Raw genomic sequence first — 72,089 nt, forward strand, 5'->3', positions numbered from 1 at the left:
CCTTTGTTCTCAGTATTCATAGTTGCATATGGAGATATTATTCCTACTGTTTACTAAGGTTCCTGCTGTGACTGAAAGCTAGTTCTTGACAGCTCACCGTCACTTCTGCGAGAAGAATCTAGGGCTCTCAAACTCTGAAATGCTCGCCCAAAAAGAAAAATGCTTGTGTGTTTCATTTCTACCATCTTCCAACATTTCCACTGCTGATGAAATACAGAAAGAGGGCAAAGCAGGGATGAGTTTCATGGTAACCTTTTGGTGCTGGTGCAGACCTCCCACTGGGATACATTTCCCATCTGACAGGTGGTCTATTCTCCTCAGAGACTACTGAGCTGGTGAACTTAAGCAAGAGCATATGACCCACTTCTCAGACCTGGAGCTCAGAGCAGCAGGGCTCATGTACAACCATCTGAGAATTTTATGCTGAAACTCTCTTCTGTAATGTCTTTATTAACCTGTGCATATGATCCACTCACTTAGAAATTTCTGTGGATGATGAAGGTTGAGACAATAGAATGAGCTCCCGTTCTTCATGTTTTCTCGGGAAATCTCTCACCTGTGTCTGGAGAACTTCTAATGGGTTCTGATTATAAATTTAAGAAAACGATATTCACATCAAGAAACAGCATTTGCAATCTTTCCTTAGACTAGAACCATGTTTAGTTTTAGTTTCCTTTGAGATTTGATAACAAATACACGCTAAGGCTCTTCATTACAGGAGAAACATATAGTTACTGGCAAATATCCAAAGTATTAGGAAAAGTGAGAATGTCTTCTTTGTAATAATTACATATAACAGTAATTAATGGAATTAATGGTCTGGGACTTGAGTGATTAAGTAGATTTCATACCTAGATTCTTCTGTAAGCAATACACCTGAGTATTTGCAGTTTCTAAACATACTTACTTTCTTAATTCATATCGACCCCAATTCTTTTAAATTGTGTCTCCAAGTATCTGAAGTTCTCCAAAGCTTATCTATTTTATCCTCTTTCTATTCACAAACAGAAGCCATGTCAAGGTAATTAACTTTGATAACCTAGTTAGCATAAAGTTATTATAAGGGAACAAAGAGCACAAAAACTTTCCAGAAAATCCCCTGAATTCTTAAGTTTCTAAATTAGAGCATATGTTGCCATCTACAAACCTTGAAGAATATCTATTGTGAGTACACAAATCAGGGTTTAAGTAAATTCTTGAAGAAGTTTTTTTGTTGTTTGAATGATGAAATATTTTCATTAAATTATAATAAAGAAAAATTCCAGAGATAGGCTTAATTATCAGGTTTTAGCTGCATAGATTATAAGTAAAAACTTTTCAGCCAAAGATCATCTCTAAATTCACTTGTACTGACACTTTCTGAGGTCGTATAGGATTTGATGATGTTGGTTGTATCAGAAGAGATCCACCAGTTTTTGATAAAGCCCTCAGCGTTTGGTCACATGACAATTTGCTGTAGGCTTCCACTCGGTAAGCTTGCTTCTTGATATTTGATGTTCTATTCGTGAGGCCCTCCAGGGATATATGAGCTTGGTTTGGGATATCTCAGATAATAGAAGGAAAAAAATAAGTTTTCATCTTCAAGTATATTTTAAACAGAGATCAGTACGTAGAAATTCTCACAAAATAATGGTAAAGAAGGTAACTGGGAAAACTACCAGATAAAGACTAGCCATGTGTTTGTACTGTGATTTATGTCATCTGGACAGGGGGTCCACAATAACTCTGTATAGCAGCACATCCTTCTTGCTCAGACTGGGAAGAGCTAAACTTTCTGTGTAACTACTAGGAAACTGATCAATTCTCTATGACAACATAAGCCAAATCAAAAGAAAACTTTTTTTTTTTTGTCTTCTGTATTTAAAACATTGTTAAGGTTTTTAGGCGAGAGGAGGGGAAGTTTCCAAGTGGGAGAAGAGAGACTGACTAGAAAAGTTTGTCTAAATTCTCTTACACCAGATCTTAAAAGAGGCAGGGAAATTGATATTTTATAATGAAACCCTCTAGGGTTTTTTCTTCACCCTGTTTCAAATACTAGATCCATTTTTCAGAGGCGAAAATAAGTATCTGATGATATCTCTAGAAGTTTACCAAATTTAAAAATAGTCACAACTTTTGAAACTGTGGGTGAATATTATTGTTGGCTTTTCTGTTAGGTCTATTATCTGTACCTTTGATATATTAAAACTTACTGTGACAGTAGAAGGTTTCTTTCTTAAAAAGTTTTAATTTATAAAAAAAGCTTTAAAATAATCCAAATATGAGAGCCAAATTAAAATAATGAGATTACTAAATGTCTGCTTTAAAATCTAAAGATTCGTATTCACATACATGTAGCTGATTCTACCAATCTGAATGTATTTAATGTTACAGCAAGTCAGTTCTTTGAAAGATAGTTATTAGATGATTTAACTTGAGATGAGAAATCTGATGTCTCATGATAGCATTAAACGCTGCTGTTCAACAGAGGAAGGAAGGAAATACACAAAACTTATTGCTAGCATGTACCAAAATTGGGGCCTAATTTCCTCGCTTTTTTATTTAATGCTGTTCCAACTGGAGGCATGAAATGAGCTGGATGCATCATCTGAGGATGGCAGCTCCACGGGCATCTGTGAACCTGCTAAAAAGCTTTGCATGTGTTTGTTTATTTTCGTGATTGTGCTTCTCAGTTTACAGACGCTTATCCAGACCCAGCTTTCTATACTGGCAAGCAAAAGTGAACGTCCTTCAGATGTGTGTGTGTTCCAGTCATATTGACATACTTTATTGGGAAATTAGAAACCGTTTGTTGATGAAAGTGGAGGCAGGGAAGGTGGTGATTCTAAAAGAATAAAGACTAATCAGATACAGTTGAATAAAATCTGACTACTGCTGAATAGATAACTGAATGAAATAACTGAGTGACAGAAACTTACCGTGTAATATGCAAGCGATTTGTTATGGGAAAAGATATGTCTACATGTTAAACCTGTGAATATGCAAATGTGGGAAGACATACTTCCCCTCTTCTGATCTCTGGCAGGCAGAACAAGCTTTCTTGCATAATGTCCTCATTCCTTTTGGCTCATTTATGTTATTGTACAGGCATGATTGTGAGACTAAGGGCTATAAGCAGACACAGGCAGGTGTACATCAGCAAATCTGTGGGTGGAAAAGGGGTTGGTTGTCTGGGGTGGAGATTTCCACCATTGGAAGGAGACTGCAGAGACAATAGGGCAAACTGGACGGACCAACTGTACAGGCAGAAACATCTTGATAACAACTTTAACAATACTTTATTTTATAGAAATATACTGTCTCATATTTCTCATTCGTGATTTATTCTGAGATGTGGATCTTTTTTCTGACATCTGTTAGGCTCTTATTTTAGCCCTTCCGTTTTCTGGTCTCAGTTTTTCCTCCCAACTTTGTCCTTTAACATCAGCTCTGCCACCCCTTTCTTCATAAAAATGGATCTGACTTGTAGTCTCTTGAATAAACCTCTAAATTTCTCAGGCCATTTTCCTTACCCATAAAGTTTCTTCCTTTCTCTACCTTTCTACACTTATTTAAGTCTTAGACAGGCCATATCCTATCTCCCTTGTGGAATTTTCTTTGAGAACTCTGGGCGGAATTGACTTATCTGCTCTCTGAATCCTCCCCCCTTAACTTTTTTGGGGTGTGTGTGTGTGTGTGTGAAGTGTAGTGTGTTAATGATGAGTTAGCATGTTAGTCTTCAACGGCTGTCATAACAAATTACCATGTATTTGGCAGCTTAAAACAACAGTAATGTATTATTTCACAATTCGGCAGGTCAGAATTTCAGGTGCGTGGTGGTGATAATGGTTTCATGGCTGTATCCTCATCCCCAGGATCACTGAGTTGTACACGTGAAATATGTACATGTCCTTATGTGTCAATCATACCTCAAAAAGGTGGCTTAAAAATAGAAGTTCAGGCAGAGAGTCACTCAGCTAGTTTTCTACTTAGAGTCTCCCAAAGCCAGTATCAAGATACAGCAGGGCTGCATTCCTTTCTGACGGTTCTGGGAATGAAATTGCTTCTAAGTTCATACAAGTTGTTCACAGAATTCAGATCCTCGCCCTCGTCATGGGACTGAGTTACCACTTCCCAGCTGGTTGTTGGCCCAAAGTCCTTCTCAGCTTCTAGAGGCCCCTGTGCTCCTTGGCGGTTGGCCTCATTCCTCCATCTTTGAAAGCTGAGTCCTCCTTAAGTGCTGTATCTCTCTGACTTCCCCTTTTACACCATCTCTTTTGCCTCCAGCCAGAGAATTTTCTCTGCTTTTAAGGGTTCATAGGATTAGATTGGTTTACAAGGATAATTCATGGTAATGTCTCACTCTGAGGGGCATAATCTTGTTTCCGTATCCTGGCTATTGTGAATAATGACGTAATAAATGTGGAATGCACATATCTCTTCTAAATCTTTTTTTGTTTCCTTTGGGTATATATCCAGAAGTGGAATTGCTGGACCATATAGATTTATTTTTAATTTTTTGAGGAGCCTCCATATTGTTTTCTATAGTGGTTGGATCCATCAACAGGTGAATGGATAAAGAAGATGTAATGTATACATTTATCATATATTATTGTATATTATGTATTATTTAGCCATGAGAAAGAGGACATCCTGTCCTTTATCACAACATAGATAGACCTTAAGCACATTATACTGAGTGAGATAAGTCATACAGAGGAAGAAAAGTACTGTATGATACCGCTTGTATGTGGATTCTAAAAAAGCCAAACTTATAAAAACAGAGTAAAATGGTGGTTACCAGGAGATGGGGTTGGGAGGTTAAGACGGATGCTGTTTAAGGCACAAGCTTGCAATGAGTAGTAAACATCCCTAGAGATCTAATGAACAGTATAGTGAATAGAGACAACCATGGTGTACCATAATCATCAAACTTGCTGAGAAACTAGAATTTAATTTTTCCAACTGCTATAGAGAAATGATGATTACATAATATGATAGAGGTGCTAATTATCACTACAATGGCCATCATATTACAATATATAAATGTATCAAATTAACATGTTGTACACCTTACATTTATACCATGTTATATGTCAAATATACTCAAAAATAAAAATTTTAAAAGGACAATGATCGTAATTATATCTGCAAAATTCCTTCTCACCAGTAACTAGATCAGCATTTGATGGAATAACCAGGGGACAGCCGATTCTTCCTATCATGGCCATTACCACACAGTTGGCTTCTCTCCTTTATTACCTTGCTTTGGCCATGGTGGTATCTTTTTGAGTTGCCTTTACACACTCCCTTGGAGTTAGTATTCTTGGTGTGAATTAAATTGTGCAAAGGAAATCCTTCATGTAGACTAGAAAAGTATAAGTCAGAGGAAGACACTATATATACAGATGCAACAGCCCCTTGCATATCAGCTGGTAAAGTAGTCCTTGTGCTGGAGCAGATTCCGGTATTCAATTCTAGCTTCCCAAGTGTCAAGGAACAGTGGGATTTGCATTGGCATCTTGATTTGACTCCATATTCCCTGAATTATGGCTTCACTTGCCTAGTCTTTAGCTTCATCTTGTTCAGGAAGCTATGGCAGTGGTGGCAGCTGTAGACCTTAATGAAACAGTCTGTAGTGGTGGTTTCAAAGGAAGGAGCTCCCCTGGTGAGCCAGTTCTTTATACTTGGAGTCTTTTTAAGAGGCTCAGGCTTGAACATGCTTCTTTATTTCTTGTAAGATTTTATAGGAGCCTATTTCTCTCTCTATCTGTCTTTATGTTTAAAATATAGCAGTAGTTTATGGTTCCTGCACTGAACCCTGCCTGACACAGTATTTGATTCCAGGAATAAGTGCAACATAACAGATCCTTAAAATATGTGGCTTTGTTTTAGTGGCCAGGTAACAAGTATAGAGAATCTGATGCTGCAGGTTAGGACCTTGTGAGGCTTTGACCAAACATTTGTAAAATTGTCAACTACAGTGACCTGGAAGGAAAATGCTCCCCAGCACCTATAGCTTTGAGGGAAGTGGTTATATAGAGCCATAATGTTCGTATATCATACCTGTTTCTAGCTGTTTTAAATGAAGTGTTGTATAGAACTGATCATCTGTCAGAGGCACGAATTTTCAGGTGTGTGGGTAGAGAGAGAAAGATATGGAAGGTCCACAAATTTGAGCCTTCGCAGGATTGAAAAATCTTTGCCTGCCTCTGTGCCCCAAGAATCAGGCATTAAAGCCAATCAAGTAAGCCAGTAAAATAAGATGAAGTTAACATACTGGTGAAGTCCAGAAAAGAAGTTTGCGTATGGTTATTGGCATATGAAACCAACTGAAAGCAAATAGGTCAAATGCTTAATATATTTTGAGATAATCATGTTACCAAAGAAATCATTAAAAAAAAAAACTGTGTTTTTTTCAATACCAAAAGCAAGCTTCAGGTTTCCAATGATGAGCAAACAGAAAAGTAGACAGCCCTTAGGGAGAATCTATTCTCTAACATCCACTTCATATATGTCCTCAAGGGATGAAGGAGAAGAAATAACCTCCAAGAGGGCAAGCCATGGGCAACAGAAGAAACATGAAACGTGTAATGTCGAGAATGCTAAAGCAGAGTATATGTAGGGAACCCATTTCATTGCCAGGAATGGAGTTTTGTGATTCCAGCCCACCAGGATTTTTCTTCACTAGTGACCACCTATCACTGAGAATCCTTAATGCCCTTCCTTTTTTTGAATGGTCATCTTAATCAGTTTAGCTTGCTCCAATTCCTTCATGTATCTCTCAGTTAAAGACTGTTCTGAAATCACATAGGTAAAATGAATTATTTAAAACCTTAGTTTAAGCATATTTTAAAAAATTCATTGGGAACAATGAAAGTGATTAGTTTTATTTCTTAGTTATATTTCTACATTAGAAACATTGCACTTTTAGACTTAATTGCATAATTTATACAAGAGTTGAATTATCCATTTCCTAATGTAACCAACTTAAAGTGATGAATACATTTTAATAAATGCCTTGAATTATTCTATGATTTTCATGTTCTGCCAAATTTCTGTAGTTTGTGTAAATGATGCCAAATGTTCCCCCTTATTCCCTAAATAATTAAGAAATAGTGATAAAGAGGTCTAGCCATTACATGTATCCAAACATCATTAGAATAAAACAAAATTTTTAGCTATTTGCACATTAGATGATACTAACTTGATTACTTGGTGGCTTCCACAGTTGAGTTTTGTCACAAATTATGGGGATCAAGATGTAGTCTTTGATGCTGTAGGAGTAAGTTGATATGAGATTTTATAACATGACACCCCTTATTTTTGGGAACTTGAAAAAACTTCTTTTACAATGATGTAATACTCATATCTTTTCAAAAAAATCCTTTAAGTCTATTATAAAGTTATTAATAAAAATAATACCTATCATGTATTTATCAACTTCAATATTCTAAGCATTTTGTTAGGCATATATAATATCTTAGTAGTAATCTACCAGTACACTGATATTATTTCAAAGAAAGTAGTTACAATAATTTAGTTATTTCTAGAGATAAATTTATGAATCTTTAAAGTAAAACAAACATAGAGAATGAGAGTAAATAGGAATGAAAAATCATTATAAAAGATAAGAATGATATTTATCTGTAGAGAAAATACACTTAGAGTTTGTTTTTTTCTAAGGCACCACCATACACATAGAAAATTATATAATAGACCCCCATGAGTTACAAAAATTATCAACATTTTATCAGTTGTAATTTATTTATTGCCTCCAACTTGCTCCACACTCCGTTAAGGCAAACAAACAAACAAAAAAAACCCTCGATGTCTTGATCTAAGCACTAGGCCAAATTTAGCGGAGCACTATTTTATAGGAGGAATTGGTCATGTCTGTTTTCATATATATATTTGCAAAAATTTTGAGATGGATTTTTAAAAATAGTTATTTGCCCTTGAAATTCAGTTTTCTTCTTTCCCAGTGATTTTACAGTTATAGTCAATATCCTTCCTTCTTCGGTGTTTACATTTGAACATTTTTCATTGCTATGGGATGTGTCATCTGAACAGGAAAAGTCTCATTCCAACTCTAACCCTATGCCTCTCATCTCCTAGGAGGAAGGAGGTGCCACTTAAATTACAGGCATTCTATTAATTTCCTAGAAAGGGGAGGTTCTTTCACTTAGGTAGCATTAAGTAAAAGTATATACATGTATTTACTTTCAGTTTGCATTCCAATAATTATGGCATGAAAGAAAGATGTTACTTCAGCTTATAAACTGTGTGTTTAGTTATATCAGGGATTCACTCATTCATTCCAAAAACATTTACTGGACTCCTGCCATGTTCCATGTATTATGTAATATAATGGATATGGATATACAATCGTAAAGTCTCATTGTTTCCCTTGGCGAACACTGGGGCACGAGGGTGAACAAGGCTCTGGTACAGTCCTTGTAGAATAGATGGAGCTGAGGATATCAGAGTAGGTGAGATGCTGTGTGAAAGGCAGGAGCACAGGCAGTACGGGAACGTAAAGACGGCCAAGAGAGCCAGCAAGTTTGAAATGGAGAGGAGGAAGCTGTGATGTGTGAGGTAAGTTTTAAAAAGGAAATAGAAACAGATTTATGTGGTTTGAGAGGCAGAGAGGACAGTGTGGGAGAAGGGCATTCAATGCAGAGAAACTGGGGGAAAAATGTTAGTGTGAAGAAAATATTTGGGGCCAAAAGAGATCTAGAATTACATGCTGAGGAAGCTAGACTTCAGGGTATAAGAACATACTTTAGGAAGTTGAATTACAGGATCAAATATAGTTCATTTAACCATAGTTCATGGGCCAACTAACTACGCTGAAAGGTATGTATCCTTTACTGAGCCCACGGACTAAATTAACCTGGGGTGAAAAACTGCATAGGTTCTATGATCATTCAGCTTAATTTTCGCATGTTTTTGCTCTCGAAGCCTATGACCATAGCTGAAACCCCAAAGGAGTGAGTCCGTTTTCTTTTTTCCGTCTTTGAGTCTCTGCTCAATTCAGGTTTATCCTTCAGTGAGAGGGAAGAATTGCTGATCAGCATCCTGCAGCCTTGAGCACAGCTGGCATGTGCAATACTTTGGTGCATGTCCAAGAGCCATGCAGAGAAGTGATATACCAGGGGCTTAAACAGGATTTCTCCACTCCACTCAACACAGTGGCTGGGGGCTCAAAAAGGAGCTGAAGGAAGTCACTTCTGCGCTCACTCGTAAACCTGCCCCAAGGTTTCCATCCTAAGATTTAGTCTGGTCTAGTGTCTGATTTTTTGGGTCAAAGTGTCAGGTGGACTGTTTTTTGTTTGTTTGTTTGTTTTCCTATAATCACTATCCTGACCATAGCATTTGCTGCAAGGATTGCATTCACATCACTCTCCGTAGGCAAGTCTAAGAATTTGTTTATTGCTGGTTGTTCAGAGAGGGGAAAAAAACAAAACCCTATGCATTCAGGATTGTGGTTTGTAAATGCTGTACCAGTGTCATTCATTGCTCTCAAGTTTCCCTGGCGAGGAAGAAATTCCATTTGGGTGTAATTTTGTCAGAGCTCTGGGAAGTGCTTGCCACTTTTGACATATGAGACATCGCAGCTCTGGGAAAGAGCTGATTACCAAGTCATATTTGTTATGGTTTTCCAGGTGGCTGGGTATTTCTAAAGCATCCTGCCTCTGATACAGCTGTACTCACACTGTTTCTGTGGAAGACTGAGTCTACACTACACAGCAGCAGGCAAAGAAATGCTGCCAGTTATGCAGATAATTTATGCTTCATAATAAGGAGAATCAGAAAGGCAGTAGAGTGAGGTAGTTCCACTCAGCGGTTATATTGGATTAACCTTGACCCCGTCTTTCTTCAACAGTATTATTGTGGGCAATTTACTAAACATTCAAAATCTAATTTCCATAGTCTGTAAAAATGGGGTTAGCAGGACCTCCCTCACAGGCATCATTTTACACTGTTTAAAGTTTTTTCAATGCATGGAAAGCATTTATCTCAGTATCTGTCACATAATTACCTCTCAATAATTAGTAGATCTTATTGATGCATTCATAAATCTAAATGTTTCACATGTGGCATAAATCTGGTTATGTAAGCTAAAGAAATAAGGAATTTATAAGGTCTTGGAATACCTATTCACTTCCTTTGAAAAGCCGGTTTCCATTCATTTGCATTCTTCATTTTTCAAAAAAGGGATGTATCATATCTGTAGACTATATGGAGAATTGATGCATTCCATTCACTGGTCTTTTTCAACTAAAAACCTTTCAGACAAGTGGAAAATTTTTGTTTACTTCTTTTGCTCAAATTGCATCTACAATTAGTTTTAAATTACTTCCTTTGACGAATAGAAGAGTAGATAACTAAAATTTCAGCAAAGAAAAGCACCAATTCTAATCCATTAAAAGAAGTAGGAGCTTTGTTGAAAGAATCCCTGAAAGACCAGAGCACACCATTTGTTAAATTGCTATCGTTACTATTAATTTTGATATCATTTTGACATATAGTGTAGGGTGTCTGGAACTTGACTTTATTGATGGGGTTACTGGTAATTCACTTTTGCAGTGCCTTTCTTGATCAATGAATTTAGAATTAGAAAGCTTACATTTGCTTCTGCAAACCTGTAAATCTGAGTGAGTTTAAGCATTGAGCATTTAAATACAATTAACTGGTTGGCAAGAATTTGGCCAGCTTGGATTTCAGCAACCGTTTATTTATTGCAGGTTTCCAGTAGGAATCGTACTGTATCATACTGAATGGTATCGATCAAGTCAGTTGGGTGACTGGCATGAACTCTGGAAATAACTCATCTCGTACCCAGCACTGCCTGGTGCTAGATCGTTTATCATTGTGTAGCATGGATGTCTGGGATTATTTTGCTTCCTTTTTAAGTGAAGATAGTACTCTATTTAAATAAATAGGACAGTTAGAGGAAATTAAGGTTAAAATGATATAACAAATCATTATTTCAGATTTGAAATTTAATGTAAATGTAATAGTAAAAGGGTGAAAGGAAGAATCAGAATTACGCAAAAACTAACCAAATGAGCTACCTCTAAACAAATAATGATTTTATTAGTATTAATTAATATCTGAATATTACATTTCACCAAACCATAGTGTAGCCTACCAATATTTTGGGAAAATTTGGAGGGCATAATTGCTGATCATCGTTTTTGAAAAAATAAAATCTTGAACTTAAATCCTCATCCTCAATGTGGAGATTATAAGGCCCAACACAGATTGCTAAATATTAGGTGAAAAAACCCTTATCAGATGCCTGAGAGATGGGCACAGAGAGGATTATATTTCTTTTTCTATTTCTACTGTTGCACTTTATCCTTGAAACATTTACCTCATCACCCAAGATGAGCACTACACCAAGAAACAAAAATGAAAAATAAAAACCAAAAACAAACAAAAAATGTGGTGGATAAGCCCAAGAAGGTAACTTAAGCAAAGGAGTTATAACTGAACTTCCTCCTGAGTCTATGATCTTGACAGCTTGAAACACTTTCATGAATGTAGTTCAGTTTTACGTAAAAAAAAAAAAAAAGTGGAAGGAGAAGTTGAATTCAATTTAAGGCATTAGTGGAAGAGCATCAAGCAGACTGAACTTGATTTTAATGCTAGACTGTATCTGTACTCTGGATGAGTTTTCAGATTTTAAAAATCTCCCCTCTCCTCAACTGAAGATTTTGATATTAGGATTTAGGGCCATTTTAAGGCAGCCCTGATAATTTTTTCACAGAGGTCAGCTGGGTAAGAAACAGACTAAGAATCATTTTAAAGCCTGGAGGACATCAATACTAATTTGCTTTAGTAATTAAATGATTTTTATACTTTATTTAGAGAAGCACCATAGAGGCTAGAGTCCATAGACTATGAGGGTCTATGGAAAATTCTGGGCAACCTACAACCACTGGAAGATGTTCAAGATGGACTGGGCCAGAGCTGGGTTTAGAGTACAGTGGATCTCCAAGCAGTAAGGGAGGGCTGTGGCTGACAGGCAGGATGAAATCAGGTGAACTTAGAGAGACGAGGGAGGTCACTGTCATTATTGGTTTACTTCACTTAGGGACTTCTCAGAGCTTTAAAGTGCCGATGGGCGCTGCGAATTTCCAAGACGGGAATCTAGGGTGCTGTTCTACCTTAATTTGACCACAAAATGATTTTATTTTCTGAATGCCTATTAGTCTTATAGAATTAATTATTCTTTTATGGGACACAACTGTTAAAATATGGACCTACGTAGTTCATAGCTCCTTAAGAAAAATCCCTTCTACATCTTCTATGCCTCCTGATACTCCTAAAACTAGGGGAGAGTTTGCACATCCTGTGTATCTTATTGAGATATGAACCATATTTAAATGATAGCAACATGAAAATGGATATCAGTGTATTAATAAAATATCTAGTGTGAATATCAAAGGAATTTTCCGTCTATCTTTCACTGTTTGTGTGAATGAATTCAAGTGGAATCACACTATAAATCAATCAAATCAGTTTTACAAAATTAACTAGATACTAAGACTAGATTAGACTGTTGGCTGAATTATGTTTTAATGAAAATGAGGACTAAGTTAAATATGCCTTAATTGTCCAGTTGTCTCTTTTTTAAAACATATATTTCTCATGGATAAATAAATAAAAGAGTAATAAAAATGTTTTGAAGTAAGTATCCTATAGTTTCCCTGAGAAAACTATGTATTTCTGTATGTCTCTGTCTAAATGTCTATCTACACAATTTTCAGGAAAAATGAAGGACGTGACATCAGATTTATTAAAAGGCATTTAAAGCAAGATACGTGGAACTGTTTGAGTAATCAGAACAAAAAATGATTTTGAATTTCACTTCAAAATGTGGGCAATTGTTTTGGTTGTAAGAGGATGCTCTGGAGGGCTGAGCGGGCCTGCCAGAACCGAACACATTTGAGAAATCTCAGGGGAAGCTTCATCCTCCAGAGATTTTCTGTTGGCTTTTCACTTCAAAGCAGTCAGGCTCAGCATCTTGATAATAAGCCAATGTGAACATCCAAACATCTGTGATTTCTCTCTTCATACACTCAGTCCTTTTGTTGTTGTGTCAGAAAATGGCATGTAAATCATAAAGCAAATACTGCCTTTTTTATTTATGTTTTAACTTCAGCACCTCCCTCACGGAGTCAAATAATCACATTTATGTGACTTGCTCACGGAATTTAAGAAATAACTACTTCAAGGTAGTTGGGAATATTGAATCTAATTCTGATGCTTTACAGAGATACGTGGGGCACAGAAATGTCCAGTGACATCCCTAACGGCACACAGCGGGTGAGCAGATGAGCTCCAGTCTTCCCTCACGTGTCCCTCTGCCCCTTGAACCCTGCTCTCCCATCAGATCAAGAGCTGCTTATTGGCCACCTGCCTTCGCAGCAGCACTGTGCCAGGCTCTGGTCCAGGGAACACTAAATTCAAATAAGATGTGATCCTGTTTGGTACAAGAGTAGCTAAGGGTGTATTTTTTTTCACCAAAAGACTTTGAGGGGCACAGTAAGACCATTTATTTACAATGATTGAAATCCAGAGAGTTTCACTACATGTTCGCTTATGCAAAAACACAAAGGACATAGGGTTAAAATAATCTGGTTAGTGTATAATGTCTAAAGAATTAAAGTAACTTAAGAGTGATATTTTTCCAATTGATTTTTTATTGTGGTATACTTTACAGACAGTAAAAATGTTTAATTGGAGTGCTCTGTATCTATACCTATATTATCTATCCCATTACCATTAGTTTTTCAATCATTAGAAAGCAAGTTGTAGATATAATGCTTTTTTGTTCCTAAATACTCAGATGTGAATTTGCCCTAAATGCATATACTTTTTTCATTACTCCATAAAACCCTCTGAATAGGATAACCAACTTTTTAGGTCAACCTTACAAGACCAAAATTGTGTATATAATATATAATCAATAGGTGTACACATGCATGTTGTTATTTTAACATAAATATACAAAAATAGGGGATTATTTGAAATTATACATTATTCTGTATCTGCTTTTCTGTTATATAAATGCTATTATTTGAATAGGACTATTTGGGGGTGGGTACAGCTCAGGGGTAGAGCATTTGCTTACCATGCCCCAGGTCCTGGGTTCAATCCCCAGGACCTCCATTAAAGTAAATAATACATAAAAATAAATAGGACTATTTAACAGTGGCAATTAGTAGGAATTGGCATTACTAATTAAACAAATAACGTGTATGAGTAAAATTAATAAAATTTTATGTTTCTTTTTGTCTTCCAATAGAGCAATGTGTTTAACCTACTTTTAAAATATATTTATTTGATATCTATATTTTGTAAGCTCTATTATTGCATTTTCTTAAGATACATAAATGAAAGTCTTTTTAAAAGGAGAATGTAAAAACAATAAGGCTACTTAAATAGGCATCATCTATACTTCATAAAAATAACAATGACTTTTTTCTTCCTTCGCATGACACAGTTGGATATTCTTACTCTTTTATATGGTGTTAGAAGTGAATATAACATGAAATTCGTTTTGTCTTCTAGCTCTGCTTTGGTTGAGCCTCTATTACACTCATTCCTGACTGATGTCAGTCCAGTGGGACGACATCAAGCTAAGTATACTCTGAACAGAAGTATTTGATCATGGAATACTTAGAATTTTTGAAAAACTTAATTTAAAAAAAAATAACTTTTACTGAAGTAAAATTCACATAACACAAAATTTCCATTTTAAAGTGTATGGTCATGATGTTGTATAACCATGATCTCTTTCTGGTTCCAAAATATTTTCAACAGCCCGAAAGGTAACCCTCTACTCTTTAAGCAATCTCTCACCATTCCTTCTTCCCCTAGGCCCCTGCCAAACACTAATCTGCCTTTTGTTCCTATGGATTTACCTATTCTCCTTCTCAGGTAAATTAATGATCTCCATTTCATTAGGTTTTCCCCTGAATTTCATCCTGCTCTTTTGTTTGGGGCATATTCCTCTATCTCAATTTGTTTGATTTCCTTACATTGTCTTTATGAAATTAGGCAAAACAACTACCCATCCCCGTCTTGAGAGTGTGTCCTTGTGTAGGAGTCACTCTGTGAAGAGTGTGTGCCCAGTGGCTTTGGTGGGACTGTTGTAGCAGATGTGAGCATGGGCCAGGGCTTCTCACGGGCTGCACTGAGGACGGCCATCTTGGCAGAGGTCGCCTGAAGCCAGAGGGGCTAGAGCTGGATTCCAGTGTGGCCCGGGGTTTCTACCATGGCAGGCTGGAGGCCACTACCTTGGTGGTGGTGTGGAGCCAGAGTGCAGCATGGGCCGGGGCTTCTCTTGGGGCAAGCTGGCGGCTGCTGCCTTGGTAAGAGTTTGGAGCTGAAGCCAAGTGCTGGCTGGGTATGTGGTGGGCAGTTTTGGCAGGCCAGCTAGAGCTCCAGGTGCTTTCCAATGTGCTGCCTCTGTGCTGGGACTCAGAGACAGTAAGTTTGTGAACATATCCTTTAATAGTGGAGTCAATTTCCTATAGCCTCCTACAGATTCTCCTGGTTGAAAGCACATTGGCTTTCAAGGCCATTTAAGGGTACCTGTCTTCCTGGTCCCAGATCCTAGGGCTGGGGACTCAATGTGGGGCTAGAACACCTCCTCCCAAGGGAAGGTCTCCAAGTTTGTGACATCCCCTTCTTTTGGGTTGCCTGCCAGGTATGTGGGTCCTGACTAGATCACTTCATTTTCCTTTCTATCAATCTCAGTGTTTTGTTTTTCTTTTTGATATATCTTTCATTGTAAAAGAGCTGTTCTACTAGGCTTCAGATTTTTCTCAGAGAGAGTAGAACTATATATAGTTGTAGTTTTGGTGTATTCATGGGAGGAACTGGGCTCAAGGTCTTCCATCTCTGCCATCTTGATTTTGCCAACAATGTACCATTAACATAATGATTATAACCATGTACTTAAGTCACATCATTCAGAATGATGCAACAATGAATAATTCATAATTGAGACTCACAAATCATGATTTTCAGTATCTGTGGCTAGGGGTAAAAGCAGCAACTGTGACTGTGGACAGGAGATAATCTATGCTCTAACCACTTGAAACAAAAGTAGTATTGCTTTCATTCTCCATTTTTGCTCTATAGTATGAATTTTATAATTTCCCCCAAACTTCTGCACCTCTCCTCAAACACAAATGCACTTCTGTGACTTTTTGTGATTATGGAAAGTTTTCCCATGATACTGAACTTTCTGTGATGAAATCTGCATAGTTTAGGCATACTAGGACAGATAGTCATAGTCACACTACCTCTCCATCAGGAGATCAACCTTGATACAACACTACCATTAAATTACAGATCTTGTTCATATTTCTCCAACTGTTTTTCATTTTTATCCATGTAGACAATGTTCCTTTTTTCTTTCTGGTCCTGGGTCTAATCCTGGATCATATGTGACACTTGTTAGACATGTCATTGTGTCATTTCAGTCTTCTTTATTGTGGAACTGTTTCCAGTTTCCTTCTCCTCTTATGATCATGACAGTTTATTGCTCATGAATAAATTGAATTTAATGTTTTCCTCCAATAAAACTTAATCCATTTGTTATTTTCAAGAATTCCATAGAACTGATGCTCTGCTAGTCTAAGCTGCATCACATCAGGAGGTGCTTGCTGAGGACTCATCCTGCTAACGGTGATGGTAACCTTGGTAATTTTGTCAATTTTGTGTCTTCCAGTTTTTAACTCCAGAAAGACATTTTCCAATTTATAATTGATAAGTATTTCATTGGAAGCCCCTCTGAATCTAGGCCAATATTCTGCTTCTCCTCAAACTTTTTCTCACCAGCCTACGTATCCATTGGTGATTCCTATGTAAATCAACCACTTCTATGTTTGTTGCCAAATAATGAATTTTCATTTCCATCATTTCCTCCACAGCTATTAGTTATCTTTCACCAAAAGTGGATGCTTTCCTTTCTCACGAAGCTATTTTTTAAAATTTTTATCAATATGGATGCGTGGACTCTTGTTTTGATCAATGAATTGTATTCTGTTACTATCATTATTTATTTTGTTATTTAAATTGTTCTAGATTTAGCGTGTGAGTCCCTTCTGGATGTTGACATATCTCCATCATTTTCTGGCACTTACTACTTGCAAAAGATTTCCCAGGCTCTTCTTATTTTCCTCACCCAGCCATGGAGTTAACCATTTCTTTCACAAGATGTAGATTCTTTCAATGAAAAATGGGCATTTAGAAGCCAGGGTGTGAGCATTTGTGCTTCTTGCTAGTGAGGTATCATTGCTTCTAGATCCTCTTGGCAGAAAGATTTGTGAAATATGTGTATACAAATATGCATGCATATATAAATATTAGCTCATCTATATATTTATTTATAATTAAAACCTTAATCAAGTTTTTACACCAGTATTTTCAATTCAAATGCCATACCTCAGAATTTTTTTTTTCCAGTATGCCAACATGCCATATTTGTGAATCCTTCTCCAACATGGAAGCACCTGACTGCTATTAACCTCAATTTTTTTTTTTTTTACTTGCTCAATCCCTTTCCCACCACCTCAGCTACTGGATACTCCATCACCTCTGCTCAGCTGCACCTCACTGCTGCCTTCTTAGATGTTAGGTCTGCCTCACCTCTGCACGGCACCTCTGCCACCTCCACTTATTTTCAGCTGCTGGGAAGATGGCTGTCTCCACACAGCCTCTTCTTCATCATCAGCCCCTTGGTCTTTGCACCTGCTCATGTCTCAGCTTCCTGTCCTCCTGACTCCATTTTCTCAGATTTGGGGGTAGCCACTTCCTGTGCAAAGTTGCTCTGTTTTTCTGTGGAGACACTTTTAAAAATTGCACACACATTTTGCATATCCTCACTTACTCAATTTACCTATGCTGTTCCCTTTGTTTTGGGAAGTGGAATAATGCCCTGCAGACAGTCAGGCAGCATTTATTCAGAATTACTCATATTGTGTCTGAAATGTAGTGAATAATCATCAGGAGGATTTTGGTTACTATGTGTTTTTACTGTCTGTGATGTATTGAATCATTTATTGGTTGGTTGGTTGGTTTATTCATTCATTCGCTCACTCACCCACCCATTCATTTTGACTTAAGAAAATATTTTTTTCTTTTAAATTGGGAGATGACAGGAAAGTGATAGTACAAATTTCTTGAAGAACTTAATTTTAGTTTCTTCTGGGCCTATAATCAGAGGAAAAAATATTTTTCTGTCAGACACACACCATAGAAAATCAAATAATCAACTATTTTCTGAGAATATAGAATATATTCTATTCTTCTCAAAACACTTGGCCCATTCATAAGCAACACATGAAAACCACACTTGTAATGGATCCTCACATTGGAATTACTAGATTCAGAGAACATAAATGTCTGATATAAAAGAGGAGATTAAAAGTTTGATAATACAGAATTTCAATTGTTTCTTATAACAGTTGTGGTGAATTATTTTTGATAGTATTTTTCACAGTTATTGGCTTAAATTATGCATATTACTCAATTACTTTAACTTAATTTGTGAAAGATATATTCTTTCTTGATCAGGTTTGTGAAGTGCCTATTAATTTTATTAGTTTCTTCAAAGTAAATACTTTATCCTTGTTGATTTTTTTCTATGTACTTTATAATATCTCTGAATCAATGTAACGTGGACTGTTTATGATCTATAGTTTAGTGTGATTAGTTTTTCTTCTACATTAGCTGTAATATGTTTGTCAGTCATTTAATATGATTATACCATGTCATATTGAATTAAATTTATATTATAAGTCATTTAATTTGTTTATCAAATTGTTTAATGCCAGGCATTCTAAACTTATATATGCATTCATAATATGAAGTCACATATATACAAATGTACCTATCATATTTGAAGATTTGAGAAATTAAAAATATGATAATGGTCATATTAGTGGTGAGAATGCATTCTCTAAACAAAAAAAGGAAAAGGATGATATGTAACCTCCTGAAAACTTTAAAAATTTTAATGCCTCGAAAGTGTATTTTGTTATATAAGTAACAAAGAATATGAATTAATCTATGTACCTTAATACATATATGGAAATAAGTGAGTGTGAACATACTGTTTGTAAATTCTGTGCATTAGTGTGTTTGTAATTGATTTATAAATGGATCATTAATTGTAAATGTAATGTCAAACTTATAGACTATTTTAAAAGAAATCCACATTAATAAAATTAAGTACTAACAGTGACAAAAGAAAACTGCCATCCTGGATTGTTGTTGCAACAAAAAGACCCAAGAATAAATTATCAGACAATATGTTGAAAAGAAAATTTAAGCAGTTTTAACTGAATAACCAAGGTATAAAAAGGGTTACCTTGTAGGCTTTCTAGCAGATACTTTCAAAGTACTTAAAAATAATTCATTTCTTAAATTCAGTAAATATATTTCTAGTATTCACTACTGATTTAGTAAGAGTTTAATCAACATATCTTTACAGTTAAGGATTAATATCAAATTCTTCAGCCAAGTTATGATGTATTATTAAATTTATTTTTATTATTTATTATTAAATTTCAGAAGATTTAGATATTATAAATTTATTGTATTAAGTCTCCTCATCAATTTTGTCTCAATCCAAAGCAAATGTTAAATAATGTGGCATGTCATTGTGTGTTCAGTCACGTCAGGAAGTTTAGAGGCCCTGTTTTCCCTGTCTTTATTACAGCAATTACCTGTTTTGCTTCATTAAGTTTTTCCTATGTACTTTCTGTGGCAATTGTCTTCTTGGCCTGGAGCTTTTGAGTCAGTTCATAACCTGAGAGCTCATTAAATCATCTGCCCTAAACTTTACCAACATTGAGAATGTATGCATAACCTAAATTTCTTCAGCATTTTCAGGGTCAGATTGGTATATACACTGTAATCAACTTACTGTACATATTTTTTGTATTATTAAAACCAAATATGAGAAGAGGTAAAGACGAACATGAATAGAAAATTCATTAAAGCAGACAGTTTAACTGTCATTCTGAATTCATTGATAACTTATTTTTTATTTGTAGAGTAATCGGCTTAATTTCTATGTAAAGATAAGGAAAACTCTGACATATACAATATATTATATATGTATGTATATGTGCATATATATACTTGTATGTGTATAGCACTATATTCATTATATATTATATATCCTGAAACTTTTTACAATTTTCTAGTGGATACTGTTGTTACCTAGCTCAGATCCTTTGGGCTTTTTCTTTCTCAGTAAACTTTGGCTTGATTTCCAACTGCCAGGGCCTACTTTTCTTGGCCTGAGGATTTCTCTGATAGTCAAATCTTCTTTGCTTCCATGTGGCAGATGGGAATGCAGGAGAAATAATAACCCCTGGAAGCAGCAGTCAACCAACTGGTGGGGGGCAGTCATCACCTCCTGTAACTGAGGTATCAATATCTCAGCTTTCTTACTTACTGGGTGTCCTGATTCTGAAGTATATGTTCTGTATTTTCCTTCAGGATGAAACTTTGTTATACACAGTTGTAGGTAACTGGCTGGATAACACACCACCCTTGGACGTCTCTCCTTTCTCTTAACTCCCTTAACTGCGGCGCTACCCATGTCTCCTGGGATCATCTCTCAAATAAACTACTTGTATTTAAATCTGGTCTCTGGTTCTGTGTTGGGAGTAAACAAAACTAAGACAAATCCATTTATTCAGTTAACAAATATTTATGAATAGCCTACTATGTTAATAAAATAAACAAAAATCCCCTCCTCGTGGGGTTTACATTCAAGTGGGGAGAGGGCAAAAATTAAAAAATGAACATATATAAATATATATATCTATTTTTTTTTTGTATGGATTACATCAGACATGGAAGAGTACTACAGAAATATCTAGTCAGTGAAAGAAGAGACGGAGGGCAATTGGGGTGTGCATTGCAACCTACAACAAACCGTGTGGCAAAGAAGCCTTCATCAAGATGATTATTTGAACAGAGCCTGGAGGGATGGGAGTTCCTGTCATGGTGGGGAACATGATCTCAGTTCTAAAAGACTTAAAATTATATCTTTATGTGTTTATTTTCTTAAGTGTTTGATTTCATTTAAAAATATTATGGGAATGTAATATTTTATTAAATGGAATGTAAAAATCCTATATAAGAAGGGAAGAAGAGTCATGAAAATCAAATATATTGCACTTTGACAGAGACATTTCAATGCTGGACTGCATCAAATGGCTCTCTCCACATGACTCCCACATTAAATACAACTGTATCAAAATGTCCTGCTCTGAATCAGATAATGGCCCTTCCTTTGGGAAACTATTTTAGACATATAGACAAACTAATACAAAAATGTATTATGCTTTAAAAAAGAACTTAGGGTAATAAGGAATTAATCTATGAGAGTGCAGATCAAAGAAACTTTTAGAGAAATGCTGGCACATGAATAGCACACTGAAGATCAATCAGACAAACAAGCTAGGACATTCTGGACTCAGAGAACAATAGGTGCAGTGCTGTGAAATCATGTGGTGAATGCCTTATCTCTGTTAAGAATTGCAAGAGCGCACATTTCAATGATTATGAGATAGAAGATGAGGCCAAAGAGACAGGCAAGGGTCAGATCATGAAAGGACCTGGGTGTGTGGTGGAGGGGCTCCTGAATAATTTTGAACAAGACAAATGACATCATTAGGCTTGCCTTATGAAAGGATTCCTCGGGCGGGCTGCAGTGTAGAATGTCAACTGGACGGAGCAGAGACGAGACTGAAAGCACCCTTAGGAATCGGGACATTTCAGGCATGTTAGATGCAATGAGGAACAGAAACCAGATTCCGAGGGATGTGTATGAGAAAACCAGCAGGATATGATCATTGGCTGGAGTTGGAGAGTTGAGTGAGAGAGGGTCACCTGAGTGACAGGGCAGTTGTCTAGCTGGTGCTCCTGGTTGGATGGGGCATTAATCTCAAAAAAGTAATTGACCTCAGAAATACTTTACATTACTTCACAGTAAATTATTAATACAATCTGCCTCTACTTATCTCTCATGTTACTACAGTATTTTATTCCTTGATTAATGGAAATGAAAGACTGAAGTAAGCTGGACAGTAATATAATTGTTGGTACCTATTAATGAGTCTTCAAAATGAAACATTTCCACTTTCTTTCATTTTATTCTCTGAATGATAAAGTACATTCGGGCAGCCAACTGTTACTAACTGCCACAAATAAAATTTTCCTCTGTAAGAGGAACAGAACTAATTTTGATTGTCTGATAAGTGCACTTCGCTAACATCCACCCCCTGATGAGAACGCTACACAGTGAGATATTATTTTATTTTATTTATTTATTTTTAAAAATATTTTAATTGACGTATAGTCAGTTCACAATGTTGTCTCAATTTCTGGTGTACAGCACAATGCTTCAGTCATATAGGAGCATACATATATTCGATTTCATATTCTTTTTCACTATAAGTTACTATAAGATATTGAATATAGTTCCCTGTGCTGTACAGCATAAATTTATTGTTTATCTATTTTATGTATATTGGCTAGTATCTGCACTAGTATTAGTATTAGTTAGTATTTTAAAAGTGAGAAACCAAGAATCACTTGTTTGTTGTTCCATAAGTCATAGTGGTGAGACTGGGGAATTTAAACTCTCTGGTCGTTGATGCCAAAGTCCTAGATTTCTCCACAACAGGAAGGCAAAAGTTCAAAAGTAAATGAACTCTGCTTTTTGTGTATATGATTCTAATTAGATAAAGCATCTGTATTTTGGTTGGATAATAAATTATAATGAGCCTTTGAAATTTTTAATTTTAGGCAAATCATGATTATTTTAATCAGGAATAGTTGTGATTGAGACTAAGCTCAGGAACTCTGATACTGCCATTGTGCAAAGATGAATTATGATTAGATTTAAAGTTGAGTGATCTCTACCAGGGATTTATGTAGTAGCATTTATTTTTTAACTGGCTGCATTTGGTTTTATATTTTGAATCAGAAAAATTTAGGAATTTTTGCTCAAACAGAAGATGTAGGCATACTACCTTGTCTGCAAAAAAAAAAAAAAGATTTAATGAAGTTTGTTTTATAAAGAAATACAATACAGAAATATATAATACATATATTTCATATGAGGTATGTGAAATTTACCATATGTATATATACATGCACATATATGTGTATGTGAATACATATATCATTATGTACAAACTGAATGTAAGTTTATTATTTAATTAACTTCATAGTTGCAAGGAGAAAATGACAAGGGCATTCACTAATGTGGCTGAGTGTTTACTTATTTGCTCTCAAATTTGTATTGATGAAAACATAATAAGATGCCAATTATATATAAATAAAATTCCACAGACTCAAAGTTCCCTTTAATATGTGCATAATAATACTTTAAGAAAAGAAAGACATTTTTAATCAATGATGTCAGATGTTCTTTTAATACTGACTGATGAATTTCAACACTATTAAGAGGTCAATGTTGAGTTTAAAACTTTTTACAAAGTGTTTAACTATTATATAGGAAAAAAAGCCAAACATTTAAGAATCAGAGCAAATATTTTAGTTGAGGACACAAAGGCTTCTTAAAACAGACCATTTTCAAAACCACTTACTTAATCAATAAGTGCTGCATATGGGAATTTTTGTTCCAGTGTATTGATCACTCAAGCAAATACAGGGTTACAGCAGGAGTGGGATTTAGAAGAGAGCTGGAAACTGGATCCTTTGTATTTTCCATCCACAGTTCTTAGACATCCTCCAGGGCTTCACAAAATACAGCCCTCTGAGTCCTTGTGTGAAGCAGAAAATGTGATAGTGCTTCTTCTCTTTTTAAAAACCTTTAATAATTTTTCATTGTTTTCTAATCTCAAGTCCCAAAATGTCCTTAAAATTTCCAGCGTGATCGCCAGTTCATTTTACCTTCCTCTTCACCTCTTTCTCTTGGTCTCACTTTTTTTTTTTTTTTTTAGCTACTTTGGTTTTTATGGGGTCCTCAAGACCCACACACTCTTGTCCATTTTGGAACTGTCTGTACTTTAACTACGTCAAACTTTAACTACTCTTTTAAGTCTTAACTTGAGCATTATTTGCTCTCAAGAAATCCCCTCTAAACCCACAGTTTAGGCTAGTCTTTTATTACATAGCCTCACCGTCCAAGATAACTCTCCTAAAGAGCACTTTGCACAATGGAATTATTGTGCAATGGAATTATTGTGCAATGGAATTATTTTAAAGTAATTGTTTAATGACCATTTTTCTCTTTTGACATTGTTGACTGAAATAAATGCACAACCTAAATGTTCAGAGTTATGTTTTACTCAGTGGACAAATTTGAGGACTCGAGCTGGAATGACGGCCTGTCAGATCGCTCTGAGAAACTGCTCCGAAGAGGTAGGGGAGGAGCTAAGATGTGTAGGAGCTTTACAACAAAGACCAGGTAGTGGGAACATTAAAAAATAACTTGTTAACTGAAGAAAACTAGGTATCTCAAGTTAAAGAATTTAACGCGCTTCTACGTATGGGAGGGAGTAAACATTTGGGCTCATCAAATTCATTTCTTTGACAAGCACCTAGCTATCTAGGGTCAGTATCCTATCCTCTCTTATTCTGAGTCCGCTCAGGGTGCACCACTGTGAGTGGCTGCAGAGGCTGGGCTGCAGGCGCTGGGCTGCAGGCCGATCTTCACTAGGGAATGGGGGCAGCAGCTGATGACTTGATGGCTTTAGCATTCTTTGTTTACTGATAAGGTTTGCAGTATTTTTTGTTCACAACATCTGAATCCCTTGAGGCACAAAGGCTGTGGTAAATAGCTTTGTATGCCCAGAGCCTGACATTTGGTAGAAACAGAGAAGATGGTTGTAGATTAACTGCCCTGTGACAGTGCTTTCCTATAAAAAGTCTTTTAATATTTTAAGCTATCGTTAAGTGTCCTGGGAGGCTTATTTTATGTAGATAAGCTCGTTAAAGAAACAACAGAGAAACATTGCTCTTTTGACATGTGTATGAGGCCCTCTGCCATTTTGGTTCTTTCTTCACCTATTTGTTAATGATTATTTTAAAAAATGGTATGGAAGTAGGCTAATGTGCTTACATTTACAAAGACAAGTAGTTCTTCACCAGGGTGATTTAGCTCCTTAGGGGACATCTGGCAATATCTGGAGAGATTTTTTGTTGTCACAGGGTGGAGGGGTCGGGTAGGTACTGGGATCTAGGGGAGAGAGAGATGCAGCTAAAATCCTACAATGCATTGTGAAGGCAATCAAAGCAAGGAATTAGCCAGCCCAAATATCAATAGTGCCAAAGTTGAGAAACCCTGATAGAGAATGGACTCTAAATTATTATGTCCTAGGTAAATATAATTACTATAGTATAGCATGAGAGTATGTTACTTTAGTTAATTAATTTATTTTTGGCCCTTATATATACATGAACAGCAGTCTTGCTTCATAATGTGTAACTGGTTTCTTTAGAATCTGATACAAATATTTTCCCATACTAATCACAATATCTAGGACATTACTGGCATTCAATAAATCGTTGTTTAACTGAATTTTATTTAGCTCACCATTCCAGCTTGTCAAGATCATTTTGTGCCCAAGACTTGATGTCTAAATTATGTCTAACTTCCTAATTACATGCCAAGCAAAGTTGAACAGTATGTTATCTACACCACTGATAGAAATAGTGAACAGAAGACCATACACCAAGATGGAATTCTGGAGATTCCATTTTGAATATAAGCATTTTTAAAATTACCATTTCCTCATAGTGGTGTACTTGCTCCTTTGACACCTGCTTTGTGTAAGTCTGGCACTCACTGATGAAAAAATATGAATATGCTTTCAAGAAGATGCCATATACAAGAAAGGAATATGAAAAGATGAGTAATATTTTAGAGTAATTATGAAAAAATGGGTTAATATTTTAAAGGTACTGAGTTATTCATACAGATTGCTAAAAGTGCATTGTGTCCTCTATAGGTAAATGACAAAGATCAAGAAAAAATTATACAAGAAACATTATTTTTAAATATTAGTCATTCAAAAAGTAATAATCAACAATATTGAACACTATTTTTCAGGCACTGGGCTAAGTGATATACATGCACTTTTTGACTCACTCTGAGGTATGTATTATTTTTATGTACATTTGATGGGCTCATCAAGGTTAAGTAATTTTGTCAAAGTCCCTTAGCTATAAAGGGATATAAGGAAATGTATTTAAATATACTTGTAGTTAAACACTTGCAAATTAAGCAACTATTTCATAGATTTTACATTTCAGATTAGGGAAGATTAAAAATATAATTATTCAATGCTGTAAATCTTGGAGTAAAATATATACACACACACTAGTGGAGGTGAAGTCTTTCACTCAATGGAAATCAAGTTGACAGTGTTCTCAAGCATCATAAAAATATATTTATGCTTTAACCTACAATCCTACATATAATTTCTTATGCAAAATAAATTTTATAATCATTATTTATAGAGACAAATTTATTTATATGTAACATTCTTATTTAGAATGATAAGAAAGTTAATTAAATATCTGGAATCAATTTAAATAAATTAGACAATGGCCAATTGACAAAACATTATGAACATTATTAGGTGCTATTTTAATTCTAAAGATTATATAACAATCTAGAAACACTTGATTGATAAAATTTTAAGCAAAGTAAACTGACTGTCAGTTTATCAAAGTATGCCTGCCTATGACAAAAATCTAGAAAGGAATATGTGAGAAATAAAAATAGCTCTGTAATGTAGTAGCAGTGTAACTGAATCAATGGAAACAGAGCTAATACAGTAAATATATGCTCTCCAAGTCTATGAGTACCAAAAATAAACTAATTAAAGTAACGCATTTCTGGCTGTATTATAGAATTTATCATCTATCCAGAATAGAATAATTTAGTCACGCCTCCCCCACATAGTCCCCATATCAGCAGTTCTCAGTCTCTGAACTACTGATAGTTTGGAGTGGATAATTCGTTGTTGTGGGGAACCTCCCCGTGTATTGTAAGGTGTTTAGAAGCAACTCTGGCCTCTATACCAATTAGATGCCATTACATCTCTCCCTCAACCCCTAGGGCCCCTTTTTGACAACCAAGAAGATGTGAACTGTAATTTTGTTAGAAGACTGCTTGGATAATTGGTTACAAAAATTTCTCTGTATGTATCAATGCATTTGTAATATGACTTTATAACTCCTCTCAAGGGGACTCTATTTTCCTAACCTGTTAAACTGGTCTGGCTTTGTGATTGACTTTGGCTAGTATAATGTGCTAGTAATAATGGGTCCCAGTTCCAAGCCCAGGCCTTGTGAGGCCATACACTCTTCCAGTTGCTTTTTCTGCACCCCTGCCTCTAAGCTGAAAAAACCCAAACTAGGGGATTAGAGGAAGACAGAGAAGAAGCTGAGGTTCCATATATATCTGAGAGACCCCAGGCAAAATAGCAAAAGAGAACTCACAGGTAACCCACAGCAACCGCAAATGCACCTGGGATCCTACTCTTGAGCAGAACGTCCATGTGGAGCTTAGTCTAAATTCCCAAACCACTGAATTGTCAGCCAAATACAAAGTTGTTTTAAGTAACTAAATATTTGTGTGCTTTGTTATGCAGCAATAGGTAACCAATATATTTTGTGATAACACTTAAATAGTACAGCTTCTGGAAAATCTGTGTTAATGCCAAACTTCTGCAAAATGAACTTCTATAGCCTAACAGTTTACCTTTCTCCCCAGGACTGCTCACTTATACTTCCAGTTGAAATATACCTGAGTGTTCTACAGGATGTTTAATTTCCGATCTAGTAGTAGAGACCATCACATCTTGTGGATTTTGACTACATAAATAGCTAGATTTTTACTTTAAGAAATAATTTTTTTCACTAGATTAGAACCAATTAGGCTTATTCAATTTATTTCACACTTTTTTCAATTAATTTGTGTTTTATGGAAGTAATGAAGTTGCAAGGGAAAACAACCTATTACTTTAAAATATAAATATTTACAAGAAGTAGGTTGAAACTGCTGGGATATTTTGTGAAAATAATTAGGTTTGCAGATTAATGAAGTAAAAATTATTATAATTATATTTTAGCAGTGGGACGCTGTGATGCTAAGATTGTACTGAAATCCTTATGTTGTGTAAACTTCCCACTTTTTCTTAGCAACAGGTATGATAAGTATTCTAATAATTTCTTTAAAATTTCTCATTTCACATTGTAGAGCTAACAATAATTTAATATGAGATCTTATTTTATTCTATTTTGGCAACTGGTGCTAGGTTTTATTTAAATTTTTTTGAGGACATATTAAGCAACCTTGTAGATATGGAGATATGGTAATAGTTCTAGATTTTGAATCAGAACATTTAGGTTGCAGTTAAAACTTTTCCTACCGAATATTTCAAATTTCTAAATGTCTTGCAGTTTCCTTATCTGAAATGTAGACATTGTGATCAAATAATTGCAAAAGTAGCCCCAATTCTTCCCTTTAGCCTATATATAGTCCTTGAATGTGACTTTATTGCTCCTTCTATCAAGAAGTAGAGTTTATACTCCCACTCCTAATCTGAACTGACCTATAACTTACTTTGGCCCTTAGAATGTGGCAGAGGAAACGGTGCGCCAGTTCTGATAGTAGACCTTGAAACATGGTGTCTTTTCTCTCTGTCCTGGACTTCTGCTTCCATATGAAAACTAGTCTGACGAAGCCACTAGAAGAGGGGAGACCACATGAGAAGAGCCACTGAATCACCTGTGTGAGGCCAGGCTAGACTAGCCAGACCCCATCTGACTTTCTAACTGATTGCAGATACCTGAACAAATCCAGCTGAGATCAGCCTTACTCAGAGCAGATAAGCAGAACTCACCTACCTGACCAGTAGTCTCATGGACAATCATGAATCCTCACTTTTTAAGGCACTATATTTTTGGATTGGTTTGTTAGACAGCAAAGACAAATTGTATTATATAAAATAATTACCACAGTTTTTATACCTCATATTGTGAGGCATAAGTGGCATTATTTATATGCATAAAAAGCACATATGTTTGGTGAATATATAATAGCCAATATAATTTTATAAAATAATGTCATAAATCATTTTATAAATTAATTGTATTGCATTTTCTAAATAAACAAATTCAATAAATTATTTTATACATATGGTACATTTTTAGTTACTTTTTGTTTTTGTTTTGGGGGGAGGTAATTAGATTTATTTATTTATTTTAATGGAGATACTAGGGATTGAAACCAGGACCTCATGCATGCTAAGCATACATTCTGTCACTGGGCTATACCCTCCCCCAACATATGGTACATTTTTAGTTTATCTGAATCTTAATTTTACTGATTACCTGAAGTTAACCATAAATGGAAATGTTAAAATTTATTCTGATGTGCTTAAAAATATTGTTTCCAAAATTGTTTTCCATTTGAGAAAACACTATTGTTATCAAGTTATTTTAAAATAGAAAAATCCATTGAAAAGCGCTTTTTAAAAACTTCAAAAAATCCAATTGATGGGTAATAAGTGTACAGACATTTCTTGTTTAAATTGGAAGCAAAGACAAGTTAAAGAAAACAAACCAACTGTCCAGATTTCAGAGCATTTCAAGGTTTCTTTTTTAAAAATAATCAGATGTATAAATATTTATTTACTTAAGACACTACTTAAAAATAAAAATAGAGGAAAATCATAGATCCTCAATAATGAATTTGAAAGTCATTCTTGTTAATTGAATGGAATAATCGTGAACAGTTTAGGCCACTGCTAAATGACAGCATATTCTCTGTAATGGGACATGTTTACTCTGTTCTGATATTGATAGGTATTACTGTAATTTTCTCCCCCGAAAGGGCACATATGGGAAAATAACAGTTACTGTGAGTTTATTGATTTGGCTCAGGAATTGTCTTATTAGTACTGACTGCTGCTAGAAAAAGCAGACAATAATTGTTCCAAATTTCTGCTGAAATCCTGTGCTAGCCTGGTGTTCCTGTTAACTTTTGCAAGTGCTATATTTATCAGGGGCTTCCATTGCTGGCTTTCATTCTTTCACCCCATCCTTGTTTGATCTGACATTGCCATTCATGACTGCACAGGACTATAAATGATGATATAATGTCACTTACCTAATTACTTGGCATCCTGCACTAAAGTTTAATCCTCCTGGGTCAATATCAGTGCTCAGCTTGCCATCCAACACACAAGCACAGGTATGTGTATGGATCTGTCTGCAGGGGACAAGAGTGCAGCTTCTGTCTCGTCTTTACTGAGGCATGACTGACATACAAACAAGTTGTACATATTTAATATATACATCTTGATGAATTTGAAGATATGTATACACCCATGAAACTGTCACCATAAACAGTGCATAAACTGACCCATTCCCTCTAAACATTTCCTCTCCCCCTCACTTTTTGTGGTAAGAATATTTAACATAAGATATACCCTCTTAACAAATTTTAAGTATACAGAGTTATTAACTGTATGCACTATCCTGTACAGTAGATCTCTAAGACTTACGCATCTTGTATAACCAAAACTATGTACCCAACATCTTCCTGATCCCCCCTCCTCCGAGCCCCTAGTAACTACCCTTCAACTCTCCACTTCTATGAGCTAGCCTATTTTAGATTCTTGCTATAAGTTGGATCAAGTAATATTTGTTCTTTTGTCTTTGTCTTTTTCACTTAGCATAATGTCCTCCAAATTCATCTATGTTACAGCCAATGGCAACATGTCCTTTGTTTTTAAAGCTGAATAATGTTCTGCTGTATTATATACCACATTTTCTTTATATATTCATCTATCAATGGACATTGAGGGTTTTTTTTTCCCATGTCTTGGTTGCTGTGAATAGTGTTGCAGTGAACATGGAGTGTTAATATCTCATCAAGATCCTGATTTCAATTTTTTGGATAAATACCAGGAAGTGAGATTGCTTTACCGTATGGTAGTTCTATTTTTAACACTTGAGAAACCTCAAACCTCTACTCTTTACTAGTTTTCCATAATGGCTGAACCAATTTGCAATCACACCAACACTGTACAAGGATTCCGTTTTCTCCACATACTTAACAGCACTTATCGCTTGTGTTTTAGATAACAGCCATCTGAATAGAGGTGAGATGATATCTCATTGTGGTTTTGATTTGCATTTTTCTCACGTTTAATGATATCGAATACCTTTTCATATACTTGTTGGCCATTTTTATGTCTTCTTTAAAGAAATATCTGATCAAGTCTTTTGCCTATTTTTAGATTGAGTTATTTGCTTTTTTTGCTATTGAGTTCTAAGAATTCTTGATATAATTTGTATATTAAGCTTTTATCAGATACATGATTTGCAAACATTTTATCTCATTCCTCAGGTTACCTTTTCACTCAGTTGATGTTTCCTTTGCTGTGTAGAAGCATTTTAGTTTGATATATTTCCATTTGTCTATTTTAACTTCTGTTACCTGTGCTTTGGTGTCATATCCAAAAAAAACATTGCGAAGACCAATGTCGAAGTTTTTTTCTTCCTGACATTGTTTTCTTCTAGGAGTTTTGTGGTTTCAGATCACTTATGCATTTAAGTGTTAATCTACTTTGAGTTGATTTTTGTGCGGAGTATAAGATAAAGGTTTAATTTTATTCTTTTCCATGTGGATATCCAGTTTTCCCCATACCATTTATTGAAGAGACTACCCTTTTGTCTATGTATTTTCCCCATCCAACCAGTCAAAGATCAGTTCACCATAAGCATATGGGTTTAGCAGTTTGCATTTTAGGGCCTTTTAAGCATCTTTGATAAATCCTGAATGAATAAAAATGTTGATTTTTTTTTAAGGGCAAGCTTTTAAAAAATCTCACTTCAATATGTCTGAATCTGAACAAGAAGAGGCTTCCTTGCATGAGTGTGATTTATGGAAATGCATTTACCTAATATTTAACATATTTGATCGCTTGAATTACACCCAATTCCTCCAAGAGAAGTGCTTTTATTGTTTCCTTTTAGTAGATGAGAAAACCTAGACGTTAGGCAGTTTGCCCATTTCTGCTCCATAAATCACCAACAGGCATGAAATTAGCATTCAGTGAACTTGGACTCAATTCATACAGCCACATCCTTAAATCCATAGATCTGATGAAGAGCTTTTAGAAGCTGACTTATCATTACATTTGGAAAGATCGCATATTCTTGAAACTACTTTCAGTAGTTAAGCAAAATAAAAAATTAAAAAAAACAAGCAACTTTAAGCTCATCTCTTACTGTGTTAGGAGAACATTGTTAATACTCTCTTCATTTAGTCCATTAATAAAATTTGTGTAGAGGAAGAGAGAGAGAGAGAGAAACTATTTGGGTCAGCAGGATCCATAACATTAGAATGTCATTGCTTTAAAGATATTAGTTCTAGCTTTATTTTAACTAATTTTAAGAAGTTGTTTTATGTTCCTGGAAAAGGACAATGTTCTGTGATTTTTTTATACAGTTGAAGCAATTGACAGGAAGTAATTTATCCTTTTATTCCTCTGTACTCCATTTTAGACTATGATCAAATTGGTAGTGTTAGTATTGACATAAAATATAGTTTACCACATAGGATAGATTGAAAGATACAGAACACTTCATACAAAATTTACTCCAAGGATACATTTTGTGTAATAATATTCCTTTTCTGCATATAAATCATCTGCTAGCTATTGACAATATATTTCTTAAAGACTGCCATTACATTTTTTTTTTTTAGGTAAAGGAGAAATCTCCTAAATGCTGCCCCTAAATCTTGAACTTCTTTATTTCGATTTTTTATACATTTAGCATTGATTTGGAAATTCACCCTTGGTATGCATGTTCTGTTCTTTATTATGCATGAATCAAAAGGAAGCCAAAATTTTTTGAGAAAACTTTTCTTCTACATTTTGACCACCTCAGATTACCTGCTTGCTTCCATTTGGAGTGATGTGTCCCTTTGAAACTCGAGACAACTGAGAGTCAGTTCAGGTATTTCTGTTCCATGTTAATATCATTTCTGCTTCATTCTGAGCTGGATGGTGGAGACACAGCTACTGAGAATAGGTGGAGAGAGATGCTAAGACTATTTCCTTGTAAATTAAGGGACAATTAATTTTTTCCACAGGAGGGTGATGGTGATCGAATCAGGATTGTGTTGTTTAAATCATTTCTGTGGAATTCATGTGCCTCAGAATTTAGATTCATACTGATGTTCTTACCTGATGCCAAACATTCCTTTACAGATTACTGCTTTCGTCAGAATTTCATTGGGTTCATTAACAACACAGGCAAAGCCTAGCAACAGCGGTATAAAAAACTATGGCCGCCTCTACTTTTCATTCTCCAGATACGCTACGATATAAGAAATTCAGTGTGCTAAAATGCTGAAGCAGCCACCCTTGCTCTCAGGAGCATACAACTGTCAAATATTGTGCAAAGTCTAAGGAATCAGTGTAAAAAAGTAAAATTGCAATACTGTAGTACATAGATTTTTTTAAATTCCTGGTAGTAGTTGAGACAGGAGGTAAGAGGGCAGGGCACAACCACTGAAGGAATGACATAGCAATTGAGGACAAACTTGTTAGAACCAAAATGGCAGAAGATTCAACTTCCAGTAGACCTTGAGCCTCATGGCATATCCACAGATGCTATGTCAGTTCCTAAGCTGACCATAAAAGATCCAAAAGTGGATTGGGCCCAATTCCTGGAAATCCCCTCCCCTCCTCCAGAATAGTTTGGATAACCCTCCTACTCATTAGCATACGAAATTACCGATTCCATAAAAACTAACAACTATGCACCTCATGGTCTCTCTCTCTTGCCTTCTGAGATGGACTGCACTTTGTCTACGGTATATTTACTTTTACTTTAAACATCTCATATCTCGCAGTCTCTTTCCCTCTTGCCTTTTGAGATGGCCCGTATTCTGTTTATGGAGTGTGTATCTCCTGACATGCTTTCCCTTTTGAGTGAGACAGACCTCACTCTCTCTATGGAGTGTATATCTCTTTAAACTTGCTTTCACTTTACTATGTCTTGCTCTTGAACTCTTTCCTGCATTAGGCAAGAACCTATTCTCTGGCAGTAATGGACCTCTAGAAAAGTCATAAAAAACAATCCATAAGAATTTCTTACCCAGTTGCTAAGTTGCCCTGATTACCTCATGTCCTCATTGGCCAAGAGGTAAGGTTCCTAAAGGAGATAAATGACATTTTAAAGTCTTGATGCCATTATTCAAAATCAGGCTTCAGTATCTCTGTAGAATCTGTTTTTTTTTTTTTCCATTTTTAGCTAAACTTATGTTTGCACATAAACATAAGAACGAGACTAAGTAGAAAGGAGAGCTCTATCATCTACTTCTCTGGGAAGAATGGATGATAAAATCAAGATAGCTCACCAGTGAGTCTTCTGATTCCATACTGGTTGCAATAGGGTAGGATATATGAACTCAAGACAGCTTTATTCCAACTTAAATATGACTTGGGACATAATATCATATCAGACCTGAAAAAATTAAAAGGGATTGCTATCTTCTCCTGTGTATGACTGTGTGTGTGTCTGTCTGTGAGTGTGTTTGTGAAATACGTATGTCAAATGGTAGTGAGTAGCCCTGGATACTGGGAATACAACTGTAGCGTGGCTGTATTATCTGAATTGTTGAAGAAAAGAATTGAGCTGAGGTTGAAAACAGCAGCCATTTTTAAACTTCAAGTGTCAATCAAAAGTAACTATCTGTTTCATTAGAGATGGAGGTATGAATTAATTTTGAAAGATTCCTTCATTTTAGAAAACTAATAGAGATTCTATGGTAAAGAAACAGTACTCTTCTTCAGCAGGGAGGGGCTAGGCAAGGGGAGATAAAATGAACTTCATAATAAGATACAAAAGTTTTCCTTAATATTTCAGGTAGGAGCTGGATCCTGAAGATTTTAATGTTAACTACTCACTGGTGGAACTGGTTTGTGGAGCAAGCTGGATTCTGCTAGGGGTGAGCGGAAAGAAACTTTCATTTTATTCACACCTTCTTCAAATTGGCTTTGTTGACTCACTCTTTCCTACCCATTCACTAAATAAAAGTGTTCACAGATGCCATGGATTATGTTTCAAACTTCTCAGGTATTAATAAATATTCATAATGTAGAGGTGTTAAAAACTCCAGTTTCACCAAATTAAAGCTTTTCTATCTCATCTCCCTTCTCCTGTGCCCAGCTTTGGTTGGATCCAGGTCTGAAAACCCAACAGTGAGTTTAATAATGAAAGTTTCAAACTGAAAAAAAAAAAAGCTATCGCTGTTTAAATCTTAACTATAATATATTTTTCATTTTAGATCCAATGGGGAAAATCTATTTTAATAGAAATTCTAAACATTTGCCCTCCCCCAAATTGAAGAATCCATAATCATATAAGAAGAAAAAAAATCACAGATTTATGCTTACACTAGATACCAGGCCCATATGGTTTGAAAAATGCTTAGTGTTTAAATACTGGTAAAATTAATTTCCAAAGTGCATAAAATATTCCATATTACAAAAGAGGATAAGAAGCTATTCAATGTATTTTATGATACTAATATTCCCACTAGCAACACTAGATAACGGCAGCCTAAAAAAATGAAAGAATAAAGGAAAACACACAGGTTAACTTTAATCAAGCAAACAAACAACAAAGTAGATCCAAAACCATGTCAATCTCATATATCCATGAAGAGGTGTGCATCTTAACTAAAACATTATCAAAATAAGTATATTAGTGTATTAATATAATAATGTATTATAACCATGTAAGTTCTCACTCAAGCTTTGCAATAAGATAATTTACATTAAAAATAACATTGGATTGAAAATATTTATAAATACATTAAAGCAAAAATACATTAATCTTAATTGAGGCTCCAAATATACTTGTGAAAATTCAACATCCATTTCTGATATGTGTGTGTTTGCTTGACAAAGAGGAGACAGAGGGAGAGAAAGAAATTTTCAGCAATACTCATACTTAGTGAAGAAAATATTAAAAGCAATCCAAATTAAATAACATAGGCAAGATGACTGCCCTCACTAATGCTGTTCAGTAATAAAAAGCCACCAGTTAAAGAAATACTATGAAGAGAAATAAAAGTATAAACACAAGAACAGGAGAGACAAGTCTTTCATTATTGGTAGAAAATATGTATTCGTATAGAAAATGCAGTAAAATCAATTGAGAAACATTAATATAAGAGATTTTAATGATATGAGCAGATGTGCTATTAACAGAAAGATTAATAGATTTATTCTGCATTGATAGAGCCATTTCAAAATAAGAAAGAAGTTTTCAACTAAAATAGCAGCAAAATTATAAGATAAATTGTAACAGAGCTAACCAGAATATACAATACCCATAAAAAGAGAAATATAAAACTGAATAAAGAGAAGCTGGTTAAATAGAGACATACTGAGTTTTTGTATAGAAATCTTGTTGTGATTTTTCATTTCTCCTTTAATTCATATATAAATATTGGGCAATGCTACTAAGAAATTGGCACAGTGTTTTCATTTTACTTGACAAACTAATTGTAAAACTCACAAACTCACATGAAAGGAAAAAGAAGAAGTTGCCAGGGTAATTTTGTAAAAATTGTAAAACAAAATAGTAGGCTCAGAAAATACTTAGTTTGAGAATTAACTCAAACTAAACATGTGACATTTAGAGACATTAAATAAAAACTAATAGGTCAATAAATCATTTTGTGATCATTGGCTATTTGAAAAATAACAAATGTAAATCTGTAAAATGCCATTCACCAAAATAAATTTCTGATGACTTTAAGAAAAATAGACAAAAATACTTTATAGAAGAAAAATTTCAAAAGTCACTAAGTTTAGGATATTTCAGTAGCAAAGATCATCTTAGACTTACTATGAAATGCAAGGCAAAAGATAGATTACATTGATGGATTATAAACTTCTGACCCAAAAAGAAACATTATTTTAAAAAGTGTAAAAAAACAAGAGATTGAAAGGAAATATTTCAGACATTTATAACAAGTCAAAAAGAAAAAAGACAAATATTTAAATAGGATGTAGAATACAGAATGAGAACTGCCAATTTATTGAATGAGACATTCTAAACTTTAGTAATAGATGAATGTTAAATATTGCTGGTAATCAAGAAAAGCACAACTAAAGTTAAGAAATGTCCTTACTTACAAATTAACATGACCAAAAAAACGAAAGTCTGAATCTATCCAATGTAGGTAGCATTTGATATAGATGTTGGAGTATAAATGGTTACAGGCATGTTGGAGGGCTTTTTAACAATACGTATTAAAATACCACATCTTTGCATCTCTTCCGTTACATATACGTTCAAAGCAACTGTCACAATAATGATGGTGACAGGGAGATTTAAGATAGGAAAAGAAAAGAAAGCAAATGTAAAAATTCATTTAGAGGCAATTATTTGAAGAAACCACATAGAAACATATCATGTGTAATCCAATGCAATCGTGAAAATAATATTAAAAGATACTTATGTATATTTATAAAATATTATCAGTATATTTCAAAAACCTCTATATGCCAGACATTGACTTATATAAGAATGAATCGTATTAACTGGAATAATCTTCCAAAAAACCTGTGAGACAAAAATACCATTATAGCCACTTCACAGGTGGGAATAACAAGTCAGAGAGACGCTATTTAAAATGAAAACAGAAACAGCACTATGCTTTTCCTTATATTCTTATGTAAGTGTGTCATTATATTGAACAACCTAGAAAGAAGAAAAGTAAACTGATAGTGGTGGTTGTCTTTACAGATTGGGGTTGCATGTGAGCATAGTATTCATGAGAAATCAGCTTAACTATTTTTTTAAACTTACTGCCCATTATTTAAACAAAATTATTTGTTTTACTAATTATTTTAAAAATGTATTTAATGTAAGAGATGTAGATCCAGGATAGGTAGTTTATTAAATTGTATCTTTAAAACAAAAATCTTTGTCTGGAAATACTCTTAATTAAATACCTCAGATATTTTATTGGACCAATGATTTTTTAAAAAAATTCCATATGCAATGAAAAATACATAGTAAATATCATAAATGTACGTAGTAAATATTTAAAAATCAATTAAAATCCAAGTTCAATTTAAATAAAATCTAAATTATTTATGAAACAATGTAAATGTCAAAAGGCAGAGTAAAATGTATCTCAGTTCAAAAGATCTCAGTACTTTCAAACATCATGAACTGCATGTACAATATAGGAACAAAAGTGAAGCATAAATTTAAGTTAACTGTAATGTTTAGGGAATAGGAGCTTCTGCTTAATTAAACCTTTCTGGTGTCAGTACTTGTTTGGTTAGTATGTTTTCCCCCTACATATTGAACATAATTGAATATTTAAGATACGATTTTTGAGAGGGCTCAAATAACCAAAATGATGTAGGTATGTTAAAAGGATCAACCTGAAAGAGTTATCAGTAGCCGAAGTTGCAATAAAATATATAATATACTATTGCATTATAACCCAAAGTAGAAAATAAATATTCATGTATATCTATTGCTATAAATAAGTGACTGAATAATTAAGTAAATAGAGGAGATGACAATCTGAAGTACAGAAGAATTCCAAAAAATTATACAGGTACTCATCCCTCAAGGAGTTAGAACTTAACTCTCCATCCCTTAAGTGTGAGTGGAGCTTAATGATTTGCTTCCAAAGAGCAGTGTACGGAAAGGACAAAAAAAAAAAAAAACCCAAAAACTTCAGAGTGGAGAAACCAAACAAACACTATCTCAGCTGGGTGATCAAGTTAACATCACCAGTGGTAAATCATATTGAAATATGTACCCTTCATCTGACAGGACAACAATGACACTTCACCTCTGTGGTCTTCCTCTCCAAAACCTACACATTTTTTTTTCTAACCATCAGACAAACCTAACTGAGGAACGTTCTACAAAATATCTGGGCAGTACTCAAAATTCTTAGTTACTGAATGCATGGAAATTCTGAGAAACCCCCCTCAGTAAAGAAGTGGCTAAGGACAGATGACAGACAACTAAACGCTGTATAGCAATGTGGACTGAAATTTGGGAGAGAAAAAATAACATTAACAGTCATTCTACTCCTGGGTATATATCTGAAAACAAAAACAAAAACACTAATAGATAAATGCACCCCAATGTTCACAGCACCTTACTTAAAATTGCAAAGGTATGGAAGTAACTCAAGTGTCCATCAACAGATAAGTGGATAAAGAAGATGTGATACACACACACACACACACACACACACACACACACACATATATACATATATATAATGAAATACTACTCAGCCATAAAAAACACTAAATGAAATTTGCCATTTGCAGAAACCTGGATGGATTTAGAGGGTCTTATTCTAAGTTGAAATGTCACACAGATAAAGACTAATATTATATGGTATCACATATGTGGAATCTAAAAAATACAACAAACTAGTGAATATAACAAAAAATAAGCAGACTCACAGGTCTAGAGAACAATCTAGAGGTTACCAGTGTGGGAAGTGAAACAATACAGAGATGGGAGAGTGTGAGCTACAAACTATTGGGTACAAGATAGGCTCAAGGCTGTATTGTACAACACGGGGAGTATAGCCAATATTTTGCAATACCTGTAAATGGAAAGTAGCCTTTAAAATCATATAAATTAAAAAAAATAAAAACAAACAAGCCTACTGAGTTGGATAATACAAAAAAAAAGAATATATCAATGTCAGTTCATTGTTTGTGAAAATGTCCCATAATAATGCAAGATGTTAGTGGTAGGGCAAGCTGGCTGTGGGGTAAACAAGAACTCTCTCTAAGTCTTTACAAATTTTCTGTAAATACAAAACTACTCTAAAATAAAACATTTATTTATAAAGGGATTGATTATATAGACATATTTTGGGGTCATTACCATTTCAACATGAGTAAACAGGGCAGTATACATCATGGTGAAACAGGTGTATGGATATAAATGACTAGAAATAGGAATGCTTATGAACAAGGGAAAATAATGTGGTCATTTATTTTTTAAATATATAATCTGGGTTTGTTTTGAGACTTGCTTATATATTTATGATAAAATGTAAGCAAAGTGAGAGTTAATTGTGGGTTTGATTATCTGAGATCTGTTTTTAATTAGCATTGTTTCACATTTTTGAGTCTACAAGCATCTCCTCCTACTTCAGCCATAGTTTAATCTCCCACTAAAAGTTGATGAGTCAAGGAATTAAATTGATGGGTGTCAACTGCTGCACGTCAGACATTCATGAACTTAGCTACCTCATTAATGTAAGTAATTGTTCTGGCTGCTAAGACTGTTGGAGACTTTAGACACATCTGTCCATGCAGTTGCTCTCCACTTCTGTGGGTCAGAATAGATCTACTTATTAAACATTGTAAAATGGCAAAGAAGAGAAAGAGAGAAAAAAAACCCAAAACATTGTTAGGAAACAATCAGTTATTTTCTGAATGTAGAAACAGAAAACACAAAATCTTCCACTGTAGTTTAATGGATGTTGTCACTGAAAGGAATGTCAGCTTTTTCTCTATAACTGTGAAGTCTGCCTGTATTAATTGCTTGTGTTTAAAAATAGCTATATATGAAAAATTTTTAAACTCACCTACTTACAATAAAAAAAAGCCCTTGAAAATAAAACTGAGTTGAAATAATGTTAAAATAAATGAGAATTCCATGGTTTTCCTTTCTAAACTAGCCCTCTTCTATTTTACAACTTTTGAGTTATGCAGTATTTAGGTGGGTATTTACTTGTAGATCCATGTATAACAAATATGGGGATATGAAAAAGATACTGATTTTTTAGTTTTATTTATGTCATCCTTAAAAAATAAGAAAACGACATTAATCATAAGAGAAGAAAAAAGGTCACCTGAATTCTCTCTCCTTCTGTCTGTCTCTCTCAGGTATTTTTTGTGACAGTTGCAGAGTTAACATATCTTTTGCACCTGTTATGTAATTGGTGTACAGATGCTGTAAGTTCCTTGCCCGAAATATTTGCACCTTACCATAACAGCCAACTCCAGTGGCCTTCTAATTGTCAGGATATTTATCTCGGTATCTGAAAGCTTTATCTGAAAGCTTTTCTCCTTCCAGGGTCACACTGACATGCCAGGGAATTATACTCCCCAGGCATAGCATAAACCGCAAGAGGAACAAGAGTCGGTAGATAAAACACGCCAGCTCCCTCTTTCTTTACTCCCAGGACAGAAAAAAATGCTGAAATGTGTTTATATCCTTTCCCATAATCTCTCCATGTGGTTAAATTCTAGATGGTCACTGTGGGTGCTGGCTTCCTACTCTTTCTCATCTCACCCCTCCACTACTCTGAGATGGTTTCTGCATCTCCCAGGTAAGTCCCTTGCACTAGCATCCTTACCTTGGCCTCTGCTTTCGAGGGAGAGATTAAGAAAGGTGGTCTGGGTGACTGTGGAGAAGAAAATAGACGAGAAGGACAAAGTGGTTTGTTTCTAAATAAGTAAAATCTTAAGTCTGGGCAGTTTTTGTATGCAACCAATGGCGAAAGTAAAACATTCACTTTAACACTTTTTTCATCTCATATGTCATTTGCTATACCACTATAGATAATTTTCTTAAATTCCTTTAATATTTGAATATTTCATTACCTATCACTAGTAACATTTTGTCAATTAAAACATAAGAAGTATGCTATATAGGGGCAATTAAGTGATTTATATGAGGCTGTAACATTGAGCAAATTTTCATGTGTCATAATGTTTTTAATACATAAATGACAGCAATATTTTTGTTTTATGATAAAATAAAAAACATGCACACTTTGATAAATAAACAATAGACTATAGTAATCTCACTATTAGTGTCACAAAGGGCAGAATTTCTTTAAGGAAAAAGGAAGACAGAAAATACTAAATAGGCATGAAGGCATGTGTCTTGAACCTCCCAGGAAGGGCTTTCTATGAGTAACGAGTAAATTAACTACATTAGTTCCACATTCACCACCGAAAGTGGAGGACTTTATGGTCCAATGCAGCATGAAGGAAGGTGTATTAAAGCAGTATATCTCAGATCGCTCACTGAATTTATTCATTTATTTATTAAATATTTGCTAAACACACATTTTGCAATTTGCTATTTTGTATCACTGCACTTTATACTTTGAAGATTTTTTAAACTGAGGTTTTATTTCTTTCTACTAAGTAAACTTTGAAAAGTGTATTAATTTCATGAGCTTCAAAGACCACTTATTTTACCGCTGCAAAGTGGAGAGCAAGTTTATCCTTCATACATTGAGTGGAGGTTGTATCTTTGCTAGGTTCTGATGTTGCAGCTTATAACTCAGCACCCTGGGGTTCACAGAATTTTAGGAAAGAAACAGGGTTCTGTGAAAGACAATTTCAGAGAAGTCTAAAGGAGATTGTGATGGATGCAATATTTTATAATAGTATTAATTATTTTGCTATTTTATAACAACAGTGTTAATTATTAAGCTATTAATAAAGGTTTCTGTTTATTGTGCATTTATATTAGCCAGACATTCTTCAAGACTCTTTTATTATCTTATTTAATTTTTAGACTAACCCTGTAAGATAACTCTTTGTCGATCATTTTATTTGTGAGAAAATGGAAGCTCAAAGCAGCAAACTGAATTATCCAAGACAAAACAGGAGTTCAGGGAAGAAACGCAAACACAGAAACATTTAACTTTGAAGCCCATACTTCTTAAAAGTAAGTGATGTCTAAGTAATCATTTTTAGGTTAAAAATAATTTTTACATGTATGTGCAGTGTATTAGCATTTTTCTGAGTAAAAAATTAAAAATACTAATAGCTGACACTTGAAAAATTTAGGGTCTTTTTGAAAAAGGAAATTCTTATCCATATTGGTAATAGAAAAGACAAAGAAATCTCTAAAATCATTTCTTGAACTTAATGATCTTAACATCCTTATTTTTCTCTTAGTGACACTCTTCTTGCCTGAAAGTGTAGTATTTTTTTCTTTTTTGCCTCTAGTATATATTTGCCATGTGATACAAAGAAGGAATGCATGAATTCTTAAAGAAAGGACATTAATATAATTTTCCCACTTGGTAATGAGATGATTCTATCAAAACTAGTATGACAATATAAATTTATTCCTTATAAATGTCTTAAGTTATAAATCATGTGACTAATTTATGTGAATTAAGAACACCAGCTCCCTTCATTGTAAAAATGACTTTTTATACTTGAAAAGAAGTTTAACAAACAGCTACTTTTTTCCTGCCTTCCTCTACATTTGTGGTCTAAACCACATATTTAAATTGCACGTTTGTTAAACTGTATTTATATATAACAACTTTTATCTTCGTAATTCTTGTGTCATGGGATGGTACTTATTTACTTTATTGTTTCAATGTTCTTTGGCTGTCTAAAATTATTTTACATAATAAATTAATTTGTAAAAGTCTTTAGGATTGTATCATTTAATGGAAATTTTTTATGTTCATTTATATTATTTTATCTTGGCTGATTCAGTAATTCATTAGAGAGAACTGTTTTTGGATTTGCTAGCACAGAGACAGGAAATGACAGACAAGTATCACCCCAAAATAACAACCTTATTAACAACTATTCAATGAGTTTAATCCTTTCTGGAATGCTACCACCATTTATTTTTTGGCACACTGACATACTAGATTTTATACCAGTAGTTTTCATGCACACACCGGAAACATTCTTCTAATTATCAAAGCACTTGGGAAAATTCAACCTGAACTGACCTGAGCTTCTACTATGAAAAGGAATGGGATACGACATTAAAAGTTATCAGTCTATTATCAAGAGATAAAAGAAGAGAGAAACTCATGAGTGAACTAAAATATGCTCAACAAAGATTAGGCAGTCTTAATTGCTGCCAATGATTACTGTTCACATAGAGACACTGGGAGAAAGATATGTCAGTTTCTTCCATTCAAATATGAAAGCTTTTCCAAAATGACTAATTAAGAATCACTCGTTCAAAATTGAAAATTTTACTTGAGTTAGAATGTGCATAGTTGTATGCCATCGGATTTGAGTTCACAGAAGTTTACATGATATACAAATTATGAAACCATACATTAAAACTTTACTTAAAATTATATATGTATATGTTAAAACTTTACTTAAGACAAATACTTGTTGAATTAAATAAAGACTGGATAAATAAAATGGACAAGTAACTTTTAGATAATTTTGATTTAGTTTAAAATATTTATCAAGTACTTATCTATAAGCAAAGCAAAGCTGTCAATATGCTTTATGTATTTAGGTACTCCTATATTAGGTGCACATGTTTACAAATGTTCTACCCTCTTCTTGGGTTGACCCTTTATCATTATATAATCTCCAGTTTTGTCCTTTATTATAGACTTCATTTTAAAGTCTACTTTGTCTAATATGAGTATTGCTACCTCAATTTTAGTTTTGTTTCCACTTGCATGGGTATATTTTTTCATCCCTTCACTTTTAGTCTGTGTCTTCAGCTCTGAAGTGAGTCTTGTAGGCAGCATATAGATGAGTCTTTTTTATCCAATAACTACACTATGTCTTTTGATTGGAACATTTATTCCATAGACATTTAAATTGATTATTGAGAGGTATGAACGTTTTGCCATTTTATTATTTGTTTTCTGGCTGTTTTTGTAGTTCTTCCCAGCTTGTTTCTTCTTTTAGTCTCTTCTCTTTTGATTTGATGATTTTCTTTAATGTTATATTTGGACTCCTCTCTTTGTCTTTGTTGTCTGTGTATCTATTGAAAGCTTTTGGTTTGTAGTTACCATGAAGTTCATATTTCGACCTATAATTATATCTACTTGTTTTAAACTAATAGTCATTTAAATTCAAACACATTCTAAAAGATACACAATTTTTTATTTCCCCTACTCCATGTTTGGTGTTTTGATGTCATATTTTACATCTTCTCATCTGTCACTTCACTTTTTATTGTAGTTATAGTTGATTTTATGATTTTTGTCTTTTAACTTTCATAGTAGCTTAAAGTGGTTATTCCAATGCCTTTTACCAGTGATGTTTTCCCGTTCCTGTAATTTCTTATTTTAGCCTTTTCTTTTTCACTTAAAAAAGACCCCTTAAAATTTCTTGTAAGGTTGGTTTAGCAGTAATGAACTCAATTTTTGCTTGTCTAGGAAACTTTTTTCTTCTTGAGTTCTAAATGCTAACCTGGTTGAATAGAGTATCCTTGGTGGTAGTTTTTTGTTTTTGTTTTTTCCCTTTCAACATTTTAAATATATCATGCTACTTCTTTCTGTCCTGCAAAGTTTCTTGTGAAAAGTCAGCTGATAGCCCAATGGAGGTTCCCTTTCTTGCCTGCAACTTTTTGTTTTTCTCTTGCTGCCTTTAAAATTCTCTTTAATTTTTGCCATTTTAATTATGATACATTTTGGTATGTGTCTCTTTTGGTTCATTTTGTTTGTGACTTTCTGTATTTTCTGGATTTGGATATCTGTTTCCTTCTGCAAGTTAGGGAAGTTTTCAGCTATAAGTTACAAAATACATTTTCTTCCCCTTTCTTTTTCTCTTGTTCTCCTGGGGCCCCTATAATGTTAGTATGTTTGCTGTTGTCTCAGAGGTCCCTTATAGAATCCTCATTAAATTTTTTTTCTTTCTGCTGTTCTCACTGGATGATTTAAACTATTCTGTCTTCCAGGTTGCTTTTGCATTCTTCTGTATCACCTAATCTCCTTTAATTCCTTCTAGTATATTTTTCATTTCAGTTATTGTATTCTTCAGGTCTGAGTGGTTCCTTTTCGTATTTTCTAGTACTTTGTTGAAGGTCTCACTGCATTCCTCTCTTATCTTCTCCAGGCCAGTTAGAATTTTTATTACAATTGCTTTAAACTCTGTAACAGGTAAGTCATCTATCTTTGTTTCCTCACGGGTTTTTTTCCTGGGGTTTTATTATCTTGTTCTTTTCTTGGAAACATATTCCTCTGTTCTTCTCATTTTCTTTGGCTTCTCTGTTTATTCTCTATGAGATGAGGTGGAACAATTACCTATTCCAGTCTTGAAGGCATGTCCATGCATGGGAGAATCCTTATGCAATCTGCATATACCCAGCAGTTTTGGTGTGAATCTAAAGTAAGCATGGGTTGTGTCATCTCCTGAGGTGCACTGGCAATCACTGCCTTGGTGGTGACTAGGTCTGGAGCTGAAGAGGCTACAGCCAGAGACAGATATGATCTGGGGCTTCTCCTCGACTCACTGGTGGTAGCCACCACACTGAGAGGTGTGCCAGAGGTCTTGGAGCCACGGTACAGAGCTGGCTTCATGCCTTCCTCAGTGAACCTGAAGGTGCCCTGGCAATGGTAGTCTCTGCCTTAGTGGGGAGCAATGCTAGAGCAAGAGAGGCTAGAGTTCCCAGTGCAGGCTGGAGAACAGCCTAAGGCATCCTAGCAGGCCAGCCAGAACACTGGGCAGTTTTCAATCTGCTGAGTCTATGTTGGGAGTGGAGGCGAGCAAGTCTGTGTATGTGCTGTTAGGCGGATTCGCGGTTTCTAATAGCCCTCTGGTAAACCCAGGGGCCTGCAAGTGAGGAGAAGGGGCTTGTCTCCCTGGTGCTGATCACAGGGCTGAGGTATCAGATACAGAGTTTCAGCCTCTTGTTCCTTGGAGAGGATCTCTGACCCTGTGATATTCTCCTCCTCTGCTGGGTTCCCAGCTAGCTGTGTGGGTTCAGACTAAGTTGCTTCTCATCCCCTCCTACCTGACTCCATGTGGTTCTTTCTTTAAAGTCTTGGTTGTAGAAAGCCTTCTGCTAGTCTTCAGGTCATGATCAGGTAGAGTTGGTCTATATGTAGTTGTGGTTTTGATGTGTTCCTGAGGAAAGGTGAGCTCAGGGTCTTAGTCCACATTCTTTATTCCATATCCTGTGGGGTTTTTTTTTTTTTTTGTATGAAGTGACTTCTCAAGTCTTTTGTTAATTTTAAATAAGCTGCCTGTCTGTTTCTTATTAATTTTAGAGTCCTTCATTATTCTAGATGTAAGTCTTTTTTGAATATATTTATTGAAAATTCCTTCTTACATATGGTTTACTTTTACTTTCCCATAATGGTGATTTTGACTAACAAAAGTTCTTATTTTAATGTAGTCTAATCGTCATTTTTTTTCTTTAACTACTGGTTTTTGTGTTTAATTTAACACACGTTTCTTACCCCAAGGCAAAGATGATATTGTTCTATTTTCTACTAAAAAGTTTATTATCTAGCTTTCCAAATATTGTGAGGTAGTCATCAAAATCCATTTTCTCCATATGGAAATCCACTTCATTTTGTACTTTTTGATGGAAATTTCATTTTTTTACCAACTGCTTTAAAATGCAACCTTTGTCATAATGAAATAGACCATTATCTGTGGCCCTCTAATTTGTGTGACTGGGTTATTTTCCTATCCTTCTACTTTTATTTTAAACACATTAATATGTAATTGTGTTAGTCCTCCACATTTTTCTGAGATCCTCTTGGCTATTTTTAGATGTATTTTTATTTGTTTATAAATTTTAGGAAACTTTTCAATCTCAGTAAAAGAACTTATGGTACTTTGATTGATAATGGATTTATTCTATAGATATCTTTGAGGGGAGTTGATGTAATATGATTATTAATTCTTTAAATTCTTGAAATTGTTATATTTAAGCTTTAAACATTTTTTCCTAATAATATTTTGTACTTTTCATCCAGATATTAAGAATTATATTTATTCTCTAAAGATCTAGTGGATTTGATTCTTTTACAAATGCAATGGTTTTTAAAAAAAAATGGCTATTTTGACAATTGACCTCTTCTTTAGAATGTTTTAGAGTCTTTTATTTTTCATATACGCAATCCTTTTATCTGTGGATAGCAAGTTTTGTTTCTTTCTCATCTATTTGTCTTTTGGTTATTTTTTCTTATTGTTCTGATTAGCCACTCAACTACAACACTGAATAAAAGTAGTGAAGGCAAGCAGTTGTGTCTCCTTCTCAGTCTCTGAGGGAAATACTTCCATCACGCACAATTAGGGTAATATTTACTTGCAAATAATCTTAAGCAGATTAAGGAAGATTCTTCCTATTGACAGTTTGTTACAAGTTTCAAGAGCCCTTGAATTTAAGCAAACATTTTTACTGCAACTATTGAGATTACTGTAGATTTTTCTTGTATTACGTTGTGATGAATTGCATTTATTGGCCATCAGTTGTACGTTTTTTATATATTGTTAGATTTAGTTCCATTTCTGCCTAACATGTAGAAAGCTAGAAAAAACTTGGCTCTGACCTTAACAATTACAGAAATCTGAGTAAACTACAAGATAGTATTTTTCTTGACCCCATCAGAGAGCTAAGGGAAACCAATAGTCTGAAACCTCGGGTGGGACAACTTTAATGAGAGCCAAGGCATGAGAACTGGTTCACCTGGGACAATGCCTGGGAGGCAACAGCCCTGGACACCATACAAGTGGGTAAAAGTCAATTAAATGTAATTTTTATGCAAAGGTCTTGAGGATTTTATAAAACTTGAAATTAGAGCCTAAAGTCAATCAGCTAGTTAGTGTCAGGTTCAACAAGTTAGTGACAGGCTTGTATAAATTCAGTGAATATGTCCTTGTGCAATTTTATGATGCAATCTTCCTTAATTTCAAATATCTATTGCTGAAATCATCATCATCTAAAGTATAGCCATTGAATGCTTTTGTGTGGTGGTGGGGGCACAGCGGAGCAAAGGAGAAGGCACTTGTTTTTGAGATAGTAATAAAGTCATCAATGCTGAGTGTATTTTATTAGAATATATCCTTTTATTAGTGTATCTGTGAATTACTGTATATTACCTATGCTATTCCAGTCCACTTTGATTTTCTTGAAATAAAAGCAGAAGGATTTAATGGTTGCATTATTAAAATTCTTCAACCTACATGAACTGGGATATGATGGCTCAATAGTAAACAAGAAAAGTTTCCTGTAAAGATAGCAATCACTGAAAATTTAGCTGAATTTCACTAAACTCTGAAGACTTTTAATTTTAAAACTAGGCCAAGAATGTCTCAAGATCAGATTTTAATAAAGGATTGCAAATACCACATTCCTCTAAATTTTGATGCAGCTAGCAAAACTGTAAGAATCTGAAAATGAAGAATATTTCCAAATAAAGCTATCTGATTATTTGCAAACATGTAAGTAAAAGAATTCTCATCCTCAATTCATTTAAAAATCTTGGAAAGTATTTTATTTTACCTGCAGATGTTCCTGTATTTCTGGTTATCATTATATATTTCTTCCCATGGATGGTTCAAAGGAAGAAATATATTCATAACTTTTGAAATATACTTGAAAGGGAATCTTGGACAACATTCTTTGACAATGCTTTTAGCCAGTGCTAGAGAGAGCAGAAAGTATTCAAATTCCCCAAATGACGACAACCCAAGCCAGTTCATTCAAACTATTGTGAAAAATATACTGGCTGCTCCTATTACTGGACTCTGCAGCTATGACATCTAGGCTGCTTGAATCTGTGAACATCTCAGTTATTTACATTATTATGACCCCACAAGTAGGAAATCTAATGATTCTACCATAACATCCCAAATATTGAACTTTCTCGCTCAACATAATCTCTTGGCACACCAAGACTATCCCCTTGAATTTTCAACACTATCCACTGAACAGTCATCTTTAAATCCCTCCCTGTCCTTTCAAGAATTTCATCTAATTAGACCACTAATTGTCCCACATCTCATTACTCTATTTTACATACATGTGAGTTTTATTCAATAAGAGAGAAGAGAATGCAGGTATTAGAAACAGATATTAGAAATCCAAGGTGAGAGATCCAGTCTAAAATGTAAAACTTGTATGTTTAATTTTTAACAAAGGTGGCTGGAAATGGAAAACACAAGGATAGTGAGAGAAGCACTGTTTTACTTACTCTGGTTATGGGAAGCAGAGGACAGGTTTCACCGGGATTCACGAATCATATTGGAAAGATGCTGTCTGTCTCTGGAATAGCAGAGAAGGAGAAAGCCTTATGGTTATGCATTACTCCATCTTTAGATTTCCATAGATGTCTTCTACAACATGTGGCCTAAGAAAATCCAATTCATTTAATAATTAATTGAGAAAAAAGAGGTAGTGCATAAGGGAAAATGTAGATAAACTTGCACAAAACTTGCCAAAATTTATTAATACTGATCAGAAGAATTTTTCATAGGGAAAATAAAAATTGAAGCCAAATATTCTTCTGGAAGAAGAAGAAAGAGGAGGATGAGAAAAAGAAGTTTTTGGTAATTTTATGTGTCAGCTTGGCTGGGCCATGATACTAGATATTTGGTCAAACACAAGTTTGGGTGTTGTTGAGAAGATTGTTTTCGGATGAGATTAACATTAAAGTCAACAGACTGAGTAAAGCAGATTGCCTTCCACAGTGTGGGTGGGCCTCATCCAATCAGCTGAAGGCCTTAGGAGAAAAGACTGTGTTCTCCATTCAAAGAAGGAATTTTGACTTCACACTGTCTTTGAACTCACTGTCTTTGAGCTGCAATATCAACTCTTCCTTGGGTCTCTAGCCTGTGCCTCTGCAGATTTTTTGTTGTTGTTGTTACAAAAGTAAAAATTTAATTAGTGTCAGGAGAGAAGTTACAATAAAGTACAAGTTTGAAAAACCTAATATTACAAACTTCACAAAATCCACCAAAAGAAGGCATGCTGCCTTTTATTAATTAATTGCCTGGCATGCATCTATGATAGTTTCTTTCTAGATTTTTTAGCTTTAGTCATTTCTATTTTATCTATATAGGAATAGAAAGATAATTCTGTCTTCATCTAGCATGCTGATTGAAAATTGTATTTTTGTTGATAGTTCCTGCAGATTTTGAACTTGCCAACCTCCACGATCATATGAACTATTCCTTAAAATAAATCTCTCTTTCTCTATATATGCACACACACAAATATACATATATTTATATCTATATGTATATATATGAAAGAAGGAAGAGAGAGAAAAAGAAAGAAAAGGGAGGGAAAGAACATGCACAAAGCTCTATCACATGATAAACTTAAATCAAAGTTTATATTCTGTATTTGAGTTGAACCTTTATTTTTTTTCTCCTGCTTTTATGAACTGAAAAAAGGTCTATGAAAACACACAAAAATAGTTTAAATAAATAGTTTAAATGAATTTATTTAATTCATTCTACCAATTACTTTTTAATAAGATAATGTTCCACTTTTTAGAATATTGTGTCATGTAAATGTAACTGATTTGTGCTTTGAGTGATTATAAGGTCACTGAATGATCTGAAAACATGTTTTGGCAAAATAAAATATTTCAACATTGCTTAATTTCTAGCATGATAAAACTGTAATTGAAAAGATGGGTATTACTTCAACAATAGAGAGCTTTTCAGAGTAGATTTTAAACTTGTGAAAGGAAATGAAGAATTAGATAATACCTTAGGTCTCTTGTCTGCAAATAAGTTTTTTGCATGAAATGTATACATTTGGCCAGCATAATTTTCATCCTCTGTTAGAAAACCTTGATTTCATTGCACTGATTTTTTAATACAAAATAAATGACTTTTAACTCCATTTGAGGAGGGGTAGGATATTTACGGGGAAAGAGCTTTAAGAAGGCTCAAGGGGAAATGTCAGTAACTGCTCGAGAAGAATGGAAATGTCATTTTGCATTTAAAAAAAAAAACCATGATCACAACTTTGCTGTGAAATTCACAAAACCTTTTATGGCAAGGGAAAACTTAACTTGATTAAGTGGCACAAGACATAGATGTATATCAAATCATAACCACAGTGCCTACCAGAGAAATGTTCATTGACACCCAGGGAAGACAAGCCCTTTAATACTGCAGTGCTGTTTGCACTTGTATTTGAGTGGAAATGCACCACAAGGACTACAACATTAAACTCTGTCAATTCTTGAATTTCAATTGTCTGCATGAGTAAGCATTGTTTCCTAATAATAGCCAGAAATAGTGTTTTCAGTTGGAAACACTTTTCCTGTAGATGGAAAGAAATACTATTTATGTCCTTAAGAAATGTGAACACCCCTTGTAAAACTCTACTTCCCCCAGTGCTCAGTTATATCAAGACTCTAGATTTATAGCCAGTAAGCTGAGAAGTTTGATGTAACAGTAAGTGCACTTCTCATCATATGAACTGAATACCTGTCTATTGAGTGAAGTAATAAATATGTGGGAAAATATTTTTAAATAAAGCTTTTAATTATTATTCATTTGTGTAATATATATGTATATATTTGCACTATTTCATTGTCACTATATAACTGAATGCAAAATACATCTCTGATTGCTATGTTCTGGAGGACCCTACCTCAATTTTTCTTCAGGGAATACTATTGCCTATGGCTAACTGTAGCATTTCTTTTCAGAATGTTACCCAAAAAGAAGTAGTTTGAGGCAAGAATACTAGGAAAGAGTTACCATTCGAGTTGACTTGAGGAGCAGACTTCACCCTTGGGGGTGCCTGGTTCAGTATAGAAAGATCCAGTAATGTGACATGTATGCTGGGTACATTAATATAACACTAAAATAAAGAGAAATGAGCCTTTGGTGCTAACTGAAAATTAAGACTAGAATGTACCCTCTCATATTAGAGAACACTTTTATATGCTTGTGGAGAAATTACTTTATACATAAGATATATCATGTTCTTTTCCTTTATGACTGTTAGGATTCAGTTCCAACTAAAACCGGAGTGCGACTCAGGGCTGGTTTGGTACGTCATGGTGCCAGAGATCTCAAGTCCTTCTATTTTGTAGCACTGCTATGTGTGGCACTCGATGGTCACTCAATGGTCCAAAAAACCATTCCAGCCCTAACTAGATTGGTTACATACAGCTAGCAGGAAGGCTAGCTACGAAAGGGGCAATGGACGTACACCAGCCATCTCAATAAAACCTAGACAGTTGCCACACTGTACTTCTAAGCACATATCATTGCGGACAACATAGGCACAGAAACACACAAGCCTGCAAAGAAGGCTAGAAAATGCAGTCTTTATTATGGCAGCTCAAATGCTCTGCTAACATGTATGTATGTTCAGAAGAAGAACGAGAACATGGATTTCTTTGGAATAACTTTTTCTGTTGATTTTTTTCTAGGATACTAATGATAGGTTTGTGAATATCCTTTTTAAGATTATTTATATGCCAGTTCCCCTCATCCAACCACAGACTTCTCTAGGGTTTAAGATTTGTTTTAAAGATCATGTTTTTCCTTAGTGCCTAGTGATGTGCCTTGATTTTACCACATGCTCAAAAATTCATTGAATTTCAATGACTTCTTTGTTGATTTTTTAATAAAAGTTTTATATGTACATGATAAATAATATTTCTCAAAATCCAAAGATAATAAATGGAAAATGAAGCATTATTTTAATTTTATTATTTAAAAAAATTTTAAATTGAAGTATAGCTGATTTATAATATTATATTGGTTTCAGGTGTACAACAGTGATTCAAGATTTTTATAGATAATACTCCTTTTAAAGTTATTACAAAATAATAGCTATATTTCCCTGTACTGTATCCTTGTTGTTTATTTATTTTACATATTAGTTTGTGTCTTTTATCTCTTATCTCTTATGTCCTACTTCACCCCTCCCCACTTCTCTCTAGTCACTGGTAACCACTAGTTTGTTCTCCTTATCTGAAACTCTTCTCATTTTTATTTGTTTTGGTTTTTACCACCAAACTCCAGCTAATGTGTTCATTTACGAGAGATAAGGAATTTGTTCCGTTAACGCTAATGCTGACCTTGCCATTGCAACTAAGTTTTCTAAATTACACTTTAATCTGTAGCCCTTCCATTAATATTATTGCAGGTGGGTTTTCTAGGAAGCAGATTCTGAGATGGAGATTTGTGTGCAGGAAGTGTATTAGGAGGTATTCTGACAACCACAATCTGTGGTAGAAGGGAAGGAAGAAAGCGGGAAGGAAAAAGCAGGCAGGAGAAACAGCTAGGCTGCCGCGAAAGCTTGCAGGAAGCCCTTGCAGGCGCCGTTGCAAGCTCTGAAGCTGGCATGGTCTCAAGTTGTCGCTGTTTGGGGCATTAAGGCTGGCAATTTACATCCCCACACTAACCAGTCATGCAGTTTGCTCCCGAGAAAGGTGTGTGACGCTAAGGTAGGGTGACTCTTTCTCGGCAAAGGTCAGGTCTTGGCGTTGGCAGCAGCTGATTACGACCAGCTGCTGCAGTCCCAGCAGGGAGGGGCTGAGGCAGGATCCAAGCAGTGCACCACTGCGTCCACTCTACTTTATAATTTTAACTAAGGGATAAAACTTTCCTTTTTGTTCCCTGATCTTTTAACTACATTTCTTGACTCTTCTATAAATGCCTTAAACATAAGATTATCTTTTCTCTAATGTAAACAAAGACAGAAACAGAAAGTGACTATGGTGATTTAGAATACAGTCACCTTCTATCCCTCGGCTCTTTCTTTTGTAGCTCTGGTTTCCATGTTCCAGATTATTTCACATCCAAAGTGGATGTTGGGACTCCATTCGGTTACATTCCAGGCAGCAGAAAGAAAGAACCAAAAAGGATGTCCCAGCAGAGCACTCTTTACCTAACAAACTCTTCTAAATATTTCTGGGAATAGACTCAGTCACATGGCACATTTAGCATCAAGGAAGACCAAGGGAGGTCAACTTTAAGCTGAATATACTGCAACACTGAAATAACTCTGGGTCTGTTACTGCAGAAGAAGGGGGCATTGAATATGAGAAACTAAGTCTCTAAATATATATATACACATGTATATATATGTATATGCTTATATGTTTATATATAATTTTCTTTAGCTCTGGCAAGCAATAATCAAATGTTTGTTCTAATTGATTTTAAATGTTGCTCTTCATTATGTGATAATTGAATAACTGTTTTAAATGTTATATTTAATATGATTTATAACATTGATGAAAAATAGTTCAAAAGCATGGTATTCTACTTACCTCTATCTGAAGCCTCTGTTATTTAGAAAGAAAATTTGTGTTAAGCTCTGCCACCCAGGTAACTCAAATTGCAAGTGAATTGTCTAAAAACAAAAATAATAACAGTGCTCTCCTGTGTGAAAAATTTTAAAATCCAAAGGCACAAAATGTTGGGGACTATTAAAATACTGGAATGATGAAATCTTGATGCACTAGGGAGGGAATAGACAAAGCACCCTTGCCTAAAAATTACTTGATAATGAAATACAGATGGTAAGATATAAAAAAGAGATATTACCAAAGGAAAGGAAAAGTTATTAAAATAGCTTTGAGAATATATATTCCTTTACTTAACAGAACTTCATTCCTGTTCAATAAGTGTAAGATAAGCTACTGTTTAGATAGGCTTGTAAAATAAGGAAGAGTTGAAAAGTTTCACTGTATTTAGGAAGTATGGCAAGGAGAAAAATGAAACAGCTGCTCAAAGGGAAGGGTATCAACAGTACCCTTATTTAATTAAAATATAATACAATGACATATAATGTACCATTTGTCAATGATTACAGTGTTTAAATTAGTCCTAAACCAAAAATCTTCTCATTGTCATCGTATTATGAATTTTTGTCAGCTAAAAAGCCAAATTCCAAAGTAAGGAATGTAAAATGGGAAGTGTTCCAAAGAAAGAGGTGAGTTGCATACAGCGTAGAAAAATAAAAATCTAGAAACTTAACAATTAAGGAAGGAATGATTTAATAAACCTTCGAATATATGAAAGGCTTTGTGAAAGTATGGTAATCAATATTTTTTCTTCTATTGAAGATGGAACAAAAGAAACTAGGCTTAATATTAAGCATGACGGATTTGAGTTAGCGAGTAGTAAAATATTTTCTGACAGTGAGAAAGTTGCAGTGAATCTCTTTCGAAGGTCTTTTAAAGAATAAATTCTTTCTTTTTTCTTGTTCTTTATGCACTGCCTGATGATTGCAAATCTAGGTGACATGATCCATTTTTACACTTATGATCTTATTATATATATTATGGATTGTGTATAAACATCCTCACTAAAACTCCTTCCATGAAGTTAAAATAATCTTTTATAGGCAAAAGTTTATATTAAAATATGAAATGATACGAGAAATCTATTTAGTATGATCCATTCTAAGTATATCATTTAAAAATTTGGACCATTAACAGAACTAAGAAGAGATCGAAACCAAACATGAAAACTAAAAGACAGCATTCTTTAATATGTTTTGCAAGAGTTGTTGAATATTTTAAGGTTCATCCTTTCTAAAGATGAATGTCAATTTAAAAATCTTTACAAGTGCATAGGTTATGATGGCAAACCTTTTGTGACAGTAAAAAAAAAAAACCTGTATCTTTTTCAGGCTTGTTCAAAATTCATGGTTTCTTCTCAGCAACTCAGAGGCACTCTCATGAGCTATTCTCACTTAGGAAGAAAACAAAACTTACTTTTCCAAAGATTTTTCAAGTGCAACCACCCATCAGGAAGGAGATTCTTTACGTGACTCTATGAGGTCTATTTCCACCCAGGCTGCCAAACTTGATTAAACTTTCTAAAAATAGAATATCCCAGAGCAGCCTTCTGTACCCATAAGTTTCAACAGTAAAAATGACAGGATAAAATTTACTAATTATTCATCTAACTTAGACTTTAAAATGGCTCTTTAAAAAAAGTTGCATTTAATGGAGAGTCTTTTGGTCTGAGGTCATTGAGGGCAGAATAGGCTGAATGTGTATAAAGGACAAGAAAATATTTCTTTTTGAGGCTAGTAGTCTAAATTAATTTAGTTTAAACTGATAATGAATTGCAAACATTTTCTAAAGTTAAGTTCGAAGACTGTAAATTGGATCTTTGAAATATCTGTACATATCGTAATTGCATGAAGCATATTTTTCAGACTGCCTGCAAAAAATCATTTTGTTTATCTTCCTCAGGCTAAGATTTTTTTCTTTTGCTTAGGAAAATTCTCATAAGCTTCCCATTCTGACTTAAAGCGCTTTCATGAGATTTAGGCTTTGGGCATGATCGAAGATGCAAGAGGCTGGATTTTAGCTGTCCTTGATAATTACTTCTGAAAAGCAAGGAGTAATTCTATCAGCTTTCTGAAAAGGGTACAAATCTTGATGCTATCAGATATTGTGTGTGCTGAAACAACTAGAGAAAGGAAAGCAAAGCGTCTATTTTTTGTCTTATTTAGATTACTTAACTGCACTCATGCATTTTCTCTGGTTTGTACCTGTAAACATATGCAGGAGGAACAAAGCTCATGTAATTTTAAATCCTGAGCACAATGCTGTAGTCTTCAGGATTCAATCAACTCTTGAATCTGAGAGGACTTACTAAAGAAGTCCTGTTAAAAACTATTAGCAAGGGAGCAAGTGCCAAATGAGGTCAATGTTCAAAGCATGAGAGAGAAAACAAGGAAATAGAACAGTATTAAGGTTCATGGAAACCTGTCGTGGCTCACTTGGGTTTACTTGGAATTGAGAAATCATCTTCATTTACTAACAGAAATATTGAGGTTGTTAGTGTGTCTCATTCTCACTGATAGTTGACATGTAAGTTGACATGTAGGGAATGTATAATTCTCATTTATTCTCTGATATGTTCCTAAAACTAGTAGCTTGCGAAAACTGTAATTCAATTAGGCAAATCATTTTTAGATTCATTAGACAATGTATTCATCTCAAATTCATATTTTTAGTGACTAGCTTTGTTAATGGAAATGAAGTAAAACAGGGAACAAAAATAAAAATCTGACTTTCCTGGATTTTCAAATCCAGATCATTTTGAGGTGCAGAATTTGAGAAAATGATAGAGATGACAAAATGCAAAATGATCTAGCCAGAAAAACTCATTCAGAATTTATCACAGGTTGGACTGATTTATACCAATGTGAAGGGAATTATACCAAAACCCTCTACAGCAGTGCTTTGCAAAACTTTCAAACTCCAACATGTTTAAAGAATGATAATATTCATATGGTAAGCTGGAAGATATCTGCATAATTCTATATTGGGCTTGGTAAAAAAAAGAAAGATAGTTGATTGTTGAATAACTCAGGGACTAGGGGCGTTGACCCCTTTGCAGTTGAAAATCTACATATGACTTCACAGTTGGACCTCTGGATCTGTGGTTCTGGAACTGTGGATTCAGCCAACTGCAGATCATGTAGCAGTGTAGTTAGTACCTATTTGTTGAAAACAATCCACGTGTAGGTGGACCTGTGCAGTTCATGCCAGTGTTGCTCAAGGATCAACTGTACATATACACTTTCCTTATGTTACATGATTATAAAAGAAATGATCAAATTCTGTAAACTGTTAAACATTGAACTATTGCTTTTGCAAAAAAATGCCAAATACTTTTTTCTCAGTAAGAATAGTGAACTTCCATCTGTGAACATTACTTTTATTACATAAGGCTATATAAGGTTTTTGGAGTTTTGGTTTTGAGATTTTTTTTTTTCCTCAATGTTAAAATATAATTACATGACATTTAGGGTTGGTGAACACATTGAAGTGCTTGGAGAGTGGCGCTTCCGAGTAGGGCGTGGGAATTCTGTGTCCTTCAACCCCCAGGCCTTGCCCCATGTATCTCTTCCTCTTGGTGTTCCTGAGTTGTATCCTTTGTAGTAGATCAGTAAGCATGCTTCTTGCCCTGATGAGTAATGAAACAATCCTTTGGCAAATCCTATTGAGTAATACAATCTTCATCTACTCCCAGCAGAAACATTTTGGGAAGGTTCTTCAAACTGCTTCTACCTCCTCCATCCCCGATTTATAGCCCAAATCCAAGGAAGCTTCCTGGCTTGTAAATCTCTAAATAAAGCAATTATGGAATTTTAGCATTCTTACAGTGCTTTCGGTAAAAACAAGTGGGTATGATTTTTGGAATGATAAAAAAGTACTACTTTTGATCACTTTTTAATGATTAACTTTCCTTTCTTACAGCCACCAACAAAGACAAGATGTTTTTCCATTAGTAAGCAGTAACAAAAGACTGCAGACTTTTTGCCTGACTGAAACTCCTTTCTAAGCAACAACCAAACTTCACGCAGAATTATCTTTTTGTATTGTATTTTAAGATTGTGACTATTATGTAAATCCATGTCTTCTGTTGTTGTTGGTTATTAAACGTATTATTGAGCTTTCTTAGTGGAAATTTCCTGGTCATGTGAATGCTGAAAACATTTGAGTTTTGCATGCCAAATATTTTTAAATGATGACAAAGATTTTCCTCAAGTGTACACACATGTTGCTCTACTAGTCATAACAATTCTTCACTAGCATACAAATCATAATAGTGTCTAAATATTATTCATAAATATTTTAATAAGCTTATTATCAGAGTATAAGGAACATACTGAAAATCATCTTCTCATAAACAAACCAAAAGGGTACACAACTTGATGAATTACCACAAAGTAAATATGTCTAGGAAATCATCATTTAACACAAGGAGAACATTTCCTCCACCCTTGGTGTCCCCCTCACACTCTTTTTAATCACTGCCCCACTCTTCAGTCCAAAGGATTCACAACCTTGACTTCTAACATCACATTTTATGTTGGCTTTTTGGAATTTTGTGTTAATGGAATCATATGGTGCATGTTCTTTTGTATGTCTTTATTTTCTTTTGCTCAGCAAGACATTTGGGAGATTGATCCATGTTGTTTTATGTGGTAGTACTTTGATCATTTTCTGTTACACAGTATTCCACTGTGTAAATATACTACAATTAATTTCTCCATTTTGCTGTTAACAAATATGTGGGTGTTTCTGGTTTTTGATCTCTTGTGAATGTTTTTCTAAACATTGTGGCACGTGTCTTTTGCTTTCACATAGTATGAATTTCTGCATATCTACGTGAATTTTTTGATTTTAGGCTATGCATTTATCTAACATTAGAAGACAATGCCCCTTTTTCTACAATTGTTATACAAATGTTTACTCCTACCAGTACTGTTTAGAATTTCTATTGCTCTACATCTCTGCTGACATTTGGTATTTTCAGAATTTAACCACTGTAGTATATGCACAGTGTTATCTTTATACCACTTAATAAGATTGTCCATAGTTTAATTTTACATATAGATAGTTTCTCAGTGAATAAAACAACATATTACTTGAACATCACATTCTTGTTGCTGAAATAGTCTAATGTAGTGTCTCTGTGATAATCTTATGTGCTTCAAAATATTCACTTACCATGCTAAATATTTTAGGATTTTGTTTTAAATTTATTTATTTTGATATGTCTTTGCAGGAAAATACTCTTTTTTTTTCTCTTTTTTTCAAGGATTTAACTAAAGCTATTAAGTATTTGCAGTTCCTAACCTCAGTAAATTAATCTGGAATGATAGAGACATCCATGGTCAAATAAAGAATTGTACTGATGATAAATACGTTATTACTGAAGTGTTAATCTCACAGACTGAAATGATCCAATGGGAAGGTCAGAGAGAAATGTTCCTGTATGATATTGCTGCTACTGAGCTGTTTTCTGCTAGTGGATATTATCCATAAAATCTTGCAAGCCTAATAAAAATGTGAAAAATAGGAGTATATAAAATTAAAAGCGAAACTAAATATTTTAAATATTCACATAAAAATAACTTTACTGATGATTTCAAAATAAAATTGACTGAAGTAATAAGATTACCTGGGATGATTAAATGTGTTACTCAGGGGTGGTGTTCATTGTTATAAATATTAAAGAGATTTCTTTGGTGGTGGATGCTAATAAAAAAGCTTTAAAGACTAAAATAATACTTTTTAAATACAGGAATTTTCAGTGTTCAACTTTAATTACAAATGTAAATTTTTGAATGAGTGTGAAAAATAATCTAAATCTCTCAACAAATTTGTAATGTACTGAGGAATATACCATGCCACACTGGTTGGGAAGTTGTATGTCTCCTTTAAATAGACAGAAAAAGAAAGGGAGAGAAGAAGAAGGAGGAGGAGGAGGAGGGAAGGGAGAAGGGAAGGAGGAAGAAGAAAAATAGATCAAGTAATATATTTTAATGTTGTAGAATCTGAACTTGAGTAGCCTCTGGACAGTTGGGCCAACTTCCTCCAGTAAATGTGACATCAGAAAAATATTATTTATAATTAGATAGGTGCTTTGTACTGCACATAAGCATTCAAAATTTATTCAACAAATTTTTCTGAATGCTCACTAGGTGCTGTTTTAGGTAGTGGAGATTTAACCATGAACAAAACAGACAGATTTTGCTATGTCATGGCCACCAGAGTGACTTGATCCAAGTAGGGAGTGGAAAATTGCAAGAAATGACATCAGAAAAATCTCTTCTGGTCAAATCAGTAGGACTTTGTTGGAATGGCAAACAAGTTTCTATTTGGCGCATAGTAGAAATCCATAAAGAGGTTTTGTGTAGAGATTCTAAATGACCTGATATAGATCTGAAAAATTTTATGTTGGCTGCTGTATGATTCTTAGGATTGAGTTCTATTATTTATTTACATTTAAAAATTATACATAAATACATGCAAATTATATATTATCACAGTATATAGGTTCATTATTTGAAAGTATACACACATACATTTGTGTACCAGAATTTTAATGGTGTTTGCATGTAGTGATGGGGTTGAGACTTTTAGTCAATCTCCATGGCTACTCCATACACATCTTGGGGAGGCAACCACAAGCCCACCACACAATAGTGTCTTAATCTGTCACTATGCCTTTGGGTTGTGTGCATTCTATACCCACCAAGATGATCTTTCTAAAGTAAAACTTTGTTGAGGTTACTCACTGTATAAAATCCATGAATAGCTCTCCATTGCTGTCATGCAAAAACTCAAAGACATTTTAGGAAAGCTTAAAAGCTATCAACACTGTAGCTCCTTTATTGTCTTCTTGACAGTATCCAAATCAACACAGTTTCCTTGCCATCATTAATATCTAAGCTCTTTCTAGCCTAGGCACTCAACCCTTTGGAGAAATTTCTTTTCTATACCCATGGACAAAGCACAGGTATCAACCCCTCTGAGAAGATGTCCCTATTCTTCCAAGGGTGCCCTTTCAAGGTGAGCCTGTGGCATCCACTGCTGACTTCTAATAAGGTATCTTTCTATATTGCGTCGGAATTGTCTCTTTGCCTGTCTTTCTTCCCACTAGGTTGTAATTTCTGGGGGATTAGAGACTATATCTTCCTATCTCCGGTAAATTGCAAAGTTACTAGCAGAGTACTATTAACTGAATGTCTTGTTATCATTTAATCAATTACATGATTTTGTGGGGTTTTATTTATGAGGCACTTTTCAGTAGGGGCACAAAGGGCAATCATTCTAGACCAGGCAAAAGCTAACCTGATCAAAAATGATCTGGAGAGAGAGAATTTTTAAAACAATGATAAAGATATATTTGATGTTGTGAAGAATTATGAACACATATATATTTCTGATAGATTCAGTTTTTACCCCTCCTGTTACAATTCAACCTGCATATAATGCTGGACTCTTTTTCCTTCTAAAGCAGAAAGTTCTCTCCCTTGATGGAAAATTTTAAGTACTCCATTTTATCTACTGCCTAACATGCAAATTTCTTATGGTTGCATCCAGTCTTCCACATTAGGTCACTTATCTGTGATAGCAGAGAAAAAGAAATTACTCTGTAGGGCTTACCATCTGAATTTCTGCTTCCAAAAGGAAAAACAAAATAATTCACATGGGCATACACTCTTTGTTAAGAAAGATACCAAGGTGGACTTTTGCAGTGTGATAGTAAATCTTCAAGGCATCATCCAGAAGACAGCAGTGAGATAAAACGAAGTAAATTGTTTTGTGTAGCACAGTAAGAAGCTATTTTCATGTATTGAGGCAAGTAGGAAGGATGAGAAGATCTTGGAGGTAGCAAAGGTAAGACAATCCTAGCAAAATACCAAGAAGCTAGTTATTTTTCATGTGACAGGGTGTAGGACAGATCAATGCATACCTTTTCTTAGAAATAGAACCTCCTAAATTTTAGTTAGGCACCTGGCTGTCATAGTAATAGCTACATTTCTCAGCCTCTCTTGCAGCTAAGCTAGATGTCACCAGATGACTAGTGGGGGAACAGTAAGTTTTGACCAGAAGTATTCAGCTTATGGTTAGTCTGTATAAAAAAGACACCCACTTGCCCTGCGTTTTCTCCTTCCCCTCCTATGGACTGGAAAACGATGGGCATAAAAGCCACCCCTTGAGCAGAATAGAACTACTACACTGGTCCCATTCTGCTCATCTCTGTACTTCTCTGTACATCTTTGGATCACTCTGTGCTCTCACTGTATGTGAGATTGAAATAAAGTTCTATTTTACTTGAACCAATCAATTTTGGTTCACTTTATTTCAGTAAGATTTGACTATTACTAACAAGGATTATCATATCTAATTTTAAGATCTTTCTTATGCTTTTCTACAATTTATTCGTCCTGTTACTCCAATACTTCAATAAAGCCTCCTACATTTTCATTCTTATGTAAGTGATTGGCATGTGCCCCGAAAAAGGACAATTTGGAAAAGAATAGAACTTGCAGAAATTAAGAAATAAGAGCAGAAAATTAGAGTCAGAAGGGAGGATAAGAAACATAAATTCTCTGTGAATCCCCAGAGAAATGCAGAGTTAAAAATGAGTTTTCTTTTCCATTTGCACCAGTGGTTTTAGTTAAAGCCTGAAGAAAAGCTATCCTAGCTTGGAGGACCTGAGCTTCTCACATAAGTGACTCTTGAGTTACTTTACTTTTCCCATCTCATCCCTTACTATCTCTCATTAACGAACCCATTGTTCTATTGAAAATATGTGCAGTTCCCTGGCTTCAGAATAGGTCTGCTCTTAAGGAGACTATTTTCCTCAAGCTTTCTCCCTTCATCATCACTTGTTTCTCAGTGCCTTTTACTACAGTTCCTCATTTTAGCAATTTGTTATTTAGAACATTTGAAGAGAAGTCTTGTGTATAGATACCAAAATTGTCTAGGATATTGGAAAGAAATTTCACAGTATTTATCCCTTCTTTTATATTTGTTATTTAGTCTTTTCAATCCTGTAAAAGTGTGGTGATGTTGAAAATCCATAAATATCTAGAGATTACAATAGATTTGTAAGATTTCTCACACATACATTTAGGAATCTTATATTTAAATGGTATTGGAAAATGAATGACTCAGATAATGTGTGGTGTGCCTTGACTCTATAGCCCAGAGAAGTTATATACCTGTTATCAACTGTTTATTAGCATGTTATGAGTAAGAGTAGCTGAAAGTATAGTTTGCTACTTTCCATTATATAATTAAACTCCCTCCCCTTATAATTTGTCACTGAATCTATTTATAATTTACTTTGCTTATGCTTTGATTTTTTCTTTTTTCAGCAATGTATGTAAAGACAATTTTAGAATAATTGTCCTTATTAAACTTGCCTTCATCTCACAAAAATGTGATCAGTGACATAATTCATTTACTTATTGACAATTTCTTCTTTAATAAAAGTTTACTGATTTTCTAATAGATTCTAAAACCTGAGGAGGACATTTGAGACACTGGTCTGTGTCTTATTCTCAAAAAAATTACAGTTGAGAAGAAGGGGTGAACAATGTAAACAATGCATTATAACTAAGAGATACGTATGCAGTATGCATTTTAGCAGTATGAACTTCAGCATAAAAACTATGAACATATTTATTTAATTTTCTATTTACTTGCTCAAGTCTATCATGGCTCTATTGGTGGGCAACATTATCTCTTGGTAACTCTACCTGCATTTACACTAATTCCTCTTGAAATTGGCTTGTCAGTCCAGCAACTATAACCAAGCAGAGGGTCAATTACAGTCTGAACTGCCCACCTCTGCTGTTGATTCTTGCTGCCACAGCTACTGAAGTCCTCTACACAGAGACTCAAGTTGGTGTCACAGTGGCTTTTCACTGGTTAACATTTTAGCTAATGTTGCAGTGGTTCTTCAGTGAGAACATAGCTCATCCCATTGCAACTTTCTGCCATGACCACTCTTGGCCTTCCAAGACTACTGTACAGGTGTAAGAATTTCCATTCAAAGGTTATCAGTTAGAATGCCAGCTTGCTCCAAGCATATTGTTTCAGAATTTAATAATGTTTCAACATCTGTAAATCCCAGTAGTCATGTCCTCCTTATCTCTCTGACAATCCTCTTTCCTTGAAATCTGGATTACTTTTTCATCATCCAGGGAGGTCACCCTTGAATCTTTGATTCTACATTACTCTTCTGATGGAAACTAACCCTAGAAATTCTTAAGGAGATTTTATCAAGCTTCTAAAGGGGTTTCCTTTAAAGGCTTTTCAGCTTTTGTCTTCTTAACGTAGAGAAAAAATTTTAAATTCAACTCTAATGTGGCATCCTACAACTACTATTACAATTGTTATTGCTGAATTACAGGGACCAGCAGTGGCCCAAAACAGTGGTGATCACTTTTACTTAGCAAGATTGTTTCTGAAAAGACTTCATGGAGAAACTAATGCATGGATTAAATATTGAGACATGAATATGTGTTAGGCAGATTGGACAAGGTGGTAAAGAATAGTCCAATATAGGACCTGTGAAAATGCACTCAGAGGTGAGACACATGACAGTACTTTTTGGAAATAATTTGGTGTGGCTGATAGCTTAAATCTGAATGCAGATCAGTGTAAGACAGGTCATGGCAGGCGATAAAGTTAAACTGCGGACACTGTAGAATGCCCTGCTAAGAATTTTGGTCATAATCCCATAGTCAGCACAATGGTAAGTGAATTTGAAGATTTTAATTAGATCCCTGATATGATTATATTTCAATCTGAATCATCACTCACCTAGTAATAGTGTGGGTGATACAATGGAGGTATTTGAAAATTTTAATCTCTTAGATAAGAGAGAATTATTGCCTGAAGTAAGGAGAAGAGATTCAACTGTATACAGAAGTTGCATTGACAAATCTGGATCATGATCAAGGCCCTTGATACACTTAAACAAAGAAGGTTAGTATAATTTTTTTTTTTTTTTTTACTGATTTTAGGCTTTTGTTTCTTAACCAGACCAGGTAATTTCTGTTCAGAATTTAATTCAGTTTTTTCTGTCTTTGCTGATAATTTGGTCTCAGGTCCATTCATCACCCCTCTCCATTTACCTTGTTTTGTAGTGAGCTGATCCCTGCAATCTACTTTTTCCAGAGCTTCCTTCTTAATAGCTTCTATGCAGTCTCCACCAACAGGAAGCACTGGCAAGAAGAATAAAGAAAGCAGGACTTGTCTCTCCAGCGTCTCAGCTTCAGGCGGCATCCCCAGCTGTGGCTGCATCTCCTTAGCTGTTCTGACTTCCAACAAAAGAGCCCCTTTCTGTTAATCCGTCCTCCTTCTAACCAAGCAGCCACTTCATAGTCCCAGATCCCAGGCTCCGTAACATCAACTCTTCTTTTCATGGCTCTAATCTTACAGTGTTGGATGGACATCTTAATTGTCTCTGGTTTGCCTCATGGTGTCCATTTTGGCCTTTCAGCTCATTGAAGACTTCAGCAGCCACTTCTGTATATTAAGTACCCTCTTTCAAACTATCAAACCTGAACCCTGTTTCCCTCACTGAACACTGATGGAATTTTATTAGCTTGTATTACCAGTATTCAGTGACTGGAAGAGCTGGCCACACTCTCTGCAGAGAGGATCGTGACTGTGTATGATTTTACATTCTTCAAAACATTTCACATTGTTTTTTCCATGTTGTCTTTAAAAGAATCCTGTGAGGAGGCTCGGGGATCCAGAGATATGTGACGTCTTCCCTAAGTTTACAACAGAAACTATCAGCACCATAAGAACAACTGCAAGAAAAAAAAGTTCCTTATTCAGCATCTGAAACTACACTGCATTACCTTTTCTTGGTGGATTAATGTCTTTGATTCCTTCTAACTGTGTTATATATGTTGCCTTATACTTTTTTTTTAAAGAGATACTTCTCTGAAACCATACAAAAATAAAATTTAAATATTCATATGTATGTGTGTATATATATACACGTTCATATAACTGATGCCAGTGTTGAAAGTTTTCATATTAAACTTAGTATTTTTCTACAAGTCAGTTCACTAAGATCAAAATATTTCTTCCAAGAATTTAGAACTTTGGAAAAATTTCTGGTAAAATAGAAAGGGCGAATTTGAATTTTCAATTCAGGTTTAGCTTGTAAATAGTTGTGAGAAAGGTGAGATGCCCATCCTTCTCTATCACCACCACCACCACCACCACCACCACTATTTCTGTCCTGCTTCTGAGAACCCTGAGAATCTTAGCACAGTCCAAATATTTATAATAGGATATAAGTTTGACCATAATTCTAAGGAACACTTCCTTAATCTGAGTAAGACTGCCCTAGAGCATCAGGTTGGAACTACTGAATGCAGGAAAATTCAAAATATCCCTGAGGTCACCACCCAGTCTGGAGATTTTTGAACAAGTACAGAAACAGAAGTTTCCTCTCCATGCTGCTCTGAGGAAGCTCCTGCTGGAGCTGCACTTGGCCTGAGGGCACCAGCACTCCCTATTTATGGCCAGCCGTGCATCTAGTTTTTTCAAAGCCAACTTTATTCTAGTCACCATGGCCTGAGATCTTGGAGTCACCTTTAACTCCCCATCTCCCACTGTTGTCTGGTTCTAAACAAGGACTAAGTCTACCTTATCCTTTCTGAATATTTCTGCTGTTTTCCCGCCTTTTTTCATCATCATTAATTTTTATGTTAGTCTCTCATATTCCTCTGGGAATGTATTATTCCCTGCTTCTTTGCTCTAAATGGTCCGGTTCATCCTAAAACTGTTTCATCAGATCATTGCTCTACAGGAATAGCTTGGCTCCTTACTGCCTGTGGGTTAAACTCCAGATTATGTCATTGGGATGATTGTAAGGTTACTCACAGTTAGACTTATCCTGTTTTTGGAAAATTATCTATACATATTACACACTACTTCCTTTTAAAATTCCAATTCTAGAAAGATAATATTTATTCAGTGACTCTCAAGTGATATGTATGTGCATATGTATATATAGTTACTTCAACTAATTTTATTTTTACCCTATTTTCTATTCTTCAAATGTCCTCCTCCTCTTCCTAGCTCATTATTACATATCTGTCAAGTTTCATGCAAATGCCATTTCCTTTTAAATTATTTCCTGATTATTCATTATGATTTGTCATCCAACTCTTATGTTATACCATTGTGTGTGTGTATATAATTATATCCTGAAGTCTCATCTCCTTATTGAAATTATAAGCATATTAGAAATGGGAGCTAATAATGTAGACTTCTTTGTATGCTAGCATCATTTAACCTGATACTTCGAGTTCCTTAATAAAATAGGAATCAAGGAAATATTTGTTTATTCCTCATTAGGCTGTCCTGATTCTAACCTAATGTAGCCTAGAGGACAAATGGGCACGTAGCGTTTGTGGTTTTGCTTGGAAATAAAAGCAGATGTTTTATTGAGTATCAATATTTTTACATTTATTTACTAATTTCAATGTCTAAAACATCTTTAAACATTTTGAGGGTTTTCCAGTTCCCTCAATTTTTGTCATTTTTTAAAAAAAGCTATCAAAACTTCAATGCATAGACCCTTCAGTTGGAATGTACAAATGTTTATTTTTAACCTTCTTTCTGTCACTTCAAATCCCAGATTTTTATGTATAATTTAAATGCAGTAATCTGACAAGTGAATGGCTATGATTTATTTATTGGATAAACTACCTAGCAAATTCATATATTTCCATGTATTAGAAAATAACAGATTGATACTTAAAAGAGCCAAAATCCTAGAAAACACAAACAAAAACACCACCAAAGATTTGTTTTGTACCATTTAGTTTCAATGTGGTTTAATTGCACTGAAATTTTAATTGAGCTGTAATTGCATTTTATTGCATGCATTTGTATGAGTTAAAAAATACTTAAAGCTGAAATGTGGTGGATGAAACAATTTCATGCATATAGTGAAACAGTTACCATAAAGAAAAGTTTTACCTCTTTTATAGTATCACTATCAGGAACTTTAAAAGTTAGGCTTACAATCCAATCACATTTTATTCATCTGTGTTCTTTAGTTTCTGTTCATCCTCTTTCTCACCTCCAGATATACTTACTCCTTCTCAGTTCTTCCCTGCACTGTTCTGCGCCCTGAGAGTTTGAACCTTTATAGGTATCCTTGTCCTTTGGCTTTATGTTGGTTTCAGCCAGTGGGAGGCACCTGAAGGGGATGAAAGCTATGGGGAAAGACTGGTGTGGGTGTTGACTTAACTTTTGGTGGCTCCCTTCCTCTGTGCCTATAGCTCCTTTTGGTTATTTGTCATCCAGGGGTCTAGCTCTGGCTGGGCTCTCATAAGCACTGCACCTTCCCCATGTCTCTTCCACTCAGGGTGATACTGGCTTCCTGTTGTTGCTAATTCCTGGGTGTTTATCTTTCCTTCATATCCTTAACTTCACCTTCTCCTCTGTGTCAGGTCCCTCCGCTGAATCTCACTTCAGTTAAATACTTTGAAGAGTATCTGATCCTTGCTGGGAACTAAACTGCTATGTCATCCATACAAATGGATAAATCAGTTTCTTTTGTGTCTTTAATGTACATATGAGATATAAATAGTGTTCAACTAGAAAAAAGTTAACTCTCTAATAAATACAGCATGTGAGATTAGTTTCCAGACTTATTCATTTAGCACCAATTAAAGTGTAACTATACGTCACTTTGCAAAACTGTTGGGTTCAAATGCTCATTATTGCTTACACCAGATTAAAAGTTCTCCTGTGTTTATTTATGCCAATGTTTATTGATTGACATGCAAGTTCTGTTTTAACCCTAAAACACACTACCTCCAACGTTAGATATTGCTCACATGTCTAGGTAAGGAAATGGGCTACCACTGCATATGGCTAATTGAATCTGTATTTGATCTAGACTACCAGGAAATCTCTTGACAATGACATGGGTTTTTCAGTTTAAATATTTTCATTTCTGTGGCTCTCTATCTATTGCTAAGTCACCTACATTTTATACCTAAATTTTATTCTATACTTAAAACTTTTCTATGAATATCATTAATTCTTGGTTCTTTTTTTTTCCCCTTTTCAGAATCTCGCCACAGTTTTTCAGCTTGTCATGAGTGTACTCAAAGACCAGATTTATTAAGGTCTCACAATTATTCTTGTTTGTTCCCTCCCTATTTATCTATTTAATGGGCCATTAGCTACTCTCCAGAAGATTTTAGCAGATGTAGCATTATTTTCCCAGGTTCAATATTTGCAAAGCCGTAAGCAGTTTATTGGCCATTTCTAACAAGAAACAATTCCTGAAATTTTTATACATTTTGTTTACAGAGTTAGCTGAGATCTGTTCGGTATGCAGAGCCATGATGATTTTCACAGCCAGGCACGGATAGCAAATGTTGAAGAGGGTCTGTCAGAAAAGGGTTACGTCACAGATTAAGGAATGAGACTAAAAACTGAGCAAGCAAATGATCTTCATTTAGTATTAGGGTATTTAATTTATATTTTCGTCTACACTTATAACCTGTAAACTATAATAATAAGGACTGGTAATTTACTGAGGGCTTAATGTGTGCCAGGAACTGTAAGTACTCTTTATATCACCCTGTTTAAATCTCCCCAATATTTTATACAACATACTAATCCCCAATTGTAGAAAAATAAATAAAAGAGTAGAGTAGTTCAGTTAACATGCCTATAATCACACAGCTGGTATATGGTAGAGAAATATCTCAGATTAAGTCTGTGTAGCCCATAGCCCCAAAGGCTATCCTAAGCACTTATGAGGACCTTCCATAATGCTTGTAAGTGAAATTGTAGCATAATCACACATGTAGTAATGAAATAATTTGAAGGATATTTGTAAGTGAAATTGTAGCATAATCACACATGTATTAATGAAATAATTTGAAGGATATTTGTAAGTGAAATTGTAGCATAATCACACATGTATTAATGAAATAATTTGAAGGATATTTGTAAGTGAAATTGTAGCATAATCACACATGTATTAATGAAATAATTTGAAGGATACTTGTCCAGTCAAGGTATTTAGGCAGTATTAAATATACTAGACCCAAATTTTCTTTCTTATTTCATGTCTGACAAATGGGAATAAAATAAGAATAAGAGAAAACTCTAATTAAAAAATAATTAATATTCTTTCTATTTGTGTCAATTTTTCATTACTATTTAAATATTATTTTTCAAATTGGAATATAGGTCATAGATAGCATTTTCAATTTCTATAGAAATGCAAGTTGCTGCCTCATGTTTTTTTTTCTCCTTTTGCTATTTCATTTCTTGAATAAAGGTCTTTTGCAATATCAGGATCATCTTACATTCATTAGAAAAAACATATGTGATATTGTAAATGTCATTTCTGTCAGCAGCAAGTTATTTTTTTTCTATTCACACTTATGCAGGGCTTTAATTTATCATGTCATCTACCATCTGGTTTTCAGGAGAGATTTTTATTACATTTTAATAAACAGCATATTGAAGAAAGCAATTTTTGTTGCAAAGTAAAGTGTACAGGCATTTAGGTTTTTCCCTGATAACTATTCATTGATAATTATTTGTCATTTAAAATATTGATTACTCTATTTTATGTTTGCATGGAAAAATTCATCTAGCCTTCTAAGTGTGTTTAGAGTCATACTATATACAAAATACCATATTAGATATGATATCTATTAGATCAAGGTAATTTTAAAATTCAAAACTCTTTTATTTTTATATTTATAAATGTGTTTGTTTGGAGAGGTAGCGAGTGTATCCTGGTACATGTGTCTTAAAGCTTTAACAATTTTTTTCAAGTTCTTATTCAGCCAACTCATGTTGCTCCTCAAAGAGAAGATTCTTTCCAAATCTATTACTTATTGTTCCCTTAATGAGACTAATCAATATTGACTCAGCCCCAAAGAATCAGGATTAGATCACCCCTTTGACACTGGAATTTCCTGTAAACAATGACTCC

At 34.6% G+C, this 72,089-nt stretch overlaps 2 long non-coding RNA genes across 2 annotated transcripts; one reads left to right on the forward strand and one right to left on the reverse strand.

Annotated features, from left to right (window-relative positions):
* Positions 1-23,570: 23,570 nt before the first annotated feature.
* LOC140689964 (uncharacterized) lies at positions 23,571-33,205 on the reverse strand. Its single transcript, XR_012065108.1, has 4 exons — positions 32,982-33,205; positions 30,185-30,335; positions 28,637-28,760; positions 23,571-23,822 (listed from the first exon to the last, which is right to left on the reverse strand). It is a non-coding gene; the product is annotated as an uncharacterized lncRNA (long non-coding RNA).
* A 1,763-nt stretch (positions 33,206-34,968) lies between these two features.
* LOC140689966 (uncharacterized) lies at positions 34,969-59,229 on the forward strand. The gene is made up of 4 exons (XR_012065109.1): positions 34,969-35,044; positions 41,367-41,446; positions 42,649-42,801; positions 59,030-59,229. It is a non-coding gene; the product is annotated as an uncharacterized lncRNA (long non-coding RNA).
* The last annotated feature ends 12,860 nt before the right edge of the window (positions 59,230-72,089 follow it).

This window comes from Vicugna pacos, chromosome 3 (assembly GCF_048564905.1).
Source record: "Vicugna pacos chromosome 3, VicPac4, whole genome shotgun sequence".
Classification (NCBI taxonomy): domain Eukaryota; kingdom Metazoa; phylum Chordata; class Mammalia; order Artiodactyla; family Camelidae; genus Vicugna; species Vicugna pacos.